This window comes from Protopterus annectens, chromosome 1.part0 (assembly GCF_019279795.1).
Source record: "Protopterus annectens isolate FY-2018-M chromosome 1.part0, PAN1.0, whole genome shotgun sequence".
Lineage (NCBI taxonomy): Eukaryota > Metazoa > Chordata > Ceratodontiformes > Protopteridae > Protopterus > Protopterus annectens.
In genome coordinates this window covers 920105315-920177403 of record NC_056725.1, presented here as the reverse complement: position 1 = coordinate 920177403, position 72089 = coordinate 920105315, and positions in this window count along the sequence as shown.

Here is a 72089-nt window from a genome sequence, read left to right as displayed (position 1 = left end):
CTTCTTCAAATGTCTCCTGATTCTTCTGTTTCTCCTTACTTGGGGAACTCATTGTTCTATTATGTTGCAATATAACCTGTGTTAGACTTTCTATACTAAATCCTGTACTTTGCAGGTATTCCATAACTTCAACTTCTATTTTTTTAACTTCTACTTTACTAATCTTCTGTTCTGTGTTCCCTCTTTGTGATATCTTTTGTATTGCGAAATTTTCTGTAGCTGGATGCCTATGCCTGTATTTCTGTTTGAATATTTTTGGGGTAACTTTATTGTATTGATTAATTTAACTTTCTCCTTTGTATAAATATTGCACCTTTCTTTCCTATGTCCATTCTTATCTTTTATACATTTTAAAAATCTGTAGATTTTGTTCTGTATATTTTTGCACTTTATCAGTTGTTTCTTTTTCCATATGGTCTATATAATGCTTTCCCTAAATCTATTGTATTAATGAACACAAAGCTTTATTTGAAACTTCTGACAATTTTTCTTGTGCAAGTATTTTTTTCCTCTAATTTCTCTCTCAATCTTTTTGTATAACTTCTGTCTGGAAATTCTGGGCTTTTTTAACAACATATAATTTCTTTCTTATCCTCAGTAGTCCACTTTGTCATTTTTATGGCTCTTTTTTTGGCTTATCAGTTTTTTTGTGGACTACTATATCCTTCTGCAATGAAAGGGGGACATCCTCCCATGAGCCTGGCCTAGCCCCATTGTAGAATTGTTTCTGTGTCTTGAGGATTCTATACTGTCATTGTTTCAGTCCTGGCACCAGTGTGCCTACCAGGATTGGGTGCTTTTTTATCCTAGGTCTTGCGCACCCAGCTATCTTTTTTATTTTTAACCTATTTCTGTCCATGGTATATGCTGTATAAAATATAGTCTATATATCAGTGTCGTCTTTGTGAGATTTTGTGAAAAACAGAGTCTACCTCATGAAGGTACTCACCAAAACTTGAGAATTCATTAATTTACAGCAATACTACTCTCCTTTGCTTGCTGATTTATAATCTCTCCATTTGGACCTCTCAGTGAAGAGAGCTTGCTGGGAGTAAAGCTTTTTGTATGGACTCCTGGCATTGATCAGTATCATCTTTAGATTATCAGGGGTTGGTTCAGCTATGTCAGGGGGTTTGTCAGGTTGGCAGTGCAGTCATTACGGGGATGGGAAAAATGTTAACAAACATTCAAAAACCTTTAGAGAACAGGAGCAGACCATCCCTGATGAAGCAGTGTGGGCTGTCATCCACATCCTCCCAGGCTGACAAATATTGTATATTGTACCCCCATCAAATCACTCCAAAACCTAAGCCAGTTAATAAAGTCAGTTATCTTCTTTTCATACAGTGGCATCATCCTTGGAGAAGGTAGAATGCTGCTCAATGCTAGGCTCATACCAGCCTGGAAAATGTGGCCTGAGAACTCATTCATGTCTCTCTTCATAAAGTCAGTGGTGGGTCATTACAGGTCATTTACTTCCACGCAGATTATGACTGAGCCATACTTGTACTTGTGGTTCATTGACCTGAGTACATTCAAGATGTGGCAGATGGTGGGCCTTATAACCCTCTCATTGCTCAACCTGGTATGCAGAACATCTGTGCATCTCATAAAGAAGTCTCCTGCGATCGAGGTATTTGATCATAGGGTTGCTACTTTTTGAGTCTAGATGTCTCTAGGTGATTCGGTCATGGGTAGTTACTGGTGATAAGTGGGTTGAGGACCCTGGCCTACTCTGACCCACGCCAGGGACTCTTGCTAATGGTGGGCGGGGTGTAGGTGCCCCTATTGGCCAGTATGTGCCCACCATAAATCCCAGCAGCCCTGGTCAATAAGCTACTGGCCAGCCAGTGTCTAGTTGCCCAGCCTGGGTTACCTGGGATAGCTCTGTTGAGTGAAAGCTGGACATAAAACCAACCAACCTACCAAACATGAACTGAGAATTGCTCCGCTTAATGTAGGTTCACTGATAGGGATCAGCTTGGAAGTGGATAACATGATGATATGGAGAAGGCTGGACATCCTATGTATCCAAGAGATGAGATGGAAGGGCAATGCAGGAAAACCACTTGGCTTGGGATTCAGACTCTACAAATCAGGAGGGGGACAGGCTAGAAATGGTGTAGGAATTGTGGTGAGAGACTGGCTTCAGAAGGCAGTGAGGGATATCATCAGAATCAATGACAGACTCATGGCAATCAGACTCCAAGTGTAATGATAGAGCAGTATTCATACTCTCACCCTGTGCACCACAGCACGGTTGTGATAGTGAGGAAAAGAGTGCATTCAGGCAGCAGTTGCAGGACCTACTAGATAAAACAGGACAACATGAATTGGTGCTGATAATGGATGACTTGAATGCCCATATCGGGACAGACAGAACAGGACATGATGCCTGCTTGGGTCCATATGGGTGGGGCAACAGGAATAAAGAAGAAGAAGCCATTCTAGACTTCTGTCTGGCAAATGGCTTGATAGTAGCCAGCACATGGTTCAGAAAGAGAGACAGTCACAGGATCACATACATGAGCAGCCAACATGCAACTCAGGTAGACTTCTTCCTAGTAAGGAAAAGGCACTGGGGTAGAATCCATGATTGCAAAGTCATCCCCAGTAAAACAGTCAGCCCACAGCATAAACCACTAGTTGCCACAATCAGCTGCAAGCAGTGGTCAGAGAAGGCTCTAAGGTCAACAGAGACCAGGCTAAAGACCTGGACGCTGACTGGAAAGAAAGTGCAAAAATTCATGGAATTACTCAGGGCTCTAGCACCTCAAGAAGAGGAGGAAATAGGTGGCTTTGTACAAGAATGGCAGCACCTAAAAACAACATGAGTTAGGGCTACAGAAAAGATATGTGGCTGAGCCAGGTATGGACATAAGGTACATAAGGAAAGCTGGTGGTGGAATGCAGAAGTCCAGGAAGTCATCAAAAGAAAGAATGAGTGCAGGAAGAAGTGGGAGATAGAAAAGACTGACCAGGCTAGGAAGGACTACTGGTTGGCTAACAAGGAAGCTAAGAAAGATGTTGCAATAGCAAAAAGTAGGGCATCAGGTGCACTCTACCAACTTCTGCAAAGTGACTCATAAGTGGCACAAAGAAACTATATCAGGTTGCAAGGCAAAGACAGAAAGATAAAGAAGATAGTCAGACACCCTTCATAAGGGATGCCAACAACAACAAGTCTACACAGGACATCAAAGGCAGATGGAAGGAGTATTTCCAGCAGCTTCTGAATAAAGAAAACCCCACAGAAGCTGTACTACCCCAAAAACAGCTTACGATGAGAGAAGAAGAGGAACCCACCCTAGAAGAAGTAAAAAAAGCATTGAGGAAAATGAAGTCAGGGAAAGCAGCAGGTTCAGTTGAGGTCACAGCAGATATGATAAACATGCTAGGTCAGAGGGGAAAAATGGCTTTTGAGGGTACTAATAGTAGAGTGAAGAGAAAGGTGTATCCCAGATGACTGGAGAATAAGCATATTTGTGCCAGTGTACAGGAACAAAGGGGACATCCACAATCATACCTCTCAACCTCTTAGAGCAAAAAATCTGGACAAAGCCAAAAATGATGGGGGGACAAATAGGGACAGATTTTAACTCATTCACTCCAATGGAGCTCAGGAAGTGTACCCTGTAACTTCCAATGAGTGGAGCCTAAGACTTTTGATAGAATCAAATTATGTCCTCACATTTTAAACAAATGTTCATATCTCTGGAACCATAGGAGTTATGAAAGAAGTATAAATGGCAAACTCTTCATCAGTAGCTGTTTTTGTAGTGGTAATAATCTTTAGATTTTAGGTCTTAAACCAAATTTTAAAAGTCACAATAAATACAGTCCCCCGGATTCTCTATGCCTTGCATGGCGTGCAAGATCAGTGCAGGAGCTCTAGCAGGCAATATGTCTGCCGTGCAATCCAGGAACAGCCTGCAGGGGCGCGCATTAGCACTCCTGCACTAATCCTGCATGAACTAAGTACCTGTATGCAGATCACCCCATTTGCCGGAGAAATCCATGCAAATGAGGTGAAATTGTGATCCAGGAAGTTTGCAACCAGCCGTGCAGGACTAGTGCAATCTGCAGAAATGTACTCGGTTAGTAACCAAGTACATTTCTGCAAAATCCAAAACAGAGCTGTGACAGCTCCAAATAAAGACAGCATATCACTCAGGAAGCATGCCAATGGCCAAGTATAAGGCCATTGGCATTGCAAACAGCCAAAAAAATAAAAATATCAACCTTTATTTTTTTAGCTGATCTCGGCTGTTTAAGCATGGGGTAATGATGAGCAAACAGGATTGGGGGGAGGGATTAACAAAATAAACCTAAATTAAGCATTCTAACTAAAATCACTATTCTGCCATGCAAGTCAATGGCAGGCAGAAGACAACATGGGCAGTGAGCAGTGGTTGCTAAGGGGGGAGGCTCAGTGTAAGACATGTAACTAAGCATTAGCAGGCAATCCCATGCAAATGAGGGGAATGATAGTGAATCCCAGTTTTCACTAGCATGCTAGTCAGGTCCCAACACTGTAAGAGTAAGAATAGCATAGTGCAAGCGTAGGAGGTAGCTGACATCATGGGAGGGGTGTCAGGCATACTGTAAGTGGATTGGAGCCCTGTGGCTCAGGTTTGCTCCTAGCTTAGCACAGCTAAGCTAGGGGGTGTGTCTGAATCTGCCTAGCACTCTTTACATTGCCTAAGCAGGTGTGCGCACCACACACCAGGTTTTAAAGGAAGAAAAAAAAGTTAAACCAGGAAATAGCAGCACTGTGCACATTTAAGCACTCTGTTTGCACAGGAAAGCAATGGGAAGGGATGACAGCAGTAGGAAGGTAACCAAGGAGAACTAGCATTGCTGGCAGGTGAAATGTATCAGGATCAGCTAATTACATGGGCAGCAGACCAGCCCAGTCCAGAACACTACTGTAAACTATGCAAACACCTTTCCCTCTGGTTTTCTCCACACTCTACACCACCTGTGTAAACAAGTGGGGAACTTTTAACACTCATAATAGCAAAATGATTGGGGCTGCAATAGCTATCATACAACAACTTGTGGAAGAGGCTGTGGGTGGTGAGGATGTTAATGCTGTCAACCAACCCACAGTGAGGAGATGGAGAAGAGTGTACAGACCTAAGGTAACCTACCAGAGGCTACATGAGCTGGAGATTATGGAGCGCTATAGGGTGGACAGGGACCTCCTACAGCAAATTATTGAGCTGTGCTGGCCATGCCTGTTACACCAAACTGACCGAGGGGATCCCATTCCAGTGGGGTATGTGTAGACCTAGGAATATAAGCCACAGGTACCTCCCAAAGCTCAACTGAGGATATCATGAGGATCTCATAGTCATCAGCTTCCAGAGTATTCCATCAGTTCCTGGATGCCATGTCAGCACATGCCAGTGAGCACATATATTTCCTCAACACCCATGAGGTGTTGGCCAACAATATGTGTCTTTTCCACCAAATAGCAGAATACCCTGAGGTAGTGAGTGCTATAGAATGCATGCACATATGCATCAAAGCACCACCCGGTGATCAGGGTAGGGCCTACATCAACGGCAGGGGCATCCTGTCCATCAACTGCCAGGTCATCTGTGATGCCCAGGGCATTACAATGAATGTGTGTGCTAGCTGCCCTGGAAGCTATCACAATTCCCATATTTGGCATCTGATGCAGCTGTACCAGAGATTTGCCAATGGGGACATCCCCTGCGGTCACCTAGTGGGAGATGCTGGTTACACACTGGAGCCGTGGCTGATGACACACATCAGAAATGCACACACACCTGAACAAGAATGCCATAATGAGGCGCACGCACAGACCAGACTTATAATAGAGAATGTGTTTGGGATGCTCAGGTCATGGTTCCGGTGTCTGAACACATCTGGTGGTGCCTTGTAGTACTCATCAACTACATGTACCCAGATTGTTATGGTATGTGCCATGCTACACAATATGATTCTGCGGAAATAGCTGCAGCAGGAACAGCACGAGGCAGGGCCACACAGCCCCCCGCGAATGCCATGGCCTGCACAGGCACAGAGTGACTCAGAGGAGGAACAACCTGAGCCTGCCCCAGTAGGTAGATGGAGGTGTGCCCAGTATGCAGAGGCCACGGCAAAGAGACAATGCATAGCACATACACTGACACAGGAGTGACCCAGGGAATGACACCTCACTCTGACTTGCACATACAGTAAAAGGGATGCCAAACATGACACTATCTGTGCTCAACCATGGGGTCTATATCAGAATTGTGAAAGCTGTCTTTCATGAATACATGTTGATCGACATATAAACGTCAAAGAACAAGAACAGCGAAGTACCAAAAGAGCAAAATGGAGAATGCCGAATGCATTTTCTTGGCCAGCAGGGTGATCGTGGGGATGAGGAAATGAATACTTTTCCCCACTGTAGTGCAGTCTCATAGTTGGTATATTTAAGTAAGGAGGTGTGGGGGGTGCAGGGGGGCTTGCTCCCCGGAAATAAACATTTGAAAAAGTGTTTTAGGTAAGGTTTGTATAGTTAGGTATACCTTACCTGTATGGCGCTGTTACTTCCGGGAATGCGTTCAACTTTCTCCATTTCACTCTTTGGTACTTCACTGTTCTCGTTCTTTGACGTTTATGTGTCAATGAGCATGTATTCACGAAAGACAGCTTTTGCGATTATAATATGGACCGCAACCATGTATAGGGAGTGTACTATGTGCATCCGACATAGGCAGCCCTCCAGCACCATCTGCAATTCTGGCACACCCACAAGGTAAGTCAATCAACCTACCAATTGTCAAATGGAGTAGAATGTGTTGTTACCTGTATCTATTTTATGGATGTGAGCATGCAAGGGAATTGGGTGGCTGAATGTTATGGCAGCAGAAAGTAGACACCCATAGTGGCAACATGGCATCTGTAACACATACTGGAGTCACCATAGTAGCCACTACTACACAGGGTGACAAAACCCACTGCAGGAAATGTGCTGGGTGACATGTGTATCCGTATGACTTACACATGCCAGTCAGGGAGGTTCACATACCCAACAACAGCCTCAGCCAGCAGGACAGGTGTAGACAAACCCAAACAGAGCCTGTGCTATGGCCTCTGAATGATGGCTATGGGTAACCTCCCCCCAGGCCTACACACAGTACAGCAGGTCAGGCAGTGGGATGTTAGATTTGAAGGGTAGGAAGTCAGACACTAATATGTAGGGCAACCAAAGCTTAGATCTATAGTACACTGGTATGCCTCTAGTCAGCATGATGGGTAAGAATACAGAATGAAATGGAGTACCTGACATACCAGTACAGTCATAGCAAATGTGTACAAGTGTCAGGTGTGCCCCCCCATCCTACGTAGTAATGTAATAACAGTCAGGTGTACCCCCCCAATCCTGTGTAAAAATGTAGAAATAGTCAGGTGTGGCCCCCCATCTTATGCAGTAATGTAATAACAGTCAGCTGTGCCCCCCAATCCTGTGTAGAAATGTAGAAATAGTCAGGTGTGCCCCACCCATCCTATGCAGAAATATAGTAACAGTCAATGCCAAATGATTGACGGATACCCTGCAGAAACAGCATGGTACCTGTAGGTGTACAACACAAAGGTCAGCACTGCAGTACAAACTACCTGGACTCATTCCACACATTCAGTACAGACGTGCATACTGAGCATGCTCACACACTTAGAGAAATGAAGGCAATGTCAGTCAACAACATACTGAAAGGTCATACTGGGCATGCTTGCACACTTAAACACATGAAGGCCATGTCTGCAAACACCAGTGGACCAGACATATCTGGCAATCGCAGATGTTAGTGCAGACACTCCTCAGTATGCCCCACTCATGCCTTGCACACACAGTGGATAGGAATACAGACATATATGTAAGGACAACACACTATAATAAGCCAAAGGTAGACGTACATAGATATGTGGAAGAGGGTGACTGTGACAAGGAGCCATCCAGGCCTGTCCCACCCAGCACACAGCCAAAAGGCCACAACCACATGAGGTTCAGATGTCACTCACTGCAGATACTAGCCACTGTTATCTGTCAGCATTACAGACTATGTGGTGCACGTGCTAGCTGTGCAACATGACTATACAAGGAAGTAGTCATCAAGCAATATGAACCTGCGTGTGCCTGCATGTGGCGTTTCAACCTCTAGATGAATGGATTATGGCCCATGGACACACACTGCCCTCCGCATAGCCCTACTATGACAAGCCTGCTGAGGTCATCCACTGTGAAATACACCTTTGGGAGGATTGTAGCCCAGTAATCTATGTGGCGCATCCCATAACTGTGTACTACTGTTGTGTGATAAACTAGTTGGGTAGGAGTTCCATTCCCAGACATGGCAACTGTGTGTGTGTGTGTGTGTGTGTGTGTGTGTGTGTGTGTGTGTGTGTGTGTGTGTGTGTGTGTGTGTCTGTGTAGAGAGCAATGCTTGTTAAGGTAGCCACACTCCTTACAATTGAAATGCTCTACTTTGGTAAGGCTGCCGATGTCATCCATCTAGAAATGCATGTCTGGGAAGACTGCATCCCAGTAATCTCTGTAGCGCGTTCCATAGCTGCATACTGCTGTAGCATGATAAAGTAGTTAGGTAGGTGTTCTAATACCCCACTTGTTAAGTGTGTGTTTGTCTGTCTATGTAGAGAGAAATGCTTTTAGGGTAGTCACACTCCCTACAATTCAAATGCTCTACTTTGGCAAGGCTGCTGATGTCATCCACCTAGAAATACACCTCTGGGAATATTGTAATCCACTAATCTCCATAGTGCATGCTATTACTGTGTACTGCTGTAGTATGATAAATTAGTTAGGTAGGAGTTCTAATCCCAGACTTGCCAAGTGTGTGTGTGGCTGTCTGTGTACAGCACAATGCTTTTTATGGTAGTCACACTCCATACAATTCGAATGCTCTACTTTGGTAAGGCTGCTGATGTCATCCACCTAGAAATACACCTCTGGGAAAGACATAGCCCAGTAATCTCAGTAGCGCGTGCCATAACTACATACAGCTGTAGTGTGATATAGAACTTTGGTAGGGTTCTATTTCCACCAGTGGCAGTTCTGGATGTTTTGTGTATGTTTCAATGTCTGTGTAGAGAGCAATGCATTTTAGGCTAGTCACACTCAGTACATTTCAAACGCCCTACTTTGTCATTCCTGCTGATGTCATTCACTGTAAAATACACCTTTGGGGGAAAGAGTTCTCCTGTAATCTCTGTGGTGCATCCTATAACAGCTTCATGTTGTATTGTGATATAGACCTCTGTTAGGGGTTCTAAACCCACACATGTTGGTTGTGGATGTTTTGTGTGTGATTCAATGTCTGTATAGGGAGCACTGCATTTTAGCCTAGCCACACTCACTACAATTCAACTATCGTACGTTGGCAATCCTGCTGATGTCATTCCTTGTGAAATACACCTTTGAGGAAGGATTTCTCCAGTAATCCCTATGGTGCATCCTATAACCGCTTCATGCTGTAGTGTGATATTGACCTCTGTTATGGGTTCTATATGTCTGTATAGGGAGCAATGCATTTTAGCCTAGCCACACTCACTACAATTTGAATGCCCTACTTTGGCAATTCTGCTGATGTCATCCATTGTGAAATACACCTTTGGGGAAGGAGGACTCCAGTAATTTCCATGGTGCGTACTTTAACTGCGTAGTGCTGTAGTATAATAAACTAGTTAGGTAGGAGTTCTAATCCCAGGCATGACAGAGGTGTGTGTGTGTGTGTGTGTGTGTGTGTGTGTGTGTGTGTGTGTGTGTGTGTGTGTGTGTGTGTGAGTGTGTGTGTTTGTAACTTGTATCCTGTGTGGAGGTGGTTGTGTGTGTGTGTAACAACTGGCCCCCATGTGGTGTGTGTTTTGCTAATTTCTTATATGGTGGCCCTAGTATATATCACAATGTCCACCATATAGGGATAACAGATGTGAAATAGTCGAGAGGCTGGGGTGCAAATCCATACCCATACATGTGACATCAAGGCCAGGCAAACAAAGTTAACAACCCTAGTATTACCCAGAGAACACTCTCAACCCATGTCTCATACACACACACACACACACACACACACACACACACACACACACACACACACACACACACACACACACACTTGCCTAGGCAACAGCCGCTATGTTGGAAGTACACTGCATAGTGCCCACTGATAGTAACTTTGGAGTGATTGCAGTGGCCTACAGAGGGCATGGCACCCTGTCCATCTGTCCAATAGGCACGTACATGCAGACAGTTCACCTTCCCCATGTTCTCCACTGGACTCCTGCAACACCTGTGGTGCCATCAAATGTAACCCACAAGGGACATACCATGCCTGAAAACATGCCCTGTATAAACAGATGCCACTGACACCAGGGAATGCTGTTAGCATGCTATCAATGTAGGTGCAGGGTGAACCTGCTGTCCATTATCAGTTCCCGCCACATGAGGCCAGGACTGGCACTTCTGATGATAATCTGTGTACACAACATGGGCCAGACGCCCCAGGTACAGTTCCACATGTCACTGTACATGCATGTGGTAGGTGTGCACATCACAGACACTGTCCATGTCATGGACTAAGGAACACATACATGGCAAGCAATGCACAGCATTGGCCACATGCAATACTCGCCCAGGTGACTGGATGGTGAATGCAATACCCACCTGTGTCAGCAATTGTCATGTGGCCTGATGCCAAGGTATACCCATCAGCTAGCCCCATATAGCTGTCTGGCACAGTTGACCACTACACACCCGTGAATCAATGCACCCATGCATGTCATTACTGGCACCCTGTGTGTGTGTGTGTGTGTGTGTGTGTGTGTGTGTGTGTGTGTGTGTGTGTGTGTGTGTGTGTGTGTGTGTGTGTGTGTGTGTGTGTGTGTGTGTGTGTGTGTGTGTGTGTGTGTGTGTGTGTGTGTGTGTGTGTGTGTGTGCGTTTGTGTTGTATGATGTGTATGTTCACATTCACACTCACTACAATCCTCATTGGCATACTGAAGCATGCTGACTGATGGCAGTCACCTCCCCATACCCTTTGCCCATATAAACTCCATATGACCCCTGTGGTGCATGTAATACCTGTACAGTAATGTGTTGTGGCAATCTCACTTGTAATGAGTTGTATTCATGGCCCTGCCAAGTGTGTCAATGTGTGTGTGTTCCTGTGAGAATGTGGCTGTGTTGATGCTGGCACCTGTTCTTGTGAACAGGCACGTGTACTACACCTACTGTATAGCTTCCCTATCCCTGTTGCAGATGTCACTCACCATCACATATACGTTCTGAGGGCTCTACGACATGTAACCTATGTGGTGCATCCAATAACTGCATAGAAATGTGATAGCACTACATAGTCATCAAAGGTTTGATACCCTGTGCTGGTAGGTGTGTGACACAAATATGCTTAAGCCTTACTCTGCCACCCCTCCCTGACTTGTCTTTGCCTCTGTCTGCCTCTCTCACTCCCTCTCTGGTGGATGTGGAGACCTACACCTGGTTTGCTTAGGCAGCAGCATGTATATTTTAAGTGATGCTCATGATCAGCTGATGGCCTCTGCATGAATTGCAGCCCTCCTTTAGCTAATTGCATGTGGAACAGCTGTAGTAACATTCCCATAGCCAATTACATGGAAACACACTCCAATATCTAGGAACATCATGTTGGTGTTGGACCTTTTCATTCACTGTGAGCAGGAACTCGATCTGTTGTTTGGAAAACAGCATCTCAGATGGATTGGGGATTTACCTCTAACAACATACACTGTGGAAATGGGGCAACATACAGGAGGGTATGTGCCTGACCTGATTACAGACTGTAAGTGCTGCTATACTGCATTTGGAGTAATGTTGGTTTAACAGGGTGTGTGTTGATATGGCTGTCCTACATGTTTTAATACATGCCATGTCAGTGCTATGTTTATGAAGAATCCCCATCTGTAGGGTCATCTGCAGACTGGGCAGTGTGTGGTGCCTTTGGTTTCATGTGTTACCCACAGAGCATCTATCTCTGAACTGCAGAAGGTAGTGTGAGGATTGCAGTCTGTAGATGGTGAAAGCCATGACAGTTACTGACTTCATATCCCTCATTGGACATATGTTGCAACAAACCCTGTTACAACAGTAAATGTATGAGGTTATCACTGCAACATGTCAATATTGGCCCTGTGTATGTGCTTCCAGCCACAGCTCTATCAACCTTTATACATATGTCATGCATTAAGAGGTGCATATGTGCTGTACACCATAATTAGTGTCATCATATCTGATAACAAGCCAGTGAGATTGCTACACGTTATGCACAGTAGGGGTTATATTTGATGACATATCCTAGACATTCTGTGGATGTGTGTACAGTACTTAGGTCTGTGTACTTATGGTGAATGTTGACAGTGTGTGTATTGTTAATATGTACTTTGGCCTGTGTACAGACTGTGGTAGATGTTATTGTTCTTGGTCCCATCCTATCTGATATTACATGCTGCTCCACTGTAAGGGACCATATTGGCTTACATGTTTGTAGGGCCATACACACACATGTCCCATACCACAAACAGGCATCAGGCCACACTGTGTAGCAGCCTAGCATAAGTAGGGTTGGTGTGTGAGTGGCACATATGAAGATGGTGTTGAATAGATAATCCATATACTGTAATATTATGCTAGGTTACCATATGTGGCTGTAGCAATGTTCACATTGGTTGTGGTTATGCACTTTCACACAGGTGTATCTTAACCTGTGCTGTGACATGCCTGTAGAGCCTGCTATATATGCAGGTACATGTGCATTCCCCCATAGGAGATGTAGGCCAGTGTTGAGCCAGTCTGCCTGTAGTCTGTACAGTGTATTGTTACATGCCTAGCAGCTTAGTGTACTTACCCAGTGAGATGTCATGTCCAGATACTTGCCAGATGTACTGCTGCTGGGCCTCCCTTAAGAGTCATGTATGCCAGACAGAGCAGTGGGATGCTGTACAGATGTATGTCAACATCTAGTGGGTAGTATGTGGCCATGGCACCTCTGTACCAGCAGTTATTATGTGTCAGGACAGACAGGGGTGTGTGAATGCATAACCTATGAGGACAAATGTATACCAGTCGTTATGTGTTATACCCATCTACATGGCTATTAACATCCATATTATCAGGCTTGGTCCACAATTTTTGCACTAAGGGGTGCAGCTTGCTGTGTAGTACTTCAAATTACCACTGTCATGGCAACCACCTACTATAAATTCCTACATCATGTGGGCGTGGTCCCTTCATCTTTCCTGTGTGATGGACATCCTTCCTGTGTGTGGGCATCAGTGTTACAGAGAGCAGGTAGCAATACCTCTTACAGGAGAACTGGTACACTCAGGCCAGCTACATATTTGTAGGAAGTTCCAGAACTACAGACAGAGTGTGAGTAGAGTTGTGCTATGCTTTGCATAGTACTGGTGTTACAGGGTGTGTATGTACATACTAGTTTACCTTGGAATGCAATCTGTCTGCGTAGCTCTCAACTGTGGGCCTATCCTCTTGGTGGCCAGAGGTGTGCCCATCATGTTTTCTTCTGTCCACCTCAGAGTTCCTGTGTCAGATATTTCACTGGCAGCGTGTGTGTTGAGTGCTGTCAGTACATGGCTACTTCCATTTATGTTTCTAATCTCAGTTCTCTGACTAAGGGTATGTTAAGACTATCCTGTAACACCAGCAACTTGCTTAGTGTATGGCAACAGTTTTCCACATATGGGCCTGTGTTCCAGCCTCTGTCCTCCACCTACATACCAAACGTTGCACATATGACATGCTGTCAGGGTTTGGACTGTAGTGGGCTGTGAGTATATCATGTTGCCATTGCTGCCATCAGTCCACTGCTGTTGTATCCCCACACATACTGTGGGGCTGGGGCCATATATGTGTGGGCTTTACCTACACAATACATGTGTGCCCTTATGCACTCCAGAGGCCAGTGTATGTAACAGTGGTATATGGTCCTGTATTATTGAGCCGGGGGGTGGATGCACCATAAATAACCTAGGCTGTTACAAAAAGTGGGGGTATCAGGGGTGAGCTGCCTTAAGGTATCTGGATATGCAGTACCATACAATTCACCTATATTTACATTACTTATATAAATTGGGTTAATGCAGGCCTACTGCCTTCTACCATACAGACTGCTCTGTTTGTCAGTGTGCTCGTGATAGTGTCAGCTATGCCTTGTTACGTAACAGTTACATCCCATTTGGTCAACTGAAGTCTTTACCACTTAGTGATTTTGTACAGAGTGTAGATAGAGCTGCTGAACTATACACCTGCATTACTTATTGTTGATTATTTGGTATCATGTGGCCCAGTCTGTCCTTACTATTGTACAATCTGAAGGGCTTGGCCTGGACAGCAGCAACTGTGTACCTTTCCAGACTACTGTATTGGTATAACTGTTTCACAGTTGCATTACCCTGTTTATATGGATGTCAGTGTCTGAACAGCTATATGACATAGGTTCATAGGTTCATAGGTAGGTACTAGGCTATTGGCCCTAGGGCCTATACAAGCCTAGCCAAAAATGTACCCTAGCTTTCTCCACCAAAGAAAATTATTTTCCTGTGCCCCTGTCAAGCAGAACCACAGAAGTGATCCTTGGGGTGAATTTCCTATTACCCATCCAATCATCAAGATTTTTCTTGAAGAGTGCTAATGAGGAGCTCTGTTTGACATAGATAGGTAGTCTGTTCCAGAGTATGGGAAGTCTCTGGGACAGGAATCTATCCCTCCAGCATGTTCTGTTTATTGTGATGACAAGGTTTAGGTCCCTAGAGCGTGTAGCTCGGAGGGATTGGGATTTCTTTAAGTGGAGCATGTCCAACAGCTCTGGGTTTGATATAGCTTTGTATGTTAGGCAGAGATCGCCTCTGAGTAGGTGATATGCGATGGAGTAAAGCTGGAGTTTGTTGAGACGGTCTGCGTAAAGCATCTGTTTGAGGCCAGTAATCCTCTTTGTGAGGTATGTTTGCAGCCATTCCAGTTGTTGTAGATGTCTTGTGAGGTACATACCAAAGGGGGCGTTGTACTCTATAATGGGTCTAATGAGTGATGAGTAGAGGGGAACAATGACCTCTTTTTTTCTGGATGAGAAACCTTTTGTGATGAGGTGTGCCACGTAGAAGGATTTCCTGACCACTTTGGCGATGTGATTATCAAAGGAGAGACTACTGTCCACCTGTGTCCCAAGGTCTCTTATCACACTTTCGGTGTTAAGTAGACTACTGCCTATGTGGTAGTTCATGGGTACAAAATTTTTACAAAAGGGGATGACAATGCACTTTTTGGCATTGAGCTTGAGACAGTGTCTTTGACACATGGCATATAACACTGTAATAGTACACAGATAAAGGTCTTCCATTTCTGCAAACCTGTGTGTGGTGTTTTATCCTATGACCTCTCTCTGGGTATCTGTTGCAGGCAATGATTGTCATTTATATGGGTGGCCCATACAGTGTCCAGTTGTTAAGGTGTTAACTGTAGGCATAGTGGCTGTTCCATACTGTGTGCACCTTTTACATATGTATGTTACTGTACATATCTCTGCATGTGTATGTGTAGTCACATGTATATCTGTATCTATATATATATATATATATATATATATATATATATATATATATATATATATACATATATATGTGTATATTTATTTTATTATTTTATTTATTTTACATTTGTTGACCGGGATAGTCCGACTGGATACATGTCCTTTTTCAGTGGAGGCCCGGGGAGAAAAGCTCCACAGTGATAACAATATACAAGTAGGTTTATAATATACATACATGTAATGAAGAGACAGATGAGGAGACAAAAGAGAAAAAAAAAAACTCACTGGCATAACAGTATGGAAGTAGGATTACACATCCATAGGAGAGAAATGCTAATTCATATTATTAAAATTGCTAAGGTCCATACAGTTTTACAAACATACAGTAGAGGAAACATTATTGTTATTGGACTCTAATACATCATAACAGCCACAGTATAATATCAATGGAGTATAAAGGAACAGTCAAAGAAGAGAGGAATAATGTTGTAAAGAACAGGGGGATTAATTATATATATATATATATATATATATATATATATATATATATATATATATCTGTATCTGCATATATGTGTCTGTGTATATGTATCCTGGGGATGTTGATAGCTTCCACATTTTACATTTCCTATGGGTGTCAGACTGTATATGTTACCAATACCAGCCTGACATCATACAGTTGGGATGTAGTACTGTTAACATCTTGTGCCCATGTCATGTCAGATCCTGGTTATGGGATCTGCAACACTAGGTAGTGTATTGTAGGGCAGACGTGTTTGGCTGTGGGGTGTATACCTATTTGTACAAGACGTATATTGTTTGGGACCTCTCAACCCCATTAATGGTGCATATGGACATATATGTTTTAGTTAATCTACCGTTGTTATCTACAGATGTATGGCCATATATACCTATATATATATATATATATATATATATATGTTTTGCTTACATATGTATAACTATGTCCGTATATACCTACATAGATATATATCTGCTTACATATATGTAACTTGCTGTGTATATGTAAACATATAGATGTAGACATATATATGTGTTGATGTAGGCATTTGCATGCATATATGTTCATATATATATATATATATATATATATATATATATATATATATATAGATATATATATATATGCATATATATATATATATATATATATATATATATATATATATATATATATATGCATATATATATCTACATATATAGATATGTTGTATCTGTTTAGATATTAATATATTTGCACACACACATACATCTAAATGTTGGAATACATTCTCTGTACTGTTGCATGACTGAGCTGGATGATATGTTTTCGAAAACATCAGTGCTATGTATATCTGGCATGGCTTAGTGTTTAATCACTTTGCCTATGGTGTGCAGGGTCCTTGGCTTGAGCCTTGCAAAGGCTGTTTATTTTGTTGCTGAGCAGAACACGGGCTATTGGATACAGAGTGATTAAGGTACTTTAAAGCAGTTGTAAGCGGGTTTGCGTAGATTTGCGCGGTGGTAAGGACTGCTAACTTCTGATTACAGTTTCTTATACTCTGTTAGCTTCTGAATTGCTTAACCTGTGAAGGCATTGCTTACTCCCGTGCAAACAGACTTAAACACTCTTACTGCTGCTTAAAAGTACCTACCCCCGCTTACCCCCACACTAATTTCTTTAAGAGAAAAGAAAAAGGGGTTGATAGGAAAGTGGTGAAAAAAGGGGCACAAAGAGGGAAACACAGTAGGGAAAATAGCCAGGGATGTACCGGAAGGGTGTAGGGAAGGTCCATAGCTACCCATTTCTTCTATTGCAACAGCTGTGCATATACACTGAATTTGGAGGTAGATTTGGACACTCAAACCCCTAGGAGAGTGGTGAGGACAACAATAATAAGTTGTGATGCCAATTAGACCAGATTACTTGTCTCCAGTGGACACCTGTCCAAAATAGACAGCTATGTATGGGGTGAGATTCTTTTGTGGGAACAGATTGCCCTTTTTTTCTGGTAAGAGTGGGATGTTGGGGAGGGGTAGTAGATATATTTGGGGAGGTAGTTTGAGTAGGTTAACAGACAAGACAAACAAGATGCATACAGGGGAGGTATATGACACATGTGGGGGTAAACACCTTGATGGGGAGGGGTGTTGGGATATCGGAAGGCCACAAGCCCCCTAATGGTAACAGTAGGACTGAGGTCCCCACCCTTGGGCAGTCACCACTGCACCTTCACAGCCCCGAAGGTGGCTGTGCTGGGGGCTGAGTCACAGAGCCAGACTGACTCTCTAATTCTGACATGTGGTCCTCGAGCTGCCGTAGAAGACCACCAAACTGCTGGTCAATCTCTCTAAGCACCACAACCCCGATCTGGTGATGGATGACAGGTACCTGTCCACACCTACTCCCACGGGGCGAGCCCCATCTCCTGAGGCAGTTCCACCCAAAGGTGGTGCAGGACTAACTGACAGGAAGGTCCAGGGTTGGGCCCCAGACATGTTGGTGCCTGTTGCCATGATCAGCTGAGGTGGGACAGGTGGGCTCGCTGGGACTGGCCTTCCCAAGCGTGCAATAGTGTTTAGATTTCATCATCATATGTGGGTTAGTAATAGTCAACACATTCCAGGGTTAGGTATAACAGCATGCATAGATATTCCCATTAACCCAGACACCAGATAAGGCACAGTTGCATAACAAACAGAACATATGTATATATGGGACCACAGTGGTGATAAGTACAGCATGCAGGTACATTTATGGCATCATGCCAGCAATTTTGGAATAATTCAATATAGCACATGCATGGGAACCATGAAAATATTTTCAAACAATTGGACATTATCAGAGTCATTACATACCAATTGGGGTGGGTATGTTGGCTATTGTTGGAGATATGGTGGGGGGGGATGTCATTTAACAACTACTATATTCTTGTAGTCCACATTACTTTCCTTGTCAGTGCTGTTATCTGTATCTTACAAGTCTTACTATACTACCCTATAGCCTTAGTTTGGACAGTGATATGGCTGTCATCATCATTACACATGAACCAGTTTTCCCTGCAGTATACACCTCTTACCTGGTATACCTGTGGAGGGAATGCTTGTTAACACTAACTAGCTGTTTCTACACATACTCCCGGATTCTGGGTTGATGTTTTGCACATAGCTATCCAACTCTTTCTGCACAGTCTCTGGCCACATGTTGACCACATGCTGGTGTGCCAGGACATATCTAGAATATTGACCTCTTCCACCTTAAGTGACATGACACACACATATGCATGCTTTCCTACACCGTTATATTATGTAGCATAGTGTGGGTGACAGTGACCAGTGATACGTTATTATTCAGAGAAACTGCAACACTCACAATTCCCTACAATTCCAGAGTGAACAGTACCACTACAGGTTATAATGATCTGTATTTCTCAGCACAGTGTTTGCATCCAATGTACCTGTGGGAGCAATGTTTGTTAGCACTACCTGACTGTTGCCACACAGAGTTTCAGAGTACACATTAGTATTATGCACATATGACTCCATGTAAGCCTAGGAGCTCAGGCAGCATGCCTCATTACTATGCATGGCGCGCTACCATCCTGCTCCTAAATGGCCACCTCCATGCAGGACTAAGCTAGTTCTGCACGGAGGAATAGTAAATCGGAGGGAGTAGCTATTACATTTGTAATATTTTGTAAACAACGTACAATATCTCAGCAACCACTCAAGTTACACACATACTGTCAGCAGCACTTTATTCATCTAGCTGAGAGCTTTCATATGAGGCTAAGGAGTTCTGTCTGTGTTACTTATTTAAAAAAATGTGAAGATAATATCTTTATAAATTAATATAATAAAAACAACAGTTAATATCTATTTACCTGCACTAGACAGAGGTCAAATATTAATGTAGTTGAGTTTGCCATTGTGTAAGCTTTAATATGAAATATTTTAAAACTTTGCTCATAGCATGGTTTAGGAATTATTGATGCAAATATGAGCAAGCAATATTTGATGCCTAGAGGCATCACTAGGCATTAACTGCAGATGCATGTGGAGACGTCACTTGGATGTAATGAATTAAATATTGCTCTTATAAACTTAGAAAGTTGATAGAATAATAGGTTTTGCATTAGCATAAATTTTTCAATGGATGTGGAGTCTTAAACTCAAATACTTGTCATTATTTAATGACTTCAGTCCTCAGCTATTTGCCAGAAAGGTGCAGATTTTAGGAGGAACATTCCAAAAATATGAAGCAGAAATCTGGACATTCTGTGAAAATCCATACAGTTGAGAGATATGTCCACAACTGTGGGCAGTACAGAAGTATCAAACTCCTATCACACTGCATGAAAGTTCTGGAGAGGGTGATTGATAAATGGATACACAGAGTAGTAGAATGTAAGATGGGAAATGAGAAGTTCAGATTCAGATCGGGATGCAGCACAATTGACCTGATGTTTGCAGTGAGACAGATACTTGAGAAGATGCTAGAGATGAGGATAGAGTCCAACTGGGCATTACTAGACTTGGAGAAAGCATATGACAAGGTCCCAAGAAAGCTAATCTGGGCAGTACTGCAGTGATTTGAAGTCCCAGAAACATTAGTAGAATTAGCGCAGGCTATGTACAAGGATGCAATGACTAAAGTATGAAATGTGTTTGGCCTCACAGAGGGGTTGTCAGTAGGAGTGAGTATACACCAGGGTTCAGCTCTGAGCCCACTGCTGTTTATGCTGGTGATGGACTACATTAGCAAACATTTTGGAGGGGACAGATCAACAAAGTTTCTGTATGCAGATGATGTGGCATTACAGGCAGACTCTGTGCTAGAACTTCAGCAAAGGATAGGAGAATGGAATGCAAATCTGAAGGTACATGGGATGAAACTAAGTACAGATAAGACAGTGGTAATGGCAACAAATTGGGAAAATCAGAAATAGCTGAGAAGTGAAGTAGAAGGGAAGTTAGTGGAACAGGTCAACAGCTTCAAGTACCTGGGAGGCATGGTTGTGGGGAAGGGAAGTCTGAATGAAGTGGACAAAGCAAGAATCAGAGGGGCTGCAGCCAACTGGCATAGAGCGTCAGGTGCAGTATATGACAGAAGAATGCCAAAGAAACTGAAAAGTAAGGCGTACAAAACAGTGATGTGACCATTACTACTGTATGGTACAGAAATCTGGACAGTAAAGGCAGAGCAAATGAGAAAGCTAGAAGTGATGGAAATGACGTGCCTGAGAAAGGTGGTAGGATGCACACTTTGGGATGAATAAAGAAATGAGGATATAAGAGCAGAACCCAGAGGAGCTCCAATTGGAGAAAAGATCAAAGAGAACAGATTATGATGGCTCAAGCACATGTGCCAAAAAGCAGAAGACAACATTGTGAAGAAGATTTGGGGCAGACAGGAAGAAGGTAAGTGGAAACAAGGGTGTCCTGCAAAGAAGTAGATGGATTGTGTGAGAGAAAATTTGCAACAGTCCAGCATGAGTGTTGAAGAAGGCAGGAGTGTGGCATTGAATCGAGAGAGACGGTGACAATTAACACGACACCCCGACCCCATGTAGAAAATGGGAAGAAGGGAGTTAATGATGATGATGATTACTGAATGTGTGCACATCAGATGTATTCTGGTATTGATCAACTGAATGAAATAGGACATAAATAATGGACACAATAATGTACTTCAGCATTGTGTTATCAGATGTATACAGTTAAACACACCCTGACACACCCAGAAACATACACACGCATACACGCACACACGCATACATGCACACACTCACACACGCACACGCACATGCACACACACACACAAACATACACATATACACAAACACACACACACACACACACACACACACACACACACACACACACACACACACACACACACACACGCACACACACACACACACACACACACACACACACACACACACACACACACACACGCACACACGCACACACACACACACACACACACACACACACACACACACACACACACACACACACACACACACACACACACACACGCATTGCAGGTTGATTTGATAAACTTGTGCTTATTACCTTTCTATTTGTAGAGCTATTCAACATGCCTTTTATTATAATATTTTCTAAACTATTTTCCATGAGCCGACAATTAGCAGCATTGTGTGAAGTTGTGCAATTATGAATACATGCTCAGTCTTGCCATAACTTACTTGCTAACTTGATAAAAACATCCTCTGTTAAAACCTGCTTCAGCTCATTAACACATTCCTTAGTCACCAATGACATTGTCTCCAACAGACCTAGATTATGTTAATTCTTCTGTAGACATTAATCTTAATAGTTTTTCTTATACTTTCAATGTACATGCCATAACACATCTTTTCTGTGATGTTTCAGTCAGTCTGCCTGTAACTTGACATTGTTTTCCAGAGCTGCATACATCAGCTACATAGACCTACTTAACTCTTGCTTTCATTTCCACTTATACAGTCTGCAGTGCTCTCCACTTAACTTATACTTTGAGGTTTAAGTGAACCTTCAAGCTCTTTATGCTCTCATCAAACAATTTTAGCATAGTCTTCCTTTTTTGCTATTAAACTGCATAGAAATCTATTTCATTTCATTGAAAAAAACTAATTTTGTTACATTATTTTGTGCCCTGGCTTTATAGGGGGTATATACCAGAGAAATCCACATAAAGGAGCATCACCCCATACTCCAATTACTTTACAGTTTAAAGAAAGGGGGTCTAAATGTATAAACCATTTTCTAAAATTCAACAAACTGAGTTTTTTAATAAAACACAGGAATCCTGTCTATGCACTAATTAAGTATTGTGGAAAGATTTCTAGTACCTTTGACATTATTAAATTCCCCAAAAATTTCAACTATTAAAATAGTTTGACCACTCTTTCATGACAGTCTTAAGGACTCTTGCACACTCACAATTGTCTGCAATTCTTGAACAACAAGGTCATTGCTTTTACTGTTTTCTGCAACAAGCTTATGTACAAATCATTACATGATTATTTTACTCTGAATTGCTTTATAGTACATGCAGTACTGTGATTATACTCTGAAACATGCCTCTCAACTGTCCAGGTTTTCACATAATGTCCAGATTTTTGGTTCATATTTTGGTCTGTTCTTCATAAAATTTGTGGTTTTCTGGCAAATCACTGAGATGATCCGAGGATTGAAGTCACTAAATAATGACATACATTTGAGTTTCAGACTTCAAATCATTTGGAAAATGTATGTTAAAACAAACCCTGTTACTCTATCAACTTTCTAAGTTTATAAGAGCAATATTTAAAATATGTCCCTATTTTTGTGCCTTTGTCTCCCCATTTTGTCAGGCTTTGTCCAGATTTCTTGTACTAAGAGGTTGAGATGTATGCTCTGAAATCAGAGAAAATACAGGCTTGTTAGGCACTCCTTTGATGTAAGAAATATGGTCAACAAAGTTTGTTAAGCACCTTAGAGAGCTGTTATATTCTGGTTTTATGCCACAACATAAACAATGGATGCTAGACAACAGTGTTGGGAAGCTCAAACAGCTTTAAACATTGAAATGCACATAAGGCAAACTACACTCCTTTTGTCTGTAACAACGTAACGCATGTATTATACCTTTTAATTCTGCTACAAACTCAAATACATTTAGTTTTCAGTTATCTTAAGAAAATGCCAAATGGTTTACAGCTTTTAAAGCTGTACAATTCTAGATTCTCCTATGATTTCTATATTTCTCTGTCTCTCTGTCTCTGTAACTGGTAGAAAATTGAGCAGGCAAAGCTTTATGCAGTACAGAAAGTTATATTCTGGACTCCATACATAACCAATATTTATATGTTCTCAAAATATTCATCTCTAGAGTGTCACTTTGTGACCCTCATTTCATGAACAACTAACAGTCTGGTTATTATTAGAGACGCAATCATAATTCCCTATATTGAGAGTCATTTCATCAAGGCCATTTTGTCAAACTCAGTTTAAATGAATTCCAAACTGAATGAATGATCAACCTGTCAAATAACTTTGGTTTAATTTCTTACTGAATAAAAGGCAATATAGTGAAAGCCTTTCTGCCATATTTGAAGAATTCATTGACTTTGGAGTAAGAGTTGGGTTAAGGTTGGAGTTGGATTTAAAGGTTAGGTTAATGCTAATGTTATAATTATTGTCTGGCTTAGATTTATGTTTAACACTGTTTTTAAAGTATTGGTCATATTCTGAGCAAGTGGAAGTAACAAATCCTTGAAACAGGATGTAGCCATCTTAAAATGTACAATAACAAATTACAGAGTTTCTGATGCAATAGTGAGTTGTGTTTGCATTTTATTTTGTTGATAGAGATGTTTCCCCTCATTCTTTTTCTTAGAGCTGGAAACCCCTAGCATGATATCATGAAATATTGAGCCCATACAATGCTTCACTTAAACTAAGGTACATGCTACTGCAATGCCATGCAAATGCATCAGTGGAAAGTCCATTACTTCCTGCAAAGACAAGTTGCCAACTAGACATTACAGATGAGAAATCTGACATTGAAAAGTAAAACATGATTATGTAATAGTGAAACCACAATGTAAGCAAGAAGCTGCTCTTCTATAGAAATAAGTTGGTATCGCTTACTCAAAATGCTCTGCAGTCATTTGTATATCATTGCCCAGTACCTACAGTGACATCATTTTCTGTGTGTGGTTAGAGAAAAAAATGAGAAAAACAATGAAACTAAAAATCAGACAGCACATTATAATCTTCACAATTCTGCAATATCACTGGCAGTTTTACTATAACGGATATAACAGGGAATGACATTACATTTTAAAACAATGATGGTTCAGAATATAGCCAATATACTTTAAGGTTATGTTTCTGGTGAACTCAGTTCTCTAGGGTTATAGTTAGGTTTAGGGGTTATAGCTATGGGATGTAGAGTGAAGTCTGTTATGTTAGAAGTGTGGTGAGTTTGCCTTGTATAAGAAATACTGAGAGTGAATATTTATACAGTTGCATTTGATACATTTTAATTAACCTTATTTTAAGTGAAGTGGATGCTGACTTAATTGGCCATTGATTATTTTGGTTTAATTATGTTGCCTTTGATGCGATAGTCTTTATTGTCTAAACTATAAAAGAATAACCCAACAGATAAGATGTCATTATCAGAAAAAGAAATCCGCTTGTATTACTTTGATAACGTGCTGATTGCAGATATGACTTTCATGTTCGGGTCATTCCTGATTTACTTGTCAGGTCATCAAAGTGAGAAAACTTAGTTTCCTTTATTTTGTGTTAGTAGCCATGTTATATGAATTTTCCTTATATCACTTTTTCATAAATACAATACAATATTCATAATATAAAATCACTTTTTAGTCAATCATTTACAAAACCAAAATTATTTACACCACTTTGGCCTGGTGTAAATGTTAACTAAGATATCCTTATTGTTAAATATTTGGTACTTCACCAAAATTAATCATTTGAGCATACAGGTTGCTCTACATTTGTCATTTGCTCATTACAATTTTTAATTTGTACATTTTGTTAAAAAAACTATCTTTTAATGGCTTAACTCATTAGTGCACTCACAACCATCTTCCATTTCTGCTGCATCACAACACCTTTGTTTGCTGTGCCCTTTTAATTTCCTTTCTCTTCCCATCTGTCTAGTTTGTCAGCCTATCGATGAAAGGGTTTGCACATCTGAGGTAATTTTGTGACCAATTAATTCAGTAGAACTCATACAATTAATAACATGCAGCTTGGAAACAGGCGTTATGATTCTTTATTTACAGTCTGACCTTCCCAAATATAAAATTTCACATAGATCCTTTTGTACATATACATATGCCTAGCACATATGCAGTAGTGTTCATATATGCTCCACAGATCAGCCAGAGCAGAAAAAAAAAAAAAAGAAATCCCATCTGATTGTTGCTGTAAGCTACACATTTTGAACAGTATGTGCCTGGACAATTTAGAAAGAAGTGATCCCTCTTCATTCTTTTTGCATAGGTAGGCTTTTACCATTTTACAGTTATCTCATCAACACCGTAACTATATCTGGAATGCATTCATGCAAACAACACATGAGGTTCTGAACTGTAACACTGGATAAAAAGGTTCAAATTCATTAATTGTTTTTTGTTACGAGTAGAGTAATGGGTCAACACTCATCCATATGTCTTTCAATAGTTTTGCAGCAGGGATACTTGATTAAGGCTTACCATCTGACTAGCAGTGGCCGCTCATCAAGGGAGTGAGTACTGAAGATTTCCAGGGTTCCCCTTAAATCTACAGCCCTTAGACTCTTTTCATGGGTGGCCTATCACTGCATTACTCTTTACTCCACTAACTCAGATAAAACCTTGTTTTTGTGATAGTATTACATTTAGCAAGCATTTGCAGACCTTCTGGTTCTTCTAGCACTACTGGGATATTTTTCTAATAGGAAAGATAAACACTATTGCTAAGAGGTTTAGTGTTTTTAATTGTTTTTTTTTCCTTTTCCTTTTTTATTTTATATTAAATGAGTGCAAGAATTATTGGTGTCTTATTTTGAGTCTTGGAAGCTGTGCTCCTATGCTTAAGCTAAAAAATAAAGTGGAGTTTTGTCTGTTTTGCATCTAGTAAACAAAAGTACATGCACTCCTTTACACAATACTGGAAAGTTTTTAATTGGAAATGCTTGCGCAGAGCATTTTTAACCCCAGACAGAATCAGTAAAATTAGTTCTTCCATAAAAGGAATATGTTGGAGACGTGATCAAGTACACAATGCAGATTGGAACCACATTTTCTTTGATTGTGTTAAAATTAAGCCAGTTGGAATGGTATTAATAATTTTCTACAAGCTTTATTTAATGAATCATTTTATTTAACTAAAGCTCTTGTATTATTAAATGTGAACAAAGGTCCTCATTTGACTAGGTCAAACGTGTATCTAGTATGAACTATACTTGCAATTTCAAGGAAGTGTATAACAAGAGGATGGAATACAAACCAAACACGATACCAACTTTAGAAGACTTTTACAGCATACTGAAGACCACAGCACTATTGGAAATCAAAATGGAAGAACTAAGAATTTATCCAAAGCCATTTATCAACAACCCTTGGGGAAAAGTCTTTTCGTTGATTGACACTATACAATAATTGATCAGACACTCTGATAATGGATTGGACATACTTATAAAGTAACTGTATACATTAAGATCTGTTATAGTGTCAGGCTAATGTAAATAGTGTACATAGTTATTTAAGATGTTATGTATAAATTCTATGGAATTCATTCAAATGTACGTGAAAATTAAAAAATATTTTGAGAAAGAAATACATGAGCTCTAGGAATGTAAAGTTGTATATCTATTTGTCAGATTTATTTATTTATTTTTTTTTCTGTATATTTTCTGCGTTTTCTCTGAATTTGAAGTTGTAGCTACTAACTGAAGTCATTTTACAGTTTGCATAGCATTTCAAGTGGCTTCTGTGCTTTGCCTAGCTATTTAATTCCCTATTACAGTGATTCTTTATTTCTGCATGTTAGTTTGCACTCCCTTTCATGTGATTACTATGCTGTTAAGTAAATTAATCATTGCTACTGTATTTATTTGTAGTTTTAGTAACTTTTCAAAGCTACTACAAACAGCCAGTTTTGGCCAGGTGTGTGAGTCTTCTAGAGCTTGCAGTGGTCATCCTATTGTCAAGAGGGTGATTGCTGCAGTTCTGGAGAGGATAAACACAACTGGTTAGAGCTTTAACTGTTTTTCATTGATTCTTCCATTTCCCCTTGCTTATTTTATATTGCACAGATCTGAGTTTAGTGCTGCAGAGTTGAAATGTGAACTCCATAAATGTAGGTATTTTCAGTGATAACCATTCCTAATATAGCCAACTCATTAAACTCCTTTCAATAAATAGGCTCTTGAAGCTACATATAGTTGAATAATGGGCAAATCTGAGCACCAAGCACTTTAAAAGTAACTCATAGCAGCCCCTAATCGCACTACATTGTGAAACTTAGCCCACAGCTGCTGCAAATAACCTCAACACTACTGTTATGCAAGGTCCCTTAGCTGTGCTTATTGTAGTCACATTAACCCCTTATTGCATATTTATCTAAATAGACTTTTATATGTAACTGCATTCCAATAACTATACTACTCACCCCTTAACTGACGTATGCCTCAACAGACAATACAGCTCTGTTTCATTTAAGTTGTGTAATTGCATATAAATCAAATGAAATTTACTTCACAGTAGACAAAATGGAAAGCGAACCTAGTTGTCTCCCTCCTTTATCAGCCTAATAGTGCAAGGTATGCTAAAGCAGAGCAGCAATTGCCTTATGCCTACAGATAATGAACTCTTACGTAAACCTAAATAACTGTTTTTGTGAGAGGTCAAATATTTAAGAGACATGGGGCCTCAGTCTCTCAAAAAAAAAAAAACAGACTAGAGGCATTGCACTAATTAATGCACCATGCATTATGCACCCATACCTGACACATATTATTATGTCATATGTTGATACTGTAAAGAAATCCTTATCTCAACATCCTAGAGCTATAAAGATTAAGAATCAACAAAAATCACTATTACTATGAAACACTACATCGCATAATATCTTGCCTTTAACAAAGACTCACCATGGGCCTCAATTACAGTGCACTAGACTACTCCACAAACAAATGTGCTTTAGTAATCAGTGATTCCATAATTATCCACACAGATTCCCCACTCAGTAGTTTGAACAAAGACAGGGTGACATAAAATTATCTTTCAGGTGCCAGGATTTCAGATTCCTCGAGGACCCTTAGGACATTTGTACCAGACAAATATAACTATGACATGGTAGTTGTACATGTGGGAGTGAATGACATGGGGGGAAACCCCTGAGGGGGATGAAGGGAGACATGTCTGAAATCTGCGTGTGTGGCACAAATGCTTTGAAAACTCTGATTCTGAATGGAATTCACCCTTCTCCATGAATGATGGCAATGTGCAAAGAAAAAGATGATTGATTTCAACAATTGTCTAAATAATTGGTGTCATTCTAGTGGGATCCAGTATGTGTCAGCATGGAACAAGATGCTTGACAGTCCTGCTTGCTTTAGAAGGGATGGTCTGCATCTCTTGTTCAAAGGCTTTCACATATTGACAAATGCCTCTGCTGTCACCCATAGTGACATATTTAGACAAAATTCAGTTAATGAACATTCCAACATAGCAAACATATCAGTATCAAATTAAGAGAAAATTAGGGTCTTTCTGTTTAAAAGCTGCCCAACCTTAAGACACTTCTGCATTTGGAATGCTTCCATATATGAGAAGTCACTGAAACATGGTATAAATCACAAGAAAGCACTCCTTCCAAACACGTGTTTAGCACTTACCATGCCTTCAGACTGAATGGCAACTGTGGTGATTTGTCCTTGTTTTTTAGAGACCATGTCACCTCTAGACAGCTTTCCAAGAGAACCACAAATGGAACTTATCAAACTCCAAATCACATGAAACAAAATCAACTATCAGTTTATTATCTGTTACAGGGCATTGTTCATGATGTTGGAAGTTCATATCAGGTTCCTAAACATCATGGATGAACTCCCTGTAAAAAGAGCATCATTATTCTAGGAGACTTTAACTACCCAGCAGATGACTGGAGTGTCTACACCCCCAATATATGATGTGCACAGAAGATGTCATGAATAAAACTCAGTGGACCAAATTTTTACAAGCACAACTAGGGAACAAAATATTCTTGACCTGGTACTTACAACTGTAGCCTCATCTTGTACAGCCCCACTAGTAACCTTTTCCCTTAAACTTATCAAAACCCTATAAACCCATATATATTATAATTCAAAGAGTTCAGGTGTACAAATCTTCTCTGATTCTATGATGAAGTCTCAAAATTTACTTGTAACATCACCACCTCACACGTCACCTCAGCAGGTAGAGTCAAAAAGTAATTTTATACACACATAAATACATTTATAGAATGGGCAGTCCCATCTAGCTCCAAATACAATGGGAATTTTAAATGTAAACCTCTCTCACGGACTACCAGTATAAATAAAATTTACAATAAAAGGAAAAAAATAATTAGAGTATACAACAGATTTAAAGACCTCTAAGTCAGGGAAAGTATTAGGAATTTGACTAAGAATTTAAAAAGTACTATTAAATCTACTAAGGCAGCCCATGAACTCATGTTGGCATTTGAAGCCAAGACAATTACACATCCTTCTTTAGTTATGTTAGAAAACTAAGAAACAACACTGAATAATGTGCAGAACTCATACTTAATGGCAAAACCTACTTGAACCTGGTGGATATTGCCAATATGCTAACAAATAAATATAGTGCACATTTCATTCTTGACACTGCAGTCCAAAGCCCTACATTCCCCATATCTCTCACCCCCCCCCCCATTGTCACTAAAGATTTTATATCAAAAGTGTTGTTCAAGGCTAAGAACACTTTCTCCATGGGACCAGATAACATACTGGGTTGTTTATGAAATAATACTAAACATGCCCTGGGGGAAACCTGCCAGTGAACTATTTAATCTGAACCAGGCTACATACTCAGTCCCAAAAGTATGGTGCATTCATTGGTGAAGTCACTCCATAAAGGTGACTCTGCTATTGACCGTGAAAAATTTTGACCCATCAGCCTGAGACATCTCATTTGTAAGAACATGGAACACATTATAACAGACTTGATTAACACAGTCAAAAACAAATGTCATCAGGCTAGATTGGTAACAATTTGGTTTTGTAAAACGTAAGTCTTGTATAATAAAAATGGTAAACAGATTCCTCAAAAAGGTAACAAAAGCTGTTGACAGTAGTAATACTGTACTCATAACATACCTTGATTTGCGCAAGGCATTTGACACCATCCCAATGCTACCATAATTAAGAAACTAAATAAACTAAATAAATTACAAATACACCCTTGTGTGATAAGATAGATAGCAAATCAGCTAAAAGACAGAACCCATACTGTACTGGTAATAGGGGCAGTGTCAGAGGACATGAAGGTGACCAGTGATATCCCACAGGGTTCACTGCTGGGATCTCTCTATTTACATCTCTAACCTATACATTAAAAACTGATGTATGGCTAATAAAATTTGTGAATGACTATAACTTGGGAGTCATTTTTTTATTCCACTCTAACACAAAAGCCTTCCAGTAGGAACATTTAAGTGCCTGGTGTACTAAAAATGGGCATACATAATTTGCTGTAAAATGCAATATTGTCACCATCCCTCCAGCATACAGAACTGACAAAACCATACTTCAAAATGAAAATGTAGTTAGTTCCCTGAAACCTGGGCTGATAATCATCTCTCCTTTAATCTCCATGTAGCAACAGTTGTCAGCAAAACCTTCCACTTGACATATAGCATACAACACCCCTTTTGGTATATACTTTACCAGACATATCAATGACAGACAAAAATATCCCAGAGGTTCCTAACAAAGAGGATTAAAATTCCTAAGCTAACAGAAAAAATTAGAAGCATGTCCCCTGTTTGCTTCTTATAAGTTTTTCAGATGAGACCAGTGCCTTGCCTTTAGGGACGCAGCAGTACATGATCTCTTATTCCTTCACAAATTAAACAGTCCTACAAACACCAAAACAAGTGATCTAAACCTGCTTCAGCAGATCAATAAAGCAAGTTGGGGAGACAGTCTTGTTATTCAGTGCCTCTCTCAGCTTTGTAATAGGCTGCCCCTAAAGATAAACCAGTGTGATAAACTATCTTCCTTCAAGTGAGACCTAGATAATTGGATGGGTCATTTGGCTAGCCCTCCTTGATAGGAGACGTACAGTGTAGGTCAAGCATTGGTAAGGTGCAATGGTTGTAAGTCTCAGTAACCTTGAACTTCCCATGATTCCTGTGGTTCCTATGGTAAGGGAAATATATTTATTTATTGGTATAGATTTCTCTCTGTGGTCATTTTAGTTGTTTGCTAAACTGTTTTTCTTATCTGGTTTTATGTAATTTAATTGATGTAAGGTAATCCTACTTTGAGAAGTGGTAAAGTTTACATTCACACTCATCTCTGCCTGGTTGATTGCTAGCAGATGTAGCCAAAGCAGCTGTCTCAGTGATTTCTGGAATCCTTTTTGGACCAAAGACTGAAAGCATGACTAATTTCAGAGTCGTTTCTGATACGGTATTTCCAGGTCTTGGAATTTGATTTCAGATGAGATCGGCACTGGTAGAAGCAGCAGCTACAGTCGCAGGCAGCATCCCCTTCCTATTCCTGAAGTTGCTGTTTAACAGCAGTTGTTTGTCATAAGGCACTGATCACTTTGCCATCTCCTTAGTTTGATGTTTCTCAATTAACAGAATCTCTATTTGTTAAATAATAGATTACAAACATGCCATGCCAGGTCTTTCAAGTCTCATTGTTTGATGAAAGCTTTGAAAAGTTATGAAGATCAATAATATAAGCCACAAATAAGCAGTTTGAGAATAAACCAGGACGAAAAGGAATTATTTTTGTTAGGGGAGGAAAAACTCAAGATATACCATTTTTATTTTGATAAAGTAATGCTGATAATTGCAATCTGCTGTAATGTTCTTTCGATGCTTAATCTGTTGTTGTACATCATTTAGTCTTTCCCTTATTCATTATTCTTATTTTTTATCCTTTATCTGCAATTTATATGATGACAGACACAATTATCTTGGCCAGCCAATCACCCGTTTAACAAATAAAAATAAAGATGCTGAAATAAAGGATTATGCGACTTAAATCACAAGACTTAGTAACAAACATTTCAACTGCTCCTGATTTTCAGGAATACCCCTGATTCCAGCTCACAATTTTGCTTTGTCCCTTCCAAAATATGAGATTTTTTAAAGGTTGTGTATTAGTGCCATACACTGATGGTTATTAAAGTTACAAACTTTTTTTTTACTTCAGAAAATGCATGTACTCTTATTCTTCAACACTGTAAGTCAAGAAGACCAATATTTTGAAAGTGTCCCTGATTTGCGGCCTTTGTTCCTGATTATTTTTGGTTTTGTTACTGACTCAAGAGGGGACAGACTGAGTTCTGTGATCAGAACCAACCTCTTGTAAGTATAACAGAAATACAAGAAAGAGAGAGAGTTATTTAGATGCCACTGGGTGTTAAATAATTCTCTTTTTATTTATTTAATATTTGATCATGCATGCAGCATTCTTCAGTCATGAGACAATGCCAAAGGCACTAAAAAATGTTAAAAGCAAAACCTGAAAGTAATGAATAAATAGTCTGCAAAAGAGTTATTATACTGAGTATAAAACCTTGCACATTTATAGTTATAGTTATAGTGAAGGTGCATCAGAAATAAACACCAAAGCATACTTTCCTTGTTACCAATTGTAAATACGTGTCACAAATACCAAAGCATACTTCCCTTGCTATCAGTTGCAGATAAATAAATAGTACTTGTCACATTTACACAAAAAAATACACAGGCATGGTTATTTGGTCAAAGAATTGTAGATAAATTAACATTAAAGCATAACACAGTGATTGCTGAGTGATAATAGCATGCCTTGAGGGACAATAAGTCACATGTCTAAAGAAGAGTGAATTTCCTTATAAATTGTCTTTTCTTGCCACTAAGGGTGTGTGTGTGTGTGTGTGTGTGTGTGTGTGTGTGTGTGTGTGTGTCATTCACACACACCCATACACACACACACACACACACACACACACACACACACACACACACACACACACACACACACACACGTATATATGGATATATCTATATCTAATCTCTCTCTCTAGAGAGATATATATATATATATATATATATATATATATATATATATATATATAGAGAGAGAGAGAGAGAGACTTATCTATGTACATACCCACACACATTTTATACCTATATTTCTATCTATATATACATAAATACATAGTGGGAGCTTGGTATAATGCTTAAGGTCTTTACCTTACAGACACAAGGTGCAGTGTTTAATCCTTACATAGGGTAATTGGCTAGTAATAAAATGGCCCACAAGGGCAGTTAGTGTACTACTAATCTATGAAGTTATGAAGTGTGATACCAGTGCTGTGGACCTTAACACTTCAAAAATGAAACTGCAATTTCAGAAAAAAATAGTGAATTCTGAAATATATCATTACACATTTAAGGTGTGCACCTTGTCACTATCCAAAGTGGGTGTGAGGCAATACCCACACCCTCCTACAACTCGTATGTCCTATCTCTAAGATCATTGTATATCAGAGAAAAGGGAACAATATGAGATGCCATAGTTCTGGAGTTAGCAAATATTCCACCAATCACATTTATTAGCACATTTGTCTTTGGTTCTGGAAGATCAGAAGGCTGTGGATTTTGTTCCAACCTTGGAAGTTTGGATTAATTTTCCATTAGTGACACTGCGGTACAACATTAGAGGAGTGCTGCTCTCCTAAGTGTGCCATCCTTCAGGTGAAGCATTAAAGCGAGATCATATTTGCCTGAGTTATTGATAGCTCAGGTGGCTGTAAAAGGTCTCAAGACATTTATTATAAAGAGTAGCCCTGGGATTCATTAACAGTCATGTAGGCTTCATGATAAGCCTACGTGATTTAAACATGTTAGTGTGATGAGCTGCAGTGCTAATCGAATATGCATATTGCTTATCATGCCAAACTATTTGTAAGCACCTTTTTGTGGCCAGCAATAGTGGGGAAATGGGGAAAATGGAGTAGTCAGATACTGCAGACAAAGGTGCTGAAGTGTCAAAGAAACATTTCTAACATATAAATACTGCCATATTGATGAAATGATAATTAGGTTCAATGACAATACTTACGCACATAAACAAAAATGGACATGCTAACAAAGGATGTGATAGGCACATAAAGCTGCAGTGTAACAAAAATAATTTAATGTGATATACATGTTAATAACATGCTGAGTTAACAGTTAGCAAGGTTAGTAGATACATTATGGGATAAATGCACAGACTGCAGCTGTTGCACATGACTGCATGTACAGGGAATGTAGGTATGCAAGCCAACACTACAGCATGTATACACAAGAAGAAATTAACTTTACAGCTGTTGTGTCATGCACATCAGAAAGGGGCATTCTTTGCCAATAACTGTTTATTTTTATCCATAGGAAAAGGATATTATCATGTGTAATATGCAAGCAGATATTGTATAGTCATGTAAATTCTGAATAGTAATATAACAACACTCAACATTCATAAGAAACAAATAACTGTGCAGATCTGATGATATTTCATGACTTCAAGTTTTCCTTTGGTAAATGGCACCCATCTCATACATTACTATACTTGGCATGCTCACAAGAAATTAAAGGGAACAGTAACATAACAGCAATTCATCAGCACTAACACACAATAAATTGTGATAACACAGGTCCAATCACAATTTCTGATGACCTGGCAACATGTCATACAGTAAGAAACATTTTATGGAAGCCCTAATCTGCCATAAAGCTGTACAGTGTGAAGTAAAGAATTGCAGTAATAATGAAATGTTTGGATGAAGACATGCAATACAGAGCATGATTATTTTTAAAATAAGCAATGCCTGTGAGCAATAGATGACATAATAAACATTTGTATCTTCTCATTTTCAAACGCATGCCAGGACAGATATTGGAAAGATACATGCCCCACCTTGTAGGACAAGGTCTGAAAACGGTGGCCTCTGACTGTGCCATAACTATTTTCTTTGTGTAAACCACTGTTGTCTGACACTGCTGTCTGACAGACAGATATCACCAGATTCAATTATATTAGCTACAATGACTGAATGTGCCACATGAGATATTAATGGATGCCATCAAAAATAACTGAAACCAATGTGTGAAGTAAAAAAAGGAGTTACTATTATAATTTGAAGAATATGATTTAGTCTGAATGCTGAAAAGAAACTTTCCATGTTACTGTCCACACAACAATGAATAGTATAATATCAATACCGTTTTGCCAAGAAAGACTTTCCATCTTGTAGTACACATACTGTCCCATAATTGAACCATATTCTTTCTGTGTAGGTATGCTATACAAGCCAGTGATAAATGCACTTGACAGAGGAGCACTTACAGCATATTATGCCCAGAAAAAAAACTATTTCACTGAAATGCAATCACAGCATGTGATTATATAATCACTGTCCAACATAATAATGGATATGAATAACTAAATACAGTGGTTTTCATGAAACACCAGTGCATTCATATAATCCTGCCTTTTCTGGAATTGAACAGCAAGCTATGTAAGTCTCCTGACTAATGACTTGTGGATGAACCACAAGCAGCACAGTGGAAGTCTTAACACAAGTGTGACACTCAGGGCCAGTGTTAGCATTCTGGGGGGCTCCCAGCAGATGTCAAGTTGGGGTCCCCTAGGCACTTCCAGTCTTCATATCACCCTGTCACTGCCACCCCTGCTAGGTAACCTTTTAGTTCATGCTGCAAAGTTTTAGGACACATAAGCACAGACTGACCAGTAGCCACAGTGCTCTTACACTACAACAAGCCTATGTACCACACTATGTTGGTCCATCTCACAAAGAGGTATTTGCAGTTATAGGAATTTTGTTGCAACGATATTACATTGCAACAACTCTATGTACAGATCTAGATTTAGGTGAAACAGTTTTAACCACCTCCACAACACACACACACACATACACACACACACAGTTCAGTCTCCCCCGTTTTCTTCCATCTTGGGCTACCTATACCATGAACTTTACTTTTTTCTTCCTTTTCTCACATTTGCCTTGCTCTTCAGTTTTTGTAAGAAACCATAACTTCCTATATACTCTGAAGTGCATTTTAAAAATTTTTTTTTTTCATTTTACACAATCTTTTTATCCAGTGATGACTAAATTGTATTCCTATTCAGCTTTAATTTTCCTTTCTTCCTTTCAACACACCTTTCCTGACTAAGTAAGCACAGTAATAAACATTTAGGAAATATCTCAAATAAGCCATGGCGCAAGAAACCATAGAGGTTATAGATGTTCTGGGATGTTTTTTTAGAGAATGTTCTCAGCCTTTTAATCCAATGGTGACCTAAAAACACAAGTAAGAAAAAATTCAGTCTTACTGTTTTTCTTTCAAGGAATACATAAGTTGTAGCTAAGGCGTAATGTTCAAAGATGAGAAAATAGTAGCTCACATTCCATTCCATTTGTTGTCTGGATGCACAAGTCCTATCTGGGAACTGTCTGCCTCACTAACTCCCTAAAAAAGCTTGCCTATGCATCCCTCTGGTGCTAGACTGGGATGAAAGCAGAGGATTAAATTACCACAGTTCTGTATTTCAAGTGACTGCTGACATTAATATACATAGCATGCCTTCTCACTTCTCAACCCAAACTGTCAAAGGCAGCTACCTGTATACATGCCTGAATTCTTGAAGTGTGATTGTGAGATAAGTGAAAAAAATTATGATTACAGTAATGTATTGTACTCTAAGGCAGTATACTGCCCTTCTGCAAGCTATAGTAACCTTCCTTGTTCATCTCTGAGGTCTATTAGGAAAGTAAAAGAAACAATGACCATACTGTCCTCAGCCCAAACATAAGCCACAATAACCTCATGTGCATACCTCTAAGGTTTGACCGTAAGGAAAATTAAAGAAATAATACTCACACAATCTGTCCCCCTCCCTCACATAACCTACAGTAGCTTTCTGTACACAAGCACATCCGAGCAGAGCTGGTTTTAGAATGGGTATAGTCAAGAGCAGAAGCTGTTATTGGCTTTATCCTAACAGGGTTATATCACAGCCCTGTTCAGGTTAAAAAGCATAATGAGAAAATAAATACATTTTCCCCCAAACAGCAACAGCTTTGTGGGGCCCCCACTCAGTCAAGGATGATTAAGGGAGCCTCCTCTATCCAGTTATACAGTCTGGGGAGCGGGGGCCCCAAGACTCTCAGGAGATCTAAGTGTCTGAATGTTTTGTGATATATTTTATTAGTTACTTTTGAATATATTTACTTATTAGTTACATTTTTACTGATACCCAGAAGAACAATGTATGTGTCCTAACATTATTAGGTGTGTGCACAGATAAGAATCACTGATGTTTACACACACACACACACACACACACACACACACACACACACACACACACACACACACACACACACACACACACACACCATAGCAATACTAGTTTTGTACTTATTTCAGCAAACATTGGTACTGCCAGTCGAGGTCAGTGACTGCTGTTTAGCAGTCATCAAACAGCAGCATAGGTAAATTATTTTTATTTATCTCAGTGAGAAGTAATACAAACCTGTTACTATCCCTGATTTTACAGGCCTTTACTGATTTTTCCCAGAATTTTGCTCTGACCTTCATAAAAAGTTTGATTTGCCTGTAAATCATTCAGGATTATAGACAGCCAATAAATGTAGACATCAGAGTTGTATACTTATTGTCCAAAAAATGCATATCGATGCACAAGGTGTTATACTATTAACTTTTTAATTGAATTACAGTAATACTTAAAAAAAAGTCTTGATTTTGAGCCTTTATTCTGCTATTATTGATACTGCACTGAATTCTTCTGCAAAGAAGTTGAAAGTTGTAGTATCTGGTGTTCTAACTGAAAGAGAGATCCATCCCTGAAGATCAGAAGCATCAGCTTTTCTTAAAATGTAAGGTTTGCACTGAGATCAGTCACTCTGGGCTGCTGATCTCTCTTGTACTTGCCTTGTTTATGTCCATTTTCAGCTTTACCCTAATCAGGGTCATATCACAGATCTGTTCGGATTAAATAGCTTAAACAGGAAATGAATACATTTTTCCTCCTCAAGTTTCCTCAATCCACAACAGCTTTTGTGGGGTCCCCCACCCAGTCAAGGATGATTAAGGTGTCCCCTCACAGCCATTGATATTGAAAGTACCTAAAGATGGCTATGTTGTTAGTTTTAGTGGAGTGAATGTCCACTAGCTTGGTTTAAGTAAGCCAGGGGCACTATGTCAGTGGTAAAATATTTAGTGGAATTGCGAAGCCTGTTGCTTGATAAAAACACTGTTACTATAACAAGAGATATCTTTGAATTTTAAAGGAGATACATGAGTTATTATCCAGCTGGTTTATTAAGTACACTAGATTGCTGTACTCGCTTTTGTTGGTTTGACAGACATGTTACAAAATATCAAGCTAAAATAACTTGCTGTGGTAGAGGCCCCTAGCAACAGGGGGCCCCCAGCGAGTGCACGGCTTGCTGGAGCCTAAAGCTAGCTATGGTGACACTATACCCATCATATGATTGTGTTGAAAACAATCTCTTTGAAGTAAAAAGGATGGAAAGGCCCCTCCCACTGTGAATGTACACATTATAACTGTGATGGATGCCATTCATACATTACAGTATCAGGCCACACAGTGCTAACAGGCACTGAATCTGGATGCAGAACACATGAGGATTTGACTACAGAAAATACATGATATCATAGAGAATCATTGTGCTGCAGAAGAAGCGTTACTACAGTTAAGAGATATGTCAGCATGTCAAGGCATTACATCATGTTATTGCTGCAAAGGATATGTGTGCCTGTAATTGCTACAGTAAGGCAACAACATACACAATATTGTTATGTAAGGAAAATGTAATTACATCATCATTTCTCTGAATAAAAGCATTGCTGTGTGAGAAATTATCATAGCTTTTTGTAAAAGGAATCAACCTCTATTCGTGTACACAACAGATGTGTTTGACAACAGTGTTAGTGACATGTACAGTCACAATAAGACTGACACAATGTAGTCCGAACAGTAACAGTTATATCTGAACTAGCTACCTAAGATCAAAACCTAGAGATTAGGGCCTGAATTGCAGGTGTCACATGACATGTTACTGTACAGCTGTGGCAGTGCCCAGTTAACTGGATGACATTGTTTATAGGGCACATATTGAAGAGTAGTCTACACAGTATGAGAGTGAAAGACACACTCACAGCTGGACTCAAACCTCCTACCAATGTAGGTATGCAATCTGCAAAGCACAGCATCAGTCACTCACCACAGGAAAGGTCACACCATAACTGTGAGATATTGCAGGCATGCAAGGATTATGTAATCATTGTGTTGCCAAAAATGTATTTTCCCTGGGGATGCTAGAATTTTCAAGTTTAACATTGTACCACTGAAAATACATCTCATAAGAGAAAGCCACCAAAGAGCACTTTAAAAATCAGTGGTCCTGTCACTGTACTCTCACTCCTTAAACACCCCCTACTTCCCATACTACAATCTACCTCCTGCCCTTGACTCATTCTTCTCCCTAGCCGTCCTTGACTACTCTTACTGCTGTCTTCTAAAACCTATTAACCAATCACCTCAGAGAAACTTTCTAGAGTAATTGTCCTGCCTTGATGCAACTACATTATGACAAAACTGGGTGTTGTAACATCTTACTCCAAAAACTATATTTAGCTCAATTACATATTATTGCTTCTTATTTATATATCTTGTAAAAGCTTTGGTATACTCCTGGTTATTGACACTGTTAAACATTGTATTGCTACTTAATGCCTTGTAATAATCCTGTAACATTGCTGTTTAATGCTATTGTATAATGATAATTGTATAATATATTGAAGCTTTTCTCCCTGGGCCTCCACTGAAAAAGGGCTCTTTAACTCAGTCAGACATACCTAGTCAACAAATGCAAAATAAATAAATAAGTGTTCTTAACAGTGGTCGTGAGGTAGCCAACTGTATATGACAGTAATCACACTCACACTATTTGAGTGAGGATGGACTTGAATCACCTACCTCCCTATTTACACAATCTATAGATTCATAGGTTCATAGGTTCATAGGTAGATACTAGGCTATCTGCCCTAGGGCATTTATAAGCCTAGCCAGAGTGTATTTGGCTTCCACCTCCCTATTAGATTAGCCTACTGTGCCTCTGTAAAGTAGGTCACAGAAGGTACCCTTTTAAGATTAGTTTACTGTGCCTCTGTCTAGCAGGGACACAGAAGAGATCCCAGGGGTGAATTTGCAATTTCCCATCCATGCGTCCAGGTTTCGCTTGAAGAGGGTCAGCAAGGGGCTATGTCTAACATGAATTGGGATTCTATTCCAGTGTGAGAGGAGCCTCTGGGAAATGAATCTGTCCCTCCAGCATGTCCTATTTATTTTTGTGCTGAGGTTTAGGTCCCTGGAGCATGTAGCTCTAAGGGACTTAGATTTTTTGAGGTGGAGCATGTCCATTAATTCTGGGTTTGACATGGCTTTGTATGTCAGGCATAGATCGCCTCTCAGTAGGCAGTAAGCAACTGAGTAGAGCTGGAGTTTCTTTAGTCGAGCTGCATAGGACATCTGTTTGTAGCCCATGATCCTCTTGGTGAGGTACTTTTGGGGTCTCTCCAGTTGCTGCAGGTGTCGGGTAAGGTACATCCCAAAAGGGGCATTGTATTCAATTATGGGCCTGATGAGTGATGAGTAGAGGGGCACAATGACCTCTCTTGATCTAGATGCGAACCCTTTCCTGATAAGGTGGGCTATATAGAAGGTCTTTCTAACCACTTTGGCAACGTGATTATCAAAGGAGAGATTACTATCTACGTTGGTCCCCAAATCTCTAATTATTTTTTCCATACTTAATGGATTACCACTTATGTGGTAATTTGTGGGCAACTTGTTTTTCCCAAAGGGGATGACTATGCACGTTTTAGCATTTAGCTTGAGGCCGTGGCTCTGGTACCAAGCATCCGTCTCTGTGAGACCCTTTTGGAGGATGCTTGTGTCAGCTTGAGATTCGATTATGGCCCCCAGTTTGCAGTCATCTGCGAACTTTGTCAGCCATAATCCCCCCATTTTAGCCTGAACCTCAGAGAAGTATATACCGAACAAGAGAGGTCCCAGAACTGAGCCCTGTGGGACGCCACTTGTAACTGGTTTGGATTCAGACATGGCACCTGCAATTCTGACCATGTGGGTTCTATCTCTGAGCCAGTTTGCAACCCATCTTGTGATACAGGGGTTGATATTTAAGCTGGTAAGCTTATTTATGATGCCCGAGTGGGGTATTGTGTCGAAGGCTTTTGCGAGGTCCAGGTAGGCTGTATGGACTACCTTGCCCTCATCTATGGCTTTGGTAACTGTTTCAAAGAAATCAACTAGGTTTAAGGGACAAGATCTGCCCTTAACAAAGCCGAATTGGGTAGGGTCCAGTGTCTGGAGGTCCCAATGTCTTTGTTTATGAGTTCCATGATAATACGCTCCATAGCTTTACAGACCAGACTAGTCAGGCTTATGGGGCGATAGTTTCCGAGGTCCGTTGTGGCACCACCTTTGTGGAGTGGGACCACTGTAGCTGTACGCCATTCTTTGGGTACATATCCTGTAGTAAGGCTAAGTTTGAAAAGTGACTTAATGTGAGGGTTCAGTTCTTCTTGGAGCTCATGTAAGACACAGCCTGGGACACCGTCCGGCTCCATAGATGCTGTGTTTTTAGCTTTGGAGAGGGCAGCTTTCACCTGTGCATCTGTGAAGCCAGGGAGGTTACATTCAGTTGGGATAGGCATTTGCTCCTTTGGGGGGAAGGGGGGGGAGAAGTTTGCGCTGAATCTGTCTGCCAGGATGTTGGCTATGTCTGTAGGTTCGGTATATTTTGTACCGTTATGCAACAATTCAGAGCATATCTGGGAGTTTCCGCCCATGTTCCTGGCATAACTAAAGAAGGCCTTGTGATTATCTTTAGTGTCTAGGGCAATTTTTCTTTCGAAGCTGGCCTTTGATGATTTTATGAGGGATCGAAGTTTCTTGCTAATACTGATCAGAGATGCCTTCCCTTTTTGGGATTTTGTTCTGTCATGTAGTAGCTTCCTCCTTCTGTTGTATATCTTATTTATGGCCGGGGTCCACCAGACCAGTCTCCTGTTTTTGGAGGAGTGAGTCTTGGTTTTATTTGGGATAGCACGATCCATGCATTCCTGCAGGTGCTCATAGAATGCATTTGTAAAGGATTCTGTGGATTGGGCTGTATTATCCTCTGGCCCAGGGGCTTTGAAGGATTCCACCTCAGTCTTGTGAAATGCAAAGTTGGCTTTTGAGAAATTCTTTACAGTGATTTCCTTGGCTGGGGGTGGGGACGGGATATGGATGTCCAAGGAAATTTGTTTATGGTCTGATCTTACCAATGAGGGGTTTACCTCTGGTATGGAACATAAAGTCCCAATGTTGGTGATGACCAGGTCCAATATGTTGTTCCCTCTTGTGGGAGTGGTGACCAGTTGTTCTATTGTGTTAGAGTTTATAAATTCAAGGAACCATTCGGCGAGGGTGTTTGGGCTTGAGTAGTTTTCCCAGTCAATGCTTGGGTAGTTGAAGTCACCCAATAACATAGTGTTTGGAGAGACCTTCATATTCTCCAGTGTTCTCAGGAATGCCAAGTGGGGTTCCTGTAATAGGGAGGGTGTTCTGTAGCAGGCTACAAACTGAAAGGCAGTTTTGCCCACTGTTAGTTGCACATGGATGGTTTCCGATGCTTCGTGCAGTTCCACTAACCTGGAGGTGTAGGTATCTTTGATGAATATAGATACTCCCCCTCCTTTTGTGCTTCAGTCCGAGTTTTGGGGCCGAAATGCATGGTATGAGTTATAACCCAGTAGTGCTGGGGTGCTCTCAGGAGCCTTGAACCAGGTTTCTGTTACTGCACAGACATCGATTTTCTCCACACTGAGGAGAGCCTCGAGTGCGTGCATCTTGAGGTTTAGACTTCTGGCATTGAGTAACATTACCTTTAGTTTTTTTATCCTTGGGTTGTCTATGGAGGTGGGTTTGTCTTTTGAGCCTTGCCTAAAAAAGGCACTATAGGGGAGGCAAGAGCCTTGGCCAGTATATGAAAGCTTAAGGGTGACAGGTGCAAGCTGTCCCTAGCGAAGCAACGTGGCTTGTCGAGCATGTCATCCCAGGCTGACAGACACTGGATCCCCTTTGAATGACACCAATACTTTAGCCAATTGTTGAAACTGATTATTTTGTCTTTATACTGTGGCATGATTCTTGGTGAGGGCAAGATGCTACTCAAGGTCAGGGTCATACCAGCCTGGGCTACAAGGTCAGAGAGCTCCTCTATGTCTCTTCTCATGTAGTCCAGGGAGGTACATCTCAGGTCATTCACACCGGCATGGACAATGACGGAGTCATACTTGTACTTGCTTTGGAGTGACCTGAGTGCTTGCATTATGTGGCGGATCCTGGCACCCGACAGGCAGCTTACAGTGACCTTTTCCTTGTTCAGTCTTGTGAGTGGGATGTCAGTGTGCCGGACAATAGAGTCCCATATAACAAGTGTATTTGGTGTGTTGTTTGCCCTTAAGGGCTGTGACTGTGAGGCACACTGATTTTGTGAGATATGTGATTTGTGGGTATTGTTGAGGGGTGGCTGTTTGCTTGGATATCTGCTTAGGAGGTCTTTGCTGTTTAGGCAGATTTTTATTTAGAGCCTCCGAGTATGTTTTTGTGTGTTTATGTGTTGGGTATGCAGATGCAATAGGTCTGTGTGAGACTGGATTTGTGGTGTGGGTGGTTACCTTTTCCTCCTGACTGACTGTGCCAGTCTTGGGTTGAGAGAGCTCTGCCTCCAGTTTGGCTGTGTAACTGCATCTCTCACATGTATTAGAGTTTGTTGGAAGGAGGAGAGGGTTGTCTGTGTACATAAAGCAATTGTAACATTGCCTCAAAATTCCCAGATTCACCAGCTGGACTGGAGAGTAACCTTGAAACTGACCCTTGGACATACCAGATTAGTATAGGGAACTGTTTTTTTACCGATCAGATTAGGGAAGGAACTTGATTTTTCACTTGTTCAGGAAGGACCAATCGGGAGCCTAATACTTATGAGAAGTCAAAGAGGGTGTAGTGCTTTAGTTAGTTAGTGTTTCCTTATAAGAGCTGAGCAAGTGCAGGGCTTTAGAAAGAGAATAGAGTGATTACTTTGAGAGTTTGAACAGTTCTAAGGGAAAAAGTGAAGAGCAGACTTTGTGGAGCCTGGAATAGTTTAAACCTGTTTAGGCGGCACTGCCCGACGCTGCTCAGTGCGCAAAACCACCCAAAAAGAGAGTTGTAGGGTTTTAAGAGAGACAGATCAAGGAGTTTAGAATTGACCCAATAAAACTACAGCTTCTAGGTATTAACCACTCTTCCAGGGACAGGCAGGCTGTTCAGTGTTAACCACTCCCACTGGTGAACACAGAGACTTCCCTTTAGCCCAAGCAAGCACTGGCCTTCTAGAAACTTCCAAACAGTTCAGAACAGCAAATCTGTAACTGAACTTTCTTAACTTTCAGAAAGTAGGAAAAAAGCAAGATTTTTTTGATTTTTTTCTTTTTGTTGTAGTTTAAAGGTAGCAGAGATACACAAGCAGCAAAATAATCACAACAGTGCAATAAATGACCCGACACTTGAGTGCTAGGCCAAAATCAGGTAAAATGCAGTTTTTAGAGAAAAAAATTATTTTAAATTAAGTGCAACACAGGAAATGCAGTAAACAGGATCTAAATGTGTTCCAAGTACTGTTACTGTTGCAGATATAAACTTTAGCAAGCTGGAAAATGCCAAAAAATAGGCGGCAAAGCAGTAAAACTTAACAAAAAATCAGAAGAAAATACTTAAAATCACAAAAGTGGCTCCTTTTCTTCTCTCAGCATTTTCTCCCCTTGGTAGGTGCTTCAGCAACAACTAGCAAGCCTGAAAAGATGCCAAAACTATGAGGCAGCCGGGTTTTAAGAGAGACAGATCAAGGAGTTTAGAATTGACCCAAAATGGCCAATAAAACTACAGCTTCTAGATAGCAACCACTCCTCCAGGGACAGGCAGGCTGTTCAGTGTTAACCACTCCCACTGGTGAACACAGAGACTTCCCTTTAGCCCAAGCAAGCACTGGCCTTCCAGAAACTTCCAAACAGTTCAGAACAGCAAATCTGTAACTGAACTTTCTTAACTTTCAGAAAGTGGGAAAAAAGCAAGATTTTTTTGTTTTTTGTTCTTTTTGTTGTAGTTTAAAAGTAACAGAGATACACAAGCAGCAAAATAATCACAACAGTGCAATAAATGACCCCACACTTGAGTGCTTAGGCTAAAATCAGGTAAAATGCAGTTTTTAGAGAAAAAAACAATTTTAAATTAAGTGCAACACAGGAAATGCAGTAAACAGGCTCTAGATGTGTTCCAAGTGCTGTTACTGTTACAGATATAAACCTTAGCAAGCCGGAAAATGCCAAAAAATAGGTGGCAAAGCAGTAAAACTTAACAAAAAATCAGAAGAAAATACTTAAAATCACAAAAGTGGCTCCTTTTCTTCTCTCAGCGTTTTCTCCCCTTGGTAGGTGCTTCAGCAACAACTAGCAAGCCTGAAAAGATGCCAAAACCACGAGGCAGCCGGGTTTTAAGAGAGACAGATCAAGCAGTTTAGAATTGACCCAAAATGGCCAATAAAACTACAGCTTCTAGGTAGTAACCACTCCTCCAGGGACAGGCAGGCTGTTCAGTGTTAACCACTCTGACTGGTGAACACAGAGACTTCCCTTTAGCCCAAGCAAGCACTGGCCTTCTAGAAACTTCCAAACAGTTCAGAACAGCAAATCTGTAACTGAACTTTCTTAACTTTCAGAAACTGGGAAAAAAGCACGATTTTTTCTTTTTTTTCTTTTTGTTGTAGTTTAAAGATAGCAGAGATACACAAGCAGCAAAATAATCACAACAGTGCAATAAATGACCCCACACTTGAGTGCTTAGGCCAAAATCAGGTAAAATGCAGTTTTTAGAGAAAAAAGCAATTTTAAATTAAGTGCAACACAGGAAATGCAGTAAACATGCTCTAGATGTGTTCCAAGTACTGTTACTGTTACAGATATAAACTTTAGCAAGCCGGAAAATGCCAAAAAATAGGTGGCAAAGCAGTAAAACTTAACAAAAAATTAGAAGAAAATACTTAAAATCACAAAAGTGGCTCCTTTTCTTCTCTCAGCGTTTTCTCTCCTTGGTAGGTGCTTCAGCAACAACTAGCAAGCCTGAAAAGATGCCAAAACCATGAGGAAGCCGGGTTTTAAGAGAAACAGATCAAGGAGTTTAGAATTGACCCAAAATGGCCAATAAAACTACAGCTTCTAGGTAGGATGATACTAAGCTATTGGCCTGGAGGCTCTTATAAGCCTAACCTAGAATTTGGCTCATGTTCTCTCAGAGTCAGCACCTGTTTCCCCTGGGTGTATTTTCTGCTTCCCATCCAGTCATTCAGGTTCCTCTTAAAGAGGGCTAAAGAGGTACTCTGCTTGACATGGAGAAGGAGTCTATTCCACAGATGGGGGAGTCTCTGGGACACAAATCTATCCTGCCAACAAGTTCTATTAATGTCACAGACTAGGATAAGACCTTGCATGTGGGTTGCACAAGTGGAATTTGACATGAGTTATGGAGCACAGTATCAGCAGACAATACCACAGGAGATTTCTGACTAAAAGTGAGGCATACAGCATCTATGAACAGATGACATCAGCATTGTAGTACCAGGGAGATGTGTGTGTTAAAATCATTTTTACAGCCATCAGGTGTTGTAAATGTTGCCACCACAAATGTATGTAGACCAGTCCTGAGTCCATTTGCAGTCACATACACACACCCACACTCTTAGAAGGTAGTTACTGCTGTATTCAAACCTCCTACCTATCTAGTTACACATTCTAGAGAACAGTGTAACTGCTTTCTTAGCCAGGTATGTTGTTATTTTTTTTCCTTTTGTTTAACATTAAAGATGGATTGCAATGTTGAGTGCAACTGTTGTTTTATGTTTGCAATTTGTCATTTATTATTTTCATAGCCAATGTATATCAGTTGTTTGTCTGCATTACAAGGTTTGTTAAAGAATGCTACCTGACATAATTGTGCAGGTTTTATTTTCTGGGAATTTAAGCTATTATTGTAGAAGAGTGTAGTATAACCTTAGGAAGGCCAGGTATTTTTACATGTGTAACCCAAAGAATGTGTAATGATTATCATACACCACTATAAAAGTTTTCTCCATTTCTACTTGTACTTTGCAAATTAGTTTTGTTAATGCTGTGATGTATTACTCAGCTACACAACTGTTGTACACATTAGACAACTGTTGTCTACATTACACAACTGTTATAATTGTTATTTTATGAATTTTGTGAGTGGGGGGGGGGTGGCTGGGGATCATTACCTTTTCAATTGTTGTGTGCTCGATGGATACATACATTCAGACATAATTTCACATATTCACAGCCATCCTGTCTGTGTATTATAAATGTAATTTTGTGTCTATCTTCTGTTTCATACAGGGATATGGAGCTCAAGACATCTGTCCCATGCAATCCGCCAATCACTGATGCAGAAAATGAGGTCATTGTCCAGGTCTTGTTTCACCATGGAGCTTTACTCTTAGAGTCAGGTAGAGGTGATAAATCTGCCCTAGACAGGATATGGCAGTAAGTGGTCAATGACATCAATGCTGTCAGAGGGCATGGATGAACTTACTGCCAGATACAACACAGGGCATGTGATATTATCACCTCTGCCCACTGTAGGACATCTGCAGTTGCTTGGGAATAAGTGGCTACAGAGGGTGGTCCTAATGCCGAACCACCACTGACAGAAACAGAGGAGTACCTGTCCACTGTCAAAGATGCAGATAGCTCAGCAGAGTGTTTACAGAAAAGCATTGACATTGGTGATGATGTGGATGACAGACCCAGGGTGTCTCAAGCAATACATCCAGATATGTAAAATAAAAATAATGAAAGTGTCATTCTATATATCTTCATATGAGTATATTTTATATGCCTGATATACCTACTCTGATATATAATTCAGTCATCTGTTAACCTGTAAAATAAAAACTCTGTACACTGTTACTCCTGCTTAAATGTGCAATTTATCTTGGCTGTTACTATCTTGTACATATTTGTGCCCTCTTTATACTTTGTAACTTTTTTGTAGCTTTTCTCCTCGGGTCTCTGCTGAAAAATGGCACATGCCCAGTCAGATTAACCAGGTCAACAAATGTCAAATAAATAAATAAATCTAGAGCCAGTGATAAGTGTGAGTCAGACAACACAGTGCAAGAGACATAAAGCAGGATGTATGGGGGGAGTTAACTGGTCATTACATTAATCTATGAGATGATTCTTAATTTGCACATGTAAAGGGGGTTGTTCTCTGTTTCTTGCGTCATTTGCATTTTTAATACTTATCAGCCTTCTTTCATCTGCCTTCTTTACATACACAGAAATCTGGATTGCAGAATGCAAGACCACCTGCACATGGTAAGCACATTTATTTTAGTTATTAGTGGATATACGGTTGATTTAGGTCTAACTGTGACTAATACATGCACTACTTTAGCAGCTGTTATAGTTTAACGTACCTTTCATAAAACAAAGTTTTGATTATTTTGATTCCCTATTTCTCTCTTTGTTGTGCTTATTGCTTGTTATCATAGGTGATCCTGACAATGACACTGGAAAACTCATATCACCTGATATCAGAGTATCAGTAGCCTTTGACGATGATGGCAATGATGAAGAGGCATGGTCTGAGAGGTGCAGAGGGTCACTTTGACACTGATGTTGTGGCTTGCACAACCCCTGCCCATATATTTTGGACACAGTCCATATGCCTATGCATACCTATGTTATGGTACCATTTGATATAAGACAGGGTGAGGGTGACACAGTTGATCAGAGTAGTGTAGTTACTTTGGCTGCAGAGGTGGTTGCTTCTTTCCATAGCCATTGTGAGGGCATGGTACCACACAGGAAGGTTTGTAGGGGTGCTCAGAGGAGGCCTGGTGTCCACCCACCTCCTGATGCTGGTGTGTTATTAGGTGCTGCCAGATGTATATGTAGGACAGTAATGGAGACACAAGCATGTTTCACCAGGGCCTCAGAACAGACAGTGCGAGTGCTAAACATCTTGCATTCTGATGAGTGTGACTCCCTTAACCATGTGTGTGACTCTTTGGACAGGATGAATGACATAGTGGATCAGGCAGTGTCTTTGATGGAATATCTGCTGTGGGAGGGTGAGCATCCATGTGGTTGGAGAGCCACTACTTATTCCGGTGTTAGCAGACGTGGTTGTGCTAGATCCTGCTCCTGTAATGGCCCTACTTCCACTGCTCCATCAGTGATTGCAGTATCCACACCCAGATGTTATAGACCATGGGCCTGGACATAGTTGTGATGAGAGATTATCCAGCAGACATCACTTACATTCAGGTAGCACCCTGATTTCTAGCCAGGGCTGTGGATGTAACAATGCAACTCCTGGCACAAGTAGTTCTGGTCAGGGCAACGACACTGATCTGACTAATCAGAGATGCCCTGATATAGTGCTAGCACAATACTTGATTGTATTTATGCAGACACACACACACACACACACACACACACACACACACACACACACACACACACACACACACACACATGCACACACACACACACACACGCACACACACTATTGAAAAAAAAATCACTTGTCAATACCACCTCACACACATGCAAGCTATGTAAACAGTACTGTTGAGTGGTATACAGCTTGTGCTACTACCCTGACAACTGTATACTTTAAGAAATACATGTGCTTCTTATTTACACACACTCACTTCTTTGGTGTCTGTCTTGCCCTCCTGCTCCCCAACCACACTGTGCAAATGATGATGACTCTGTCCTGCCCCTTGTACATGTCTTTGTGACTTATGTTGTATATATGTCTGATGCACGCAGTATATAGCTGATGCTTGCTTACTCACAAGCTTACTTTTATAAATATGTATTGCAGAAGAAAAGTTTTTGCTTTCTTGTTCATACTTAGTTGTGAATGATTGGTTATATATTTGTTGAACTTCAGTGTACTTATTTATTTATTATTTATTTATTTATTTATTTATTTATTTATTTATTTATTTATTTATTTTATATTTGTTGACCGGGATAGTCTGACTGGATACATGTCCATTTTCAGCGGAGGCCCGGGGAGAAAAGCTCCAAGGTAAACAGATCCAACATAACATGTTACAAATTACAAATAGAATATTTACAGTGATTACATAAGCAAACAATATAACAAGTTCCTCAGGTTAGAGTTAATCTCGAGTGAGTGTCGGATTAAATTACACAGTAGGCTGCATAACAGATTTTACACATTCTAGAGGAGAGTTAACCAGGCTTGCTACAGTGGCACAGCCAGTTTAATCCCAGGTGGTGTCTGAGTCTAGTTTTAAATTGACCTAGAGAGGAAAGTAATGTGATATCAGTTGGAAGAGTGTTCCAAGATCTACCTACAGAGTTTGCGAAGAGAGAGTCAGTGGCTGAGTTGTTAATTTTGCACATCTGAATAAGACGTCTGTTAGAAGATCGCAGCAGTCTAGGATTATTATAGAGGGTGATAAGATTTTTAAGTGCAGGGGTATTGTCCAGGTTGAAGATGATTTTATGGGCCATAATCAATTTGTTATACTGGATTAAACTGGGTAGTCCAAGCCACCCAAGCTGGTTTAGATTGATACAATGATGTGTCCTAAAAAGCAGCCCAGTGGCAAACCTGGCAATGTGGTTATAACAGATTGAGAGTTTGTTAAGGACAGTCTTGTTTACATTAGAGAGTAGAGAGGATGCATACATAAGGGTAGATAGAAGGTGAGAGTGAGCTATGGCAACTTTGGCTGGGGGGGTTAGGAAGGCTTTTATTCTGTAAAGTGACCCTAGTTTTTTATTGATGGTTTTGATCGATTGGTTGACATATAGGTTGAACTTTAGATTATTATCTATAATGACACCTAATAGTTTAGTATTGAGGTCAGGGGAAATTATTGTGCCATCATTTGCTTTTATGGTAAAGTTAAAGGCAGTAGACCTTTGTGTCGGTGAAAATAACAGCATTTTAGTTTTTTTGGGATTTAGTATCAGACGACGTTCAGAAAGACAGTTTTCTATTGTGTTAAAGGTGGTCTGGGTAGCTGAACATAACTCTGTTGGGGACGTGGCCGAGCAAATCAGTCGTCAGCGTATTCAATAAAACTGACTTTTGGGATGACAGTACTCATGTCATTAATGAAGATGAAGAACAACAGGGGCCCAAGTATAGAGCCTTGTGGTACTCCAAGGGTGTTAGGTAGTAGGTTAGAGAGTTTGTTCAGCCAAAGAACAACCTACTGTCTACCACTCAGGTAGGATTTAAACCACTGAAGGGGTTTAGTATCTAGACAGAATGTTTGCAGGGTGTGGATTAATAGTTGGTGATCAACCATATTGAATGCCTTGGTAAGATCCAAGAAGAGGGCTGAGGAAATGTGATTATTGTTACAATTATGGTTTATGGTGTTGGTGAAGGCTAGTAGGGCTGAGGTAGTGCTATGTTGAGGTCGGAAGCCATGCTGGGTGTCTGCCATGAGGTGATTCTGGATTAGGTGGTGCATGAGTTGTCTATGAATACATTTTTCCATAATCTTTGCAAGTGGAGAGAGTATAGCTATTGGCCTATAGTTGGAGAATTCAGTAGAGCTGCCTCCTTTATGAAGTGGGATTACATAGGATATTTTCCAGATGGTGGGAATTTTAGCTTCTACTATGGTTCGATTGATTAGTATTGATACAGGGTAAGCAATGTCGTCAGCTGATTTTTGTAGGTACTCGGCAGGGAGTTGATCAGCAGAGAGTGTGGTGGGTTTTAGTTTTTTGATCAAGGTACGGATAAGTGATGTGGTGACTGGTTGGAAGCTAAATGAGAGCAGGTTTCTAGGGGTGGTACTTTCAGGACCAGGGGAGCTAGGAGGTAGTTGGCTAGCTAGGGCTCGAATTGTCTCAGTAAATAATCAGTTAAAACTGTCTGAAATATGCTCTGGGGGTTTATCAGTAGTGGTAGCTGGGATGGGGTAGAAGTTTGTCCAGGATGTAGTAGATTATTCAAACCTACCCAAAACTTCTGATGGTTATTTTGATTTACTGTCTGTAAATTACAGTAGTATTGTTTTTTTGTCTTGTAAAATAGATTTTTTTTCGTTTCGTTCCTAAATTGCCTGTAATTAATGTGATCTTGGGGGTCTCTAGCTGAACGCCATAAAGCCCAAGCTTTGTCTCTAAGGCTAATTTTGAGTCTAGTCTCTTTCAAAAGCCATGGCCCAGTTTTTGCCTTTGTTCTTTTTGAGCGAACAGGTGCATGCAAGTCAAGGATCTCAAGGAGTTTATTGTTAATGTATAGAACTGTTTCCTCTAAGGGGAGGTGTTTTAGAATAGACCAGTTGCATGATTTTAGTTCCTGTTGTAATTTGGCTAGGTCAACGTTTTTTTTTGTTTCTAACATTTCTAAGTAAGGGTTGTTGGGGGTTAATGGCTTTGTGCTTAATTATATATATGAGAAGGTGATTGCTTAGGCTATCGGGGAGCTTCAGTTACTATAGTAAGTAATGCAGTCAAAGCAGTAGGTGTTTCAGTCTTGCTTATTGCTACACTTGTGCAAATGATGGTATAATTGACCAGTTCCATGGTTTATACACAGTGGTCAAATTAAATGCTTAATGCACAGTATTGGGTAGAGTACATAGCTGCATACTGCAAACATCAGACATATAAGCTATTACTGACATAAGTGTACACCTCAGACAAATGTCAGCTTAGGGGAATATACATATTTCCATATGAGCGTACTCAGTTATGTAACATTTTTTTTCCTTACAGGTTCCACACTTACCTTGTCATTACTGCAGGCACAGATTGTGTCCCTGGCTGTTGTCCCTGTCTGTTGCTATCAGAATACAGTCATTACATGGTTAAGTAAAGGTTATAAAGTTTGACAGGAAACAGTTTTCATATATGTATGAGTATGGCATCATAGGCTTTGACCTGGGTAGTAATAGTGTGTTCTATTCGTTGCCAGTGCATACTTTGCACACCTCCATCTGCCAGCACCATCTGCAGCTGGTGGTTCTCCCTCAGACTCCTCATTTGCACCTGCTCCTGGGGTCTATATTAGAACAGCAAAGGTTTAGCTTGTCGAACACCTAAACGTCGACAGCTAAACAGCGAAAGCTTACAACTACGAATGGTGACTTCCACAAATTTTTTCACAGGGAAAAAAATTGCTTGCCCATTATCAGGAATTTGCCCTTTTCCCCATTGTAGAGTGATCTAGGAGTTGGTATATTTAGTTGGGGGGGGTGTGGGGGGTACAACCCCCTACATCAGGGCATGTGGAGGACATAGGCCCTCATTTAATTAGGGTTTGAAAGTTTGTTTTAGTGTCTGATGGCCAGGCAAATATTTTCCCTATGAAGAAATTCGCTGAAGTGGCCGTTCATGGTCCTAAGCTTTCATTGTTTAGCTGTCGACATGTAGTTGTTTGACAGGCTAAACATTCGAGTATATAATATAGACCCACTGCTGCTGTCCCTGCCTGTGGTCCTTGAAGCTGTGGTTCTCCTGCTACTTGCTGTCCTTGTTGAAGCTGTTTCCTGAGAATTATATTGTGTAACATGGTACAGGCTGTGAATATGTGTGCAAAGATGCCTGGGTCATACTGCAAGGAACCTTCGGACGTGTCTAAACACTGGATCTTTGATGTGATCAATACAACACACACATTCTGTGATATCCCTAGTTTGGGACTCGTATCCTTACTCAGTGGGGGTGTCATGAGTCAGAGCTCCAGTGTAGAACTTGCATCCCCCACCATATGTAGTTGTAGAAACACACCCTAGCAATCTTTGTGTACAGCTCACAGGTGTGCCATATGTGTGAGTCACAAAAACTGCTTGTGTTACCTGAACAGACATTGTAGATAATCCCTTGGGCATTGCATACAACCTGACAGTTTACTGAGTGGTATCCTTTTCTGTTGATGCACCTCCTTCCCTGTTGACTGGGTGAGGCTTTATTTTTATGCATGTGCAACATATGGCCTGCAACACTTCAGAGAAGTATGTTATTGCATAACATTCTTGCATTTTACTTGCTTCCTCCTGTGAGGTACATGGGAAACAGATGCAACCCTTTGAATGTTGTAGTATTGCAATTAAAAAGTGATGTAATAGTCTAGAGACTGATGCCTGTGACACCCCTTATATACCCCCTGTGGACCACTGAAAAGTAGCAGTAAGTAGTATACATAATGTTACCTATCCACAGGAATGGGTTATACATGATTTCTCTGGGGCCTGAGGTGGGGGCAGCAAAGGCTGCATAGTTCCTTGAGTGTTTCCTTGTCCACACTGTATTGCTGTGGACTTTCTGTGTCATACAGACTATGGTAAGTCAAATGAGGTCTAAATTCTCTTCTTCTTGCCAGGGTCTGGCAGCAGCAACAACAGCACCTTGAGTTAGAGCCTGTTGCACATGCGGCATAATGTTAACTGTAGTGAACCCTAACATGTTTTTTCCTAAGTGTAATCATGCTATATTTGAAAGGGCTTTGAAGTTTGAAGCAAAATTGAGCACTGAGTGTACACGATTGCTTTATAGCTTCCTGAATATCTCTGACATATTGGATTAGTTAATTAGCATGTAATTCAACTCTTTATGCTGTCATTAGCATATTCTGCATATTCCACCATTTCCATTTTGTAGAGTTGTTTAATGAATACCAAACAGCACACTATCATGTTGGTGACACACCGCACCACCAACACAATACCAGAACTTAGTGTAGCCATTAATGAATCTGGATCAAGGGGAATTTTCTCCCTGTTTTAGCCAAATTCCAGTTTCCCATAAAAACATGCCACCAGCCGAGAGGGACTAAGCCTGGTCAACAAAAGGCAAATATATATTGTGGCATAATGGCTGCCATATAAATATAGAAGTGTAGCATACATAAATATATACACAGTGCACCTTATGGTAAGAACTTGATGGTACAGAGTGTATACCATGTGCAGTCAGACTATTGTTGCAGTGAAATCCTGTGACAGTGCAGCCCAATGCACAACACCTGAAAAACTATTGTAAACAATAGGGCTTGTAGCTACAGTGATCAAAATATTTGTCTCTTATAGAAAGGAAATATTTGGCATACAATAGAGAATCTAGCTGGGTCATGAGCAGTAGATGCTTTGAAGTTTTAAAATACCAGAAAGTTCTGTGGATGTAACTAAACACAGATACACAACTAAATATAAATGATTATAGTAAACTTTTTTTAAGTACTGAAGAAACATCTTCCACACAAGGAAAAAAATACTCATCTTAGTTTTATTCTTAATCAGTACTATTTATTGCTTAAACTTTTGTGCATGTCTTACCAGCTGTGGAAAACTAATGTTACTTATTTATACCTGTACAGAGCAGAAACATTTATGGTGAAGAAAAAAACTCTGTGAATTGCTTTTCCAGATTCTAGTGGTGCTCTACCTTACTAATTTATGCTATCCCTAACCCTACCTCTGTTCTAACCCTTCCCTTGTCCCTTACCCCAACACTACACCTGATCTTAGAAAAATTCTTTCCATAGCACTAACACTACACGACATCTGGAACACAGAAAATATTTAGTAATACACACAAAACAAACACATCTATCTCCTAACTTAACCCATTCTGTGATCCTAACACTTACACACTCCCACAAACAATGCAATATACTATCCACTTACATAACCCTAACTGTAACCCACACATTCTAACACACACTTTTGCAAGACTCGCATGCATGCACATATGCAGATGCACACAGACACACACACACACACACACACACACACACACACACACACACACACACACACACACACACACACACACACACACACTCAATCATAGAAAAACTCACTAAGCTAGGCATCAACCTCTATATCACTAGGTGGGTTGCAAACTGGCTCACAGATAGAACCTACAGTGTAAAAGTAACTGACTCCATGTCAGACTGTCAACCAGTCATGAGTGGAGTCCCACAGGGTTCAGTCCTGGGTCCTCTGCTGTTTGGTATATACTTCTCTGAAGTTCAGGCCAACACGAAGGGACTCTGGCTGACAAAGTTCGACATCCTGCAGAAAGGCCTAACTGAGACCAATGACTGGTGTCAGAACTATGGCCTTAAGCTCAATGCCAAAAAATGTGTCATCATCCCCTTTGGGAAAAACCTGGTTCCCATGAATTACCACATTGATGGTAGTCCACGGAACACAGAAGGCATCATAAGAGATCTGGGAACACTGGTTGACAGCAACCTTTCTTTTGACCACCACATTGCCACTGTGGTCAGAAAGTCCTACTATGTGGCACATCTCATTACTAAAGGTTTTGCATCCAGGAAGAAAGAGGTCATTGTCTCCCTCTACTCTTCCCTCATTAGGCCAATCATCGAGTACAATGCCCCATTTGGCATGTACCTCACTAGACACCTACAACAACTGGAAAGGCCGCAAAAAATACCTCACAAAGAGGATCTTAGGCCTTAAACACTAGTCCTATATGGACAGACTCAAAAAACTCCAACTATTCTCTGTCTCATATCGCCTACTTAGAGGTGATCTCTGCTTGACTTACAAAGCCTTGTCTGACCCAGCTCTGTTAGAAATGCTACATCTAAAGAAATCCCTTCGCACTACATGCTCCATAGACCTCAACCTCATTACCACAATTAACAGAACAAGCTGGAGGGACAGGTTCACAACCCAGAGACTGCCCATGCTATGGAATAGACTTCCCATATATATCAAGCAGAGCGCCTCACTGGCCCTCTTCAAGAGAAATCTTGATGAGTGGATGGGAAATCGAAAATTCACCCCAGGGATCACTCCATTGGCTCTAGTTGACAGAGGCACTGGCGACTAAGGTTGGTTGGCACGATGCCAGCACACACACACACACACACACACACACACACACACACACACCCTCCCACCCTTCCAATCGCCAGCCTACATTTATCCCCATATTACCATTTATCACATCAAATGGATATTTGTTCTTGAATGGACACACACACACACACATTTGATTAAATCAGCATTTGACTTTTTGCCAGTAACCCCTGAATGTACATTAGGAGTGTCTCATCTGCACTGTCAGCGTTCAGCAGAAAGCAAAACATGCTCATAAAAGCACACTCCTAACATCTGCATAATCTCTTGTTCTGTATTGCATAATGACAGTGGATACAAGTTCAAAAGTATTAGCTTTGTTCCCTTAAATGCTGAGAAACTACTTTGCTACAAGCAGTTTGACCATGTAGTTCAACAATTTCATTAGTAGGGCTGCATTAATTGCACTCCTTACTGCAGCAGTAGGCTAAAAATGCTTTGACTATAGTCAAATGTCACATTTCTTGGACATTTTTACAAGCCAGAGTTACTCAAGATAGACCAGGAAAGCTAAAATTTAGGCAAAGTAGGTCTTCCATCACAAAGCCAGAAATGTGACTTTCTCCTTCCAAAGACACCTTTGTCTCATGTATAGTCAGCTTGCAGCAGTGTGTTTTTTTTTTTTTTTTTGCTGTATTCTATAGCGAAGTGAGGATGACAGCAACCACTGGGTTTTATATCACATAGATTTCAGCCTCTTAGTGCAGTGATTATGTAAATGATGGCCTAACTCATGGATGTTTCTGAACGTTTCTTTCTATCATGTCTATGATCATAGTCACACTGAAATATTTTCACATTGTCATGAACCTGCATGAGTACATGTGGAGCATATTGACCATGCATGGGACAGATCAGTAAACAGATCAATGACACATATGGGACACTGTATTTTATATATTACATTCACAGCCATTGGAGATACAAAGAAGCAACTATAAACTGATGTTAAACTTCATTCAGAGAATGCATACAGTTTGCACCTTTTCCTATACCTTTATGTTAAGTTGAAATGCTATTAATATTTGCATTATCTATTTCACACCCTGCCATGAAGTCACACTGCTAAGATGCCTTATGTTGTGTGAAAATTGCCACAATGTAAAAAAAGGTGAGATAGATGCCAGTCATTATTCTCTGGAATGAGACCTAGGGTATGATTATGCCTTAAAATGGCACTGTCTCTGGCAGGGTGCCCCAATGGCAAAGAATAAAATATCTTCCTTTGTTTACTGCACACATTCCACTGGGATTACCTGCTTGGGGTCTACTATGAGGGTCTCCAGTATAAGACAGATGCCATGGCTGTTAATGATGCTACTGGCAAACTTCACTCCACTGAGCAGTGTAGGCACCACTACAGTGACCTGCATTTGTGTCATCATGACCTTTTGAGCCAATGAGAAGAAAAGATCAGAGCAAGGGCATCTGAAAAGTATTATAAAAAAGTATCTGCACTTGTTATAGGTATTTTGTTTCCTGATCAGTACATTGAATGTATGCAAGCAAATGTTTACATTTTTCTGCACAGCTCAGGAGGCTGTCATGGACAATAATCTCCTATTCCAGAGGAGGATGAAGCTTTTAACCAGGCAGAGCAGTGTGTACGTCCTTCACATTCTTTATTGAAAATTTCTTGCTTGTCAAATATTTTTAACTACAGTACATCTGAGAAACTTGCCTACATATCAATAAACCATACAGTCTGAACCGTTGTTATGTAAACGTAAATGTATTGATTTTGTCTTGCATATTGTTCCCCAAGCTTGGCTCATCATTTATTCTGGCAGATGTGAGTACTCATTTCAGTGGTAGGCTTGTACACATACCCGTGGGACAGCACAATGGTAGGTAAAGAAAGGCAGTTGCTCATGCTGACAGAATGATGTTGCAGCACTTTGTAGATAAAGTAGTAGTAATACCCCTGTCGGTAATAGGTACTGGAGGGTTTATTCCCCCCCCCCAGAAGAGGCTTCCTTGTGAGCACCTTGTTAGATAGCATATCACATCATAGTAACCTTTAGCCATCGGACAACTGTGCTATTCCTCAGTTTTCTTTTTTACTTATGCAATTATTTTTTTTTATCTTGTAAATGCTTATAATGTTCTGTTATGCAGTTCATACACTGACAATGCAATTTTCTCTCTCTTTCTCCTTGTCTCCCCCTTTCCCTGCCTTTGTCACTAGCCTTTGTGTTTAAAAAATATGCTTTTTATGTTATTTCTCTCCCTTTATTTTGCTGTTATATCCAGCTGTGGTTGTGGCAGTGCAGTGCTCTGGGTTGCTGAGTTCCTTGGCAGTGCGTCAGTACATTAAAAAAAAAAAAAAAAAAAATATATATATATATATATATATATATATATATATATATATTTATAAAATATATAAAGGTCCACTTCATTCCTATCTCCAAGCCTTACTCTAAATCACTGCCTGCTATCTTGTTGACCTGTCACCCATGTCATGAAGTACCATTGACATGAATGGTTTTACCTTTTCAATTTCCATACATAAGCATATGCACATAGGCAGCACTTTTTTTTTTTTACTTTTTCTGGAAGTTAGAACATTCCCATAGTTTTCTTTCATATTGTAAGAGTTGTCTGCACTGCACTTTTAGCTTTGTTATTATTTAACTTTAAGCCTTGTCCTTACTTACCTCGTCGCTCCCAGAAACAGTGGTAGTGACACAGTCTACATATCCTTTCTGCAGTATAAGTAAGCAACCTCACTTGATTCCTGTCATTGGTTGGACATTAAATAAAGCTTCATTATTTCTATTTCAACTAAGTCAAGGCTGGATTTGGAGAGGGGTACAAATGGGAGATTTGCCTTGGGCTTGCAGGCACCATATGTTTGTTTCTTAGGGCCTCTCACTACCATTCTCTGCTAACATCAACAAGGTAACAGGCTACAAAAAGCAGAAGAATATTTTATAAGCATCAAATGTTAATCGCATTGTCTGTCTTTGCTATACTCGCTGTTTCATGAGCTTAAGCAGTTTAAAAATTTAGAACTAACTTTACTGCATACAGAGTGGGTATTTTGTGCAGCTCAGTTTTCACAGATTTAAAAAGTTAGAATTCAGAAATGACTGATGGATACTAAGTAGCTGACATTGTTTTGAAACAGTTGTATTTTGTCTTCTTATTCCTTGATTTCCTAATCTGAGATAAGTTGGATTGGCACTAGGAGTTCTACAAAATAAGTCTGGGTACTTATGTATTATCGCAACCAGATTATATACATATAATTTATATTGCTTTTATGTAGCAAGCTGTGGTGGCGAGGGGGTTTATTTCACTCAGGTACCCGTTTGAAAATGTCGGGACAGAATAACCTATTACTATACTACAGCTTTTTACTGCACTTTGTTCTTGTTTTGAATGTATTTTTCAGTTAGATTCACAGTCACCTTTTACAGGCAAGACAGTACAGTGGCAACCACCTTTAAAAGATGAGGGGATGCAGCGTTACAAATTCAGCAGTGTGGGAGTATATGGCATTCCAAATATTAATGATATGTACTCCACAGGGTATTGTATTACTAATTTTCATAAAAAATGTCAGTAAAAATACGACATAAACCATGCAAGCTTCTCAGCCCTGCATGTGTAGTGGGCACACAGTGCATTCCACGTGACAATAGTTTAGTTATCAATGATCCAAGTCTTACAAATTCTGTTGGGTTTTTTTTTTGCTAAAAAATTCCACTGGTGAGTAGATAAGGATCTGTCATTGAAAAGGTTTGTGGAACTGAAGTCATATAAAGTGTATAACAGATATAAACCTTCTTTGTGAATCCTCTTAATGCTTTGCAGTCCACATCTTTAATTTGTATGGAATTGCTGCAAAGCAAACAGAAGAACATGGTCTTCTTCAAAACAAATGACTTAAGTTTCCTTCATTTTATTGTAAACTTAAAACCAAACAATACAGATGCACACATCCAACTTGGTCTGAAAATCTTAGGCAGCTATATATAACGTTTGTCGGCAGGAGAAGGGCCTGGAAATGTGCCACTTCTCCTGTTAGAGATCTGGTTGTGATAATACATAAGTACCTAAGTCTGTTAGTGGAGTACTAGTGTCATTCATTTACTCATTTGTTTATTAATTTTTACTTTGCTTTATAAAAGGGGCATAAAAACAGACAAAATGTAGCGTGCAGCATGCATCAGTGTGAAGTAAATAACATTAGCAGCCTTCAGCGTCTCCACACTAACTGCACACTGAATGGAACCACATTTTTCAAAGATAGGGTGATAAGTCTTGAAAAAAATATTATCTTTTTCATATTATTGCAGAGGTCTTGTAGTATACCAAGAGAGGGTAAACATGGCAAACTTTGAATATTTAATGTTTTAAAGCCAAAATCATTTTGAATAATTGAGGCTGCTTATTATAATAAAAATCGGGTACATCTTTCAGTAACTTTTTGTTTTGTCTGTTGTGCCTATTGTTTTTTTTTTTTTTTTTTCCACAGCACATTTGGTATTACTTTCTGGTTAGTGTTGCAGATTCAGGAGTTGAACAGCACAGCCAAGGTGCTTGACAAATTGTGGGGAAGAGTATTTAATTGCTATTATGTTTTTGTCTGTTTGTTCCTAGTCTCAGAATATGTTTAAATGTGCAGTGTAAGCTGGCTCATAAAACTTAGTTTAAATATTATAAACAGAATAAGCAAGAAGTTAGTTCCATTTTATTTATCACATTTGATCTTTCTCGTAAACTCACTAGCTATTATTTGCAGACAGGAGCTGGGGACTCCATTGCTTAACACCAACAGCTGACAGAGACTAATCATTAAAATACAGAGACACCAGCACAAATTATAAATTATTATTGCTGGTTGTATTGTTAACTGTCCTTCCCAACAAAGTATTTCATAGTTTAATATTAAAAGGAAGTTTGCGTGTGTTTGTTGCATCTTTGAATTACATTTGCATATGTGTGTCTGTGTTTATAAATACTTTATCCCAGTGTAATTATGGTGTAAAGGAAAGAATCAGTTGTAATAAACAGGAACATCATCATTTTATCACCCATATTCCTTGGATATGTTCCTTGTTTTGTTGACTGATCATAGTGTTTTTATTATATGACAGTGAATAAACTGGACAGCATGAAGCTGATGAGTTACATGTTAATAGGTTCATAAGTTCATAGGAAATTACTAGGCTAATGGCCCTAGGCCTTTACAAGCCTAGCTGTGTAATAACCCAAGTACCCTTATTGACCATAGTTAGATGGTCGTTGTTAGCAGAGTGATTCTTTGATCACACAGACCACCCCTGTCCATGACGAACATAGCTGCAACCCCCAGAGTGAATTTACAGGCATCCATCCAGTTGTCAAGTTTGCACTTGAATATGGTCATTGAGGATCTCTGTTTCACATGGAGTTGGAGATTATTCCAGAGGAGAGGCAATCGTTGGAAGATATATCTGTCTCTCCAACATGTTCTGTTAATGCCACAGGCTAGGTTAAGATCCCTGGAACAAGTTATTATTGTCCCATTTGATTTGCAGATTTACGGCATTTCCAGTACAGCAGGGTCTGTGACTGCTCTCACCAAGTGGCACGAACACAATGCAATGCAAACAAATGAAGGCACCAGTTGTTAAAAGATGAAGCAAAATTAAAGCAAAAATTCGATTTATTCAGTCCAAGACTAAGCGCTTTCACCAGTCCACCTGGTTTCATCAGAGTATGACTCTGATGAAACCAGGTGGACTGGTGAAAGCGCTTAGTCTTGGACTGAATAAATCGAATTTTTGCTTTAATTTTGCTTCATCTTTTAACAACTGGTGCCTTCATTTGTTTGCATTGCATTGTGTTCGTGCCACTTGGTGAGATTCTTAGTTTTGGACCTTGTATTGGTTCCTTTTTTTCTTCTGTGACTGCTCTGTAGGCCAAGCACAAATCACCTCTCAGCAGTCTGTATGATACAGAGTACACTGACAAGGCTTTCAGTCTTTCCGTGTGTCATGTTTTGAAGGCCCTGGATTCTCTTGGCTAGAACCCTCTCTGGTGTCTTCAGTTGCTGCAGGTGACTGGTGAGGTGTACACAGAAGCGATCATTGTATTTAATTAGTGGTCTGATAAGGATCTATAACTTGCCTGGTCTTGGATGTGATGCCCTTATTTATGAGATGCACAATGTAAAATGATTTTCTTATTACTATGGACACAAGGTGATCTAAGTTTAGATTGCTATCAACCTGCATTCCCAAGTCTCTAAGAGTTTGAGCTTAGAAGGGTGCTATCTATATCATATTTAGCCAAGGCTACTTCTTTGCCAAAGGGGATAATTGTATTAAGTTTTAGTCCATGTGTTTGGCACCAATCATTTGTCTGTGTCAGTCCTTTCTGTAATATGTTAACATTATGGGAGGACTCTATGATTGCACATTTGAAAAGCTACAGGCCATCTACCTTTGCCTGGACTTCAAAGAAATAGATTTCAAACAGTAAAGTGCCCAGCACAGGACCTTGTGGTACCCCATTGGTAAATGGTCTACTGGTGGAGGTGGACTCCCCAACTTTGACAGTGTGCATTCTGTCAGTGAGACAGTTTGCTACCCATCTAGTTATATATGGGTCACTCCCCAGCTGAGATAGTTTCTCTATGATACCTGAATGGGGGATTGTATCAAAGGCCTTGGCTAAATCAAGATAGGTGGTATGTACTGTTTTACCCTCATCTAGGGCTTTGTTGACATTCTTAAAGAAGTCCACTAGGCTTAATAAGCAAGATATACCCTTAACAAAACCAAACTGGCTCAGGTCAAGTGTTTGAAGGTCAGCTATATCCTTATGGATAAGGTCCAGGATGATTATTTCCATGCCTTGCAGATAAGGCTGGTTAGGCATATGGGTCAATAGTTCACAGGGTCAGTTGATGGCCCCATTTTCTGCAAGGGGATTACTGTCGCTGTTCCTCCACTCTGCCGGGTCAAAGCCAGTTCTCAGGCTATGGTTAAAGAGAGTGCCAACTGGTTCCACTAGGTCATGTTTTAGATTGTTTAGTAAGCAGCCTGGGATGTTACCTGGTCCCACAGAGGCTGTATTTTTGACCTTGGAGAGTGCTTGTTTGACCTGTTATTTGTTGATACTTAGTAGAGGACTGGTGTCAGGAATACTTTGGAGTATGTCTGGTGGGGACACTGGGGTGAAGTTATTGCCAGATCTGTTGGTTAGCAGGTTGGCAATTCCCTTAGGTCCAGTCTGAGTGGTACCATCCACTATAAGTTCAGCACACAGCTGAGCATTCCCTTTTAGGTTTCGGATGTAGCTAAAGAAAGCCTTATGATTGTCTTTAGATAGAACTGCTAATTTAGACTCATAGCTCACCTTAGAGGACTTAACAAGAGATCTGATTTACTTTTTCAAGCTGTGGAGGATATTCTTCTTCTGTTGAGTAAGTTCCTCCTGTTCTTAGATATCAGTTTCTTTCTTTTATTGTACAGCTTATTTATATTTACAGTCCATCAGGGGGGCATGTTTTTTTTTTTGGGGGGGGGGCTGGTTTTGTTCCTGTTAGGTACAGTGGAGTCAATGCATTTATCTAAGTGGCTATAGAGGGCATTTGTGTATTCCTCAGCATATGAGTCACTGTTGGCTATGTTGGCAGGGGTTTTGAAACTTTTTATACCATTGCTCAGTAGGCAATAGTTTGCTTTGGAGAAATTTTTCAGTTTTTTTACTCCTATGGGGTGTCAGGTTTGATCTTTACTCCAAACGAGACAAATTTATCATCTGACCTTACCAGAGAGGGCAATACACAGGGTGTAGTGCAGTGAACCCCCGTGTTGGTGAGTACCAGGTCTAGGATATTTGAGCTCCTTCTGGGGGTGCAGACCAACTGTTCCAGGGTATTTGAATTAACAAAGTCCAGGAACCTTATAGTGATCATGTTTGTGATCATGTACGTCACCGAATCAATGGAAGGAAAGTTGAAATCTCCCATGACCAAGGTGTTTGACTGTATACTGAGTGACTCTAGCAAGTCCAGGTAGATGGTGTGCTTCTCCTGGTTCATGGTAGAGAACCTGTAGTTAGCAATGATGTGGAGGGGTATTTTACCTATAGCTAATTGGACCTGGAGTAGCTCAAGAGAGTCATACTGTTTCACCAGCCTCGAGGTGTATTTGGATTTAATGAAGATGGATACACCTCCACCTCTGGTTCTTTCATGCTCGTTTTGGGGTCTGAACATGTCAAAGTCAAAGTCATGTCAAAGTAAACTTTATTGTCATCCAGATCAACAAATACAATGTATTACTAGATGAGGTGTCATTACTTCTGGTTTGTGTGCATTGAAACACAGTTTTTAGAAGAGGGTGAAGGAAGCATATAATAGGTTCATAGGTTCATAGGTAGGTACTAGGCTATTGGCCCAAGGGTCTATGTAAGCCTAGCCAACAAGGTTCCCTGGCTTACGCTACCCAAGAAAGTTATTTTCCTGTGCCACTGTTGAGCAGAAACACAGAAGTGATCCCCGGGGTGTATTTCCCATTTCCCATCCACTCATCAAGATTTTTCTTGAAGAGTGCTAATGAAGAATTTTGCTTGACATAGATGGGTAGCCTGTTCCAGAGTATGGGAAGTCTCTAGGACAGGAATCTATCCCTCCAGCATGTCCTGTTTATTGTGGTGACAAGGTTTAACTCCCTAGAGCATGTAGCTCGGAAGGATTGGGATTTCTTTAGGTGTAGCATGTCCAACAGCTCTGGGTTTGACATAGCTTTATATGTTAGGCAGAGATCACCTCGGAGTAGGCGATATGCTATGGAGTAAAGCTGGAGTTTTTTGAGGTGGTCAGTGTAGGGCATTTGTTTGAGGCCAGTAATCCTCTTTATGAGGTACTTCTGTGGCCTTTCCAGCTGCAGCAGATGTCATGAGGTACATTGCAAAATGGGCATTGTACTCTATAATGGGTCTAATGAGTGTTGGGTAGAGGGGAACAATGACCTCTTTTTTCCTGGATGAGAATCCTTTTATGATGAGGTGTGCCACGTAGAAGGACTTCCTGACTACTGTGGCAATGTGTCTATCAAAAGGAGAGACTACTGTCCACCTGGGTCCCAAGGTCTCTTATCTCATTCGGTGTTAAGTGGATTGCTGCCTATGTGGTAGTTCATAGGTACAGAGTTTTTACCAAATGGGATGACACTGCACTTTTTGGCATTGAGCTTGAGGCCATGGCTCTGACACCAGGCATCTGTCTCAGCGAGGCCTTTCTGTAGGATGTCCACATCATTTGGGGACTTGACTGTGGCTCATAGTTTGCAGTCATCTGCAAACTTCATTAGCCAGAGGCCTTCTGTGTTAGCCTGTACTTCAGAGAAGTAGACACCAAACAGGAGAGGTCCCAGGATGGAACCCTGTGGTACTCCACTTGTCACTGCTTGGGAAAACTACTCATGTCTCTTTTCATGTAGTCCAGGGAGGTACATCTCAGGTCATTCACACCAACATGGACAATGACAAAGTCATATTTGTAGTTGTTGTGGAGTGACCTGAGTGTGTGGGTTATGTGGCAGATCCTGGCACCCGACAAGCAGCTGACAGTAACCTTCTTCTTGTTTAGCCTGGTGAGTGGGACATCAGTGTGCCTGACTATAGAGTCACCTATGACTAGTGTGTTGGGTACATTGTTTTGCCTTATTGGCTGTGGTTGAGTGGCAGACTGAGTCTGTGGGCTATGTGTCATTTGGGTTGTGTTGGGGGATGGAGGTTGCTTGTATTTCTGCTTTGGAGGTCTCTGCTGCTTAAGCAGATTATTATTGAGAGGCTCCATGAATGTTTTTGTGTTACTATGTGTGGATTTTGTTGGTGTAGATTTAGTGAGACTATGTGATGAGTGTGGTGTGGTGCAAATGTTTACCTTCTCCTCATGACTGTCAAGTTCAGTCTTGGTTGGAGAGAGCTTTACCTCCAGTTTGGCTAGATACGTGCATCTCTCACAGGTTGTAGTGTTGGGTGGTAGGAGGAGAGGGTTGTCTGTGTACATGAGGCAATTTCTACATTGCCTCAAGATGCCCAGATTCATCTGATAGACAGGAGAACACTGGGAGCTGCCCCTTGGACATGCCTAAATAAAAAACTATTTTCCTCTAGATAAGTGAGGAAAGTGAGTACAAAAGCTGTTTTCTCTAAGCAAGTGAGAACAGTAAGTACAAAACTGTTTTCATCTAGGTAATGAGGAAGACTGAGTGCTATAGTAATTACTAGCTTATTTAGTGCTTACAAGTTCTGAACAAGTGCTGAGCATGAATAAGCAAATTTAAGTGCTAAAACTAAGAATCTGTATCTGCACTAGACGAGTTACAGGACAGAAACAAGTGCAAATGCAGGCTTTCAAATCAGAAAGCTGAGAGAGATGGAAGAGATTGCTCAAACAGCCAATAACTACAATTTCTGGGCCAGAACCACTCCTTATGTGGTAGACAGGTTACCTAGTGCTTACCACTCCCACTGATAAGCTAGAAGGCTTCCTTCCAACACAGAAAGGCTTGGGGGGCACAGACGCTTACATACAGTCCTTGATACAGCAAATCTGTATCTGGAACACTAGCTACAGGAAAGGTAGGAAACAGGCTTACAGTTTTTTTTTTTACAGAAAGTAGCAAAAACAGTAGTAAAAACAATTCACATGCAGTGCGAGTTAGCACACTTGAGTATGTAGCAATATTAGACCAAACACAGTTTAAAAAATGCAATTAAATTAAAAAGGACTTAAAGCAAGTGCAGAAAGAGTTTATTAGGTAGAATGTGGTAAAGAGATGGGACTGGGGGAGTGTCCCATATCAAATCTACAGTGGTGCGGGCAACTGCAAAAGCCACCAAATTTAAACTACAAACCAAAAATAGGGAGTGACAAAAAGGAGTGAAAAAGGAGTGGTACACGGAAGAAATTCTAGACAGTGCAGACATAAATACACACATAAATAACTTACCCACCACCATTTTTAAGATGGGATAGCAGCATAGCATAATTCACAGTTCCTTTACTTGCGCAAGTAATAATTTAAATCAGATTGCATAACTTAGATAAATAGAATAATTTAATTCTATGACAGTAAAGACGATCATATTGTACTTTGATGTTCTCACAAACTGAGAGAGTGTTGATGTTGTTAAAGTAAGTTGTTCAACAGTCTGATCGCCTGTGGAAAGAAACTATTCCTGAATCTTGATGTTCTACACCTGATGCCTCTGCATCATTTCCCTGAAGACAGGAGGTGGAACAGTCCATATGCAGGATGATACTTGTCCCTTGTCATTTCATGACCCTGCTAAAGCATCTGCAACAGTAAAGGTCGTGTAAGGACTGGGGGCTTGATCCTGTGATTTTCCCGGCCTGCTTTACAACTTTTTCTAATGCCTTGTGATCTGTATATGAGCAGTTTCCATACCAGATTGTGATGTTGTTAGTCAGTATGCTTTCAATCATGGGCCTGTAAAATATATGAGGATGTGGGAGGGGAGATTTGCTCTATGTAGCCCCCAGAGGGAGTGGAGACATTGTTGAGCTCTCTTTATATGGCTGGAGGTGTTTGTTGCCCAGCTTATATCATCTGAGATGTGCACCCCTAGGAATTTGGTGCTTCTTACCCTTTTCACTGCTGTGCCACTAATGGTGTTGGGTGCTTGGGACCCCTGTTTCCTCCTGAAGTCAACAATGATTTCTTTAGTTTTGTCAACATTTAGTGCTAGGTTGTTGTTGGTGGACCATCTGGTGAGTTGGTTCACTTCCTCTCTGTTAAGCCCCCTTGTCATCATTTTTGATGAGACCAGTCATGGTGGTATCATTGGCAAACTTGATGTGATTTGTCTGATGTTTTGCAGAGCAGTCATAGGTTAGTATTTTGAAGAGAAGTGGACTTAGTACGCAACCTTGTGGGACCTCTGTGTACAAGGTGATGCATTGTGAGTGGTTCTTGCCATCTCGAATGTTTTGAGCTCTGAATGTCAGAAAGTCAAGGATCCAGTTTCAAAGTGTATTTTCTATGCCTAATTGACTTAGTGTAATCAACAGCTGCTGTGGTATTACAATGTTGAAGGCAGAACTGAAGTCTATGAACAGCATACGTGTGTAGCAATTTTTGTCTTCAAGATGGTTCAAGTTGTCATGTAGTGCCAGGGATATAGAGTTTGCAGTAGAGCAATTTGGTCTGTAAGCAAATTGCAAAGGATGAAAAGATGCAGGCAGACAAGATGATATATGCTCTTTGACTATCCTTTCAAGGCATTTCATCACCACTGGTGTGAGTGCGATGGGTCATTAGTCATTTAATGTGACTGGGGATGACTTCATTGGCAGAGAAATGACGATGGCAGACTTGAAGCATCTTGGCACGTTAGTCTGTCTGAGAGATGTGTTGGAGATGTCAGTAAAGACAGATGCCAGCTGGTTTGCCCAGTCCTTGAGTAGATGACCCGCAATTATGTGAAAGTCATTGTAGCCTTGTCTGGAGAGGGTACTGTCAACAGCCTTGAACCAAGTCTCAGTGACTGCACAAATGCCAGCATCTTCCAAGGTGAGGAGTGCTTACAGGGAGAGCAGTTTACTGTTTAAGCTCCTAGCATTAAGCAGCATGACCCTGAGTTTGTTTTTAGTTGATTTCTTTATGTCGGAAGTTTTGTTGATTATACATTGCCTAAAAAGGCACTATGGAGGAGGCAAGCATTTTGCGAGTATCAGAAAGCCTTGAGCAGAAAGGTGAAAGCCATCTCTGGCAAAGCAGTGTGGACTGTCGACCATGTCTTCCCAGGCAGACAGATACTGGATCTCCCTGAAGAGACAACAGAAGCTAAGCCAATTATTGAACTCATTTTTTGTCTGTATTGTGGCATCATCCTAGGTGAAGGTAGAATGCTGCTTAGGGCTATTGACATACTTGACTGGGACACATAATCTGAGAGTTTGGTCATGTCTCTCTTCATATAGTCCAGAGAGGTACTTCTCAAGTCATTCACGCCAACATGTACCATGACAGAGTCATAACGGTATTTGTTGCTGAGTGATGAGTTCATGCATGATTTGACAGATACTGGCATCTGACAGGCACCTGACCATGACCTACTGCTTGTTCATCCTGGTGAGAGGAACGTCTGTGTGTCTCATTATTGAGTCCCTTATGACCAGAACATTAGGTTTTGAGGTGTTTTGCCTTAGGAGCATAATTGTTGAGACTCTGATATGTATGTTGTTATGTGTAGTGGTGGGTTCTGTTTGTGTACCAGTATGTGTATGTTGTTTGTGCTTGGGAGGTCTCTGGTAGGCTCTTAGTACCACTACATTTGTGGGTTTATGTGTCTTGACTTTATTTTGTGTGAGAAGGGGAGTTGTGTGTTTTGACAACCTGTTGTATGTCTTGTATATTGTTATGTGAGATGACTGATTTTAACTTCATGGTTACATCTCTCACATGCTGTGTTTGTTTGCTTTAGAAGCAAGTGATTGTCAATATACATGAGCCAGTTACTACATTGCCTCAGGATGCCCATGTCAATCAGGTTGGCTGGAGAAATGGTGGGGAACTGTGCCTCCATTATGGCAGGTATATATTATAGTAACTAGTGGGGCTGGGTTAGATGGACCAGGGTTTGCTTGTGAAACTAACAAAGGTGGCTGTTTTGTGTTGGGCTAAGTGTGGAAGACTGCATCAACACCTCAGAATGTGCAACTTTGTTGTTCGCTAGGTAGCAATGTGCAACTGCATTACACACAGAGAGGCAGTGGAGCTAAAGAGGGTTCTCTAGCAGATATCAAGGAAAAATTGTGTTTCTAAGCATTTGTGTCTATACATGGCAGTGCTAAACCCCGCAGCATGGTGTGCAGCTATGCACAAATGTGGACGGGGCTTAAACACAAGTGAAGTTAAACAGTTTTAACACAAATTAACCAATTGGAAGCCCAGAACTGAGGCTTTTCCAGCAATCTTCAACTCAAATGGGTCCTGGGCTACACACTTCTGCCACAAGCATGCAGGAGGGTCTTCTTAATGTATGATGGCTGGTTTTAGTGCTCAAGTAATACCAAACGGCCTAGATTCAGAAAATCTGAATCTAGACTATGCTATGAAATACAGAAGTACTAGAAATTCAAAGTACAGAAAAGCAGTCACAGCAGTAAAAACAGCAAATAATGAAGCATCAATTAAGCAAAATACAGTTCAAAAAAGTGTAATGCAAACTTAAAATATACTTTTTTATTGTTGAACACAGTGGAAGCCTTGGAACTCAGTTAGGAATACATTTGTAATTTAGCTTACTTTTTTTGTTGCAGGCTTGTGGGTTTGAAACACATTCTGTTGAGCTACAATAGTTTGTCTGGTTCTTAATGCAGATGGGTAAGACTACCAGCTGTTAATGAGATGCTTCTTGTAGTGCAGGGTTTGATTCCCTCAGCCTTCACTTGTCTACTGTATGATTCACCAGGCAGTGATCCTGGACAGTCTCTTAAAAGGGACTTGCATCCAACAAGCTGTCCAAGGCCCTTAACAAATGCCACTATTTAATCTTCAATGAGAAAAGCTCTTTCCAGGGGTGAGATCAAACCTTGCACCTTAAA